Genomic DNA, 71842 nt, shown 5'->3' with positions numbered 1-71842 from the left:
CACACACACACACGCACGCACACACACACACACACACACACACACACACATACACACACACACACACGCACGCACTCACACACACACACACACACACACACACACACACACACACACACACACACACGCACACTGCGACAAAGCAACTAACACCCAGCCGTCTCGACGTTGACAGAGCGAGCCGGCCACATGATGGTGCCCAGACCTGCACCTGGTTCATCAACCCCCGACACCACCCCGACTCTGAGGGTGTGGTATAAGAGGGATAAATGGAAAGTGAGACCTAATGAGATGGGGAGAGAGTGGGGAGACCGGAAGTGTAGAGGGGGGGCGAGAGGAGATAGGTGAAAAAAAGGGAGAGCACAAGAGGGGGAAAGAGGAGTAGAGAAAGATGGGAATTGAGAAGAGGAGGGGAGAAAGGGAAGGAGTTTGTTCATATGTTTCCATGTTTCTATGCGAAGAGAGAGAGAAGGGGAGAGAATGGGAGAGAGAGCAGGCAGAGGGAGAACGAGGACAGAGAGGAGTGAGAGGGTAGAGAAATTGGAGCGTGTGGGCAAAGGGAGAGAGGGCAGAAAGAGGGGAAGGTAAAGGGGAGAAAGGAGGAAGAGATAAAGGAGAAAGGGAGAGTGTAAAGGGATGGGAGGGATACAAAGAGAGTGCCTAGAAAGAGAAAAGAGAGAGAAACGGGAAGAGAAGGGAGAGGGAAATGGAGGGGATGAAGATGGGGAAAGGTGGCGTGAGAGAAGGTGTGAACGAAGGGGATAGAGAATGGAGAGGGGAATAAAGTGGAAGAGGGAGAGGGCAGGGAGTGCGGGGTGAGAGAGAGGAGTACAGAACGGGTAGGTAGTAGGAGAGAGAGGGCAGAAGGGAAAGGCGGGAGAGTGAAGGAGAGACGGAGATATTGGTGAGAGCTGGAGAGAAAGAGCAGGAAGGGAGAGAGATGAGAAACGGAGAGATAGAAAATGGTAGAGGTGAAGAGGGTGGGATGAGGTTGGCGTAGATGAGAAAGGAGAGAGAGAGAGAGAGAGAGAGAGAGAGAGAGAGAGAGAGAGAGAGAGAGAGAGAGAGAGAGCGACGGGGAGAGATATAGGATGGCAGAGAGATGGAGAGAGAGGGTGGGGAGGAGAAGGGGGAAGAGAAAGGGTGTCGAAGATTAGTGAAGAAACACTACCGCGCCCACACCGACCCCGACCGACCTCTACCGCCGCCCTGCTCCCTCCTTTTTGTTCCGTGCATTTAACTCTCTCTCCCCTCTCTCACTATCTCTCGCTTTTGCGCTCAACCCCCCACCTCTCTCTCTCTATCTCTCTATATCTCTCTCTCCCTCTCCATCTCTCGCTCTCCTCACCCCAACTCACATTCACCTCAACCATCGCTCCATTCTCTGCAACTCTCTTCACGGTCTACCCTCCTTCCTTTCTCCTCTCGCTCTCGCCCTCTCTCCGTCTCGCTCTCACTATCCCCCCACCCTGACTCTAACCCTCTCTCACCCCTATCTCCTATCTCCCTGCACACCACTTCTTCTCTCCATCTTCCCCTTCCCCTCTCTATCCCCGTCTCCAGCTCTCCCTCCCTGAGAGGAAAACGTGAAGGGCTGCATTAGTGGGAGAGGCAGATGTGTGTGTGTGTGTGTGGGGGGGGGGGGGGGGGGGGGGGGGGGGGGGGGGGGGGGGGGTCGCGCAAACCAACCTGTCGTAGCTGCGAAGACGAGAGGGACTGTTGGTGGATGAGCGGAGAGCGAAATATCACTCGCCTGCAGAGCCAGCGACCGGCTGCAGTCAAATGAGAGCCGAGGCAAATGAGGCGGGCGGGCTGGCTGAGGGTGGAGAAAGTTAGCTGAAGGTCAGGGGCACCTTCAGGTGTGGTCAATGTCATTCCGCCGAGATGGACTTTCCATCCGAGGCAACTTTCAACGGGCCCTCTCTGGCCGAGGAGGTGGCGATGGAGTGAATAGACAATAGACAAATAGATAATAGGTGCAGGACTAGGCCGTTCGGCCCATCGAGCCAACACCGCCGTTCACTGTGACCAATGCTGATCATCCACATTCAGGACCCGTTCCTGCCTTATCACCATATCCCCTGACCCCGCTATTTTTAAGAGCTCTATAGAACTCTCTCCTGAAAGCATCCAGAGAACTGGCCTCCACTTTCTTCTGCGGCAGAGAATTCTCTGGTAACAATGTTTTTCCTCGTCTCCGTTCCAAATGGCCAAACCCTTATTCTTAAACTGTGGCCCGTGGTTCTGGACTCCTTCAACTTCGGTAACACGTTTCCTGCTTCTCGCGTGTCCAATCCCTTAATAATCTTATATGTTTCAATAAGACACCCTCTCATCCTTCTAAACTCCAGTATGTACAAGTCCAGCCGCTCCATTCTATCAACATATGACAGTCCCGCCATCCCGGGAATTAACCTCGTGAACCTACGCTGTACTCCCTCAATAGTAAGAATGTCCTTCCTCAAATTTGGAGACCAAAATTGCACACAATACTACAGGTGTGGTCTCACTGGGGCCCTGTACAACTGCAAGTGACAATTGCGAGTAAACTTGGTGCCGATGAGATTCACCATGGCTTTGCCGGGACTGGGAGGTTTCAGTTAGAGGGCGAGGTTGCGTAGAAACATGGAAAACATAGAAAATAGGTGCAGGACGAGGCCATTTGGCCGTTTGAGACTGCGTCGCCATTCATTGTGATCGTGGCTGATCACCCACAATTCGTAACCCGGCCTGCCTTCTCCCCGTATCCCTTCATTACGCTAGCCCCGAGAGCTCTAACTAACTCAAAAGCTGGGGCTGGTTACCCAGGAGAACAGAAGACTGATTGGGTAATGGTGTTGAGGTTTATAAAATCAGGAGGGGCACAGAACATGTGTCCGGTCACAGTCTTTCTCCCAGGATTGGGTAGTCTAAAATTAGATGGCATCATTTTAAGTTGAGAGGGGAATGATTTTAAATATAGAACGCAGAAACAAGCCCTTCGGCCCACAATGTCCATGCCATATGTGATGCCGGTAAAATAATCCCTTCTGCCTGCATGTGGTATTCCCCCAATCCATGCCTATCCAGAAGCCTCTTTAGCTACATTAGCCTACATGACACATCTGCCTCCACTAGCGCCCCTGGTGGAGTGTCCCAAGCAACACGGGTAGACAACACGGCTGTGTAAACAACACGGCTTTTCAACGTTCCCGCTCTTGCCCTAAGGCTTCGACATTTCCATGTGAAAAGGGTTCTGACTGTCTATCAAGCTAGGCATATTGTAGTTGGATAACAGGGAGATGAGAAAGAGGAGATGAGAGGAGAGAGAGAAGAGAGAGAGAGATGAGAGAGAGAGAGAGACGCAAGGGAGCAGAGAGAGAGTACTAGCTATAGGAGCTATAGAGCGAGAGTAAAGAGGAGCAGGATCTTCTCGTCCTCGCTCATCTCTCGCTGCTCTCTCTCTCGCTACTCGATATCTCTCGCTTTATGCTCTCTCTCTCTCTCTCTCTCTCTCTCTCTCTCTCTCTCTCTCTCTCTCTCTCTCTCTCCCCCTCTCTCTCTTTCTCTGTATCCTTTATTTCTCTCCCTTTCATCCTCCATATCCCCTTTCCACCTCCATATCCCCTTCTCTCCTCTCTCTCCCTTTCCCCGTCCATCGATCTTGGCCTCGGGTGACACAATCGGAGCCGGTGGTGAGAGGGTTAACAAGCGGGAACAGGTGTTGTGAGTTGGCAGCATTTTATTGTCAAAGGCTATTAGCAGGCGGAGAACACAAACACAATCAGGCCACGGGACACAATAGGTAGAGTACAGATACACAGCGAGGGAACAAACACTCCGATATAACCCATACCCCTCATTGAAATAGTGATACACCCCGCATTCTCACTAACGATGACGCACCCCGCACCATTCACTGTCATACTGATACTCCTATCATTCACTGTAACACTGTTATTCCCCACAACCATCACTGCAACACTGATAACCCCCACTCCCATCACTGTAACACCGATACACCCCACACCCGTGGAATACTGATGCACGCCACACCCCACACCTTGACACTGATCCAACCCGCACCCCTCATTGTAACAACGTTACACCCCACACCCCTTACTATAACACCGATACACCCCACAGCCCTCACTGTAACACTGGTGCACCCACACCCCTCTAACATTGATGCACGCCACACCCCTCACTATAACAAATACACCCCACACCCCGCACTGTAACACATAGACCCCACACCGCTTACTGTGACACTGATGTATCTCACAAGTAACACTGATACACCGCACACCCTCAATGATGCACCACACGACCCTCCCTCACTGTAGATGAATTAAATAGACCATAGGATTTCCTGAGCCGCTGGGATAATCCGTTTGCAGTAAGAGCTTTGTGTGATCAGTAATTACTCTCAAATCTGGCCTTTGCTGTCGTGTGTTTGTGACCCAGATCGTAGCCCTGCCACTGCCGTGGCAAGACGCCAGTGAGCAATTAACCTGGCGAATACTCGGCCTAGGTGGAGGGTTAGAAAGGAAGATGACGGTAGGAGAGGGAGGAGAGGGAGGAGAATTGAAGGAGTGAAGGAGATCGGGAGGAGGGAGTGGACTGACGGATGGTGAGGCGAGAGGAGGCAAGGGTCGGATGAGGAGTGACAGGAGTGGCGGATAAAGAAAGGGTGGGAAGGGAGGGGGATGAGTACTGGATTGTCGGACTATGGGAGGGATGGAAGAGAGGGAGGAAGGGTGGCAGGAAAGGGTGGGAGATGGAAATGAGGAGCTTGGAAAGTAGGGGAGTGAGGGAAGGAGGGGTGAGAGGGTGAGGAAGCAGATGGGGTGAAAGGGGGGAAGGAGAGCAGGAATTGTGTGATGACCTACGTGAGCTGTGACCCTCCGCAGATCGCCTGTTTCCCAGGACAGCTGTCGGTTCGATGCTGGACCTCTGCGCTCGGGCAGAGGTTGAGGCAGTTGATGCACCGTCAGCCTCCACTTCTGTCTCCCAAATTCAGATTCAGATTCAGATTCAAATGTTATTGTCATTGTGCAGTGTACAGTACAGATACAACGAAATGCAGTTAGCATCTCCCCAGAAGAGCGACATGGAATATGAGCCATAAATAAATATATTTACGTGCATACAGTCGTAGTAGTGCATTTTTTTTCGGTGTCCGGGGGGGGGGGGGGGGGGGGGGGGGGGTATTGGCAATCACCGAGGTACAGTGTTGAGTAATGTAACAGCCGCAGGGAAGAAGCTGTTCCTGGACCTGCTGGTCCGGCAACGGAGAGACCTGTAGCCCCTCCCGGATGGTAGGAGGGTAAGCAGTCTGTGGTTGGGGCGAGAGCAGTCCTTGACTATGCTGAGCTTTGGACAACGCTTGCTTTGGACAGACTCAATGGAGGGGAGTGAGGAACCGGTGATGCTTTGGGCAATTTTGCTGAGCGTGGGTCCAAGAGAGGTCATCGGAGATGTTGACCCCCAGAAACCTGAAGCTGGAAACACCTTCCACCCCCGTCCCGTTAATGTGGATGGGTGTGTGCGTGCCACCCCTAGACTTTCTGAATTCTACAATGAGCTCCTTGGTCTTCTTGGAGTTAAGGGCCAGGTTGTTGTCAGCGCACCATGCTGCTAGGAGCTGGACCTCCTCCCTATATGCCGACTCGTCGTTGTTGCTGATGAGGCCAATCGCCATTGTATCATCTGCATACTTGATGGTGTTAGTACCATGTAAAGGTGTGCAGTCGTAGGTGAAGAGGGAGTAGAGGAGGGGGCTCAGCACACAGCCCTGTGGAACGCCGGTGTTCAGGGTGAGGGTTGAAGAGGTGTGCTTGTCTAACCTAACAGACTGGGGTCTGTTGGTTAGAAAGTCCAATATCCAGTTGCAGAGGGAGGGGTCGATGCCCAAGTTACCGAATTTGGTGATCAGTTTAGGGGGTATAATGGTGTTGAATGCTGAGCTGTAATCGATGAACATCAGTACAACTGCAGTGGAACCTCCCTGGTCTTATACTCAAATCCTTTTGCTATGAATGCTAACATGCCATTCGCTTTCTTCACTGCCTGCTGCACCTGCATGCCTACTTTCAATGACTGGTGTACCATGACACCCAGGTCTCGTTGCATCTCCCCTTTTCCTAATCGGCCACCGTTCAGATAATAGTCTACTTTCCTGTTTTTGCCACCAAAGTGGATAATCTCACATTTGTCCACATTATACTGCATCTGCCATACATTTGCCCACTCACCCAACCTATCCAAATCACCTTGCAGCCTCCTAGCATCCTCCTCACTGCTAACACTGCCCCCCAGCATTGTGTCATCCGCAAACTCCAGCGTGTCTCCGGGCCTGTCTAACTGTTTCTTGAACGATTGGATAGTCCCAGCCTCAACTACCTCCTCTGGGAGCTTGTTCCATACCCCCATTACCGTTTGTGTAAAAAAGTTACCCCTCGGATTCCGATTAAATCGTTTCCCCTTCAACTTGAACCTATGTCATATGGTTCTCGATTCCCCTACTCCGGGCAAAATACTCTGTGCGAGTGTGTTTACGGCTAGGGTTAGGATTAGGGTTGGAGTTAGGGTATCTCCGAACTAAATGTGACACAGTGGCCCCAAGGGTTGGACTCGAAGCCCTAATGTTCTGCCTGCTCCTCATGGGAACTAAACTGTTGGCCACGAGTTGTTCCTCCAGTGATCCCTCTTCGAATGGTCTCTCCAAACCCCCAGATGCAGCGGGCTTTTCAACTGGGTACGGGCAATGTTGTCAATGTACCAGTGCCACCCACCTGCTCCGGCCATTGAGTCTAAATACCAACCACTCATTTTGAAGCAAGGTGAGGGGGTGGAGGGGGGGGGGGGGTGCAGGTGGGGGGCGGTATTTTTCCCAAAGTCTGCATTCATCCCATAGTCAATGTTACTAAAACAGATGATGTGGAGTAGGCTTTGTGCAGAACTATTAGTGGGATCCAGCTGTCACAGGCTGGGTCCACAAATGGGGTCGTCGGGGAAAGTGGGAGGGTGGAGAATGGGAAAGGGGAGTGAGATGGGGGGGGGGGGTGTGAGGGAAGGGGGGGAGTGGAGAAGGGGTAGAAGAGTGGAGCGGGAAGAAGGAAGCTGAGAGGGGAAGGGAAGAGGGGAAGCAGGGGGGAGGGAGAAGGGGAGAAGGGGAGGGGGGAGTGGAGAAGGAGGGATGGGGTGGAAGAGGGGAAGAGGGGGTGGAAGGGAGAAGGGAGTTCCGTCTACACTCACTGAATCCATCCCTGTGAAAAGTTAGAGACGGTGATTGGATCTGGAAGCGGACCAATACATCTGTAAATAAAACTGAACGACTCAGACTTCTTTTCATTTACACAATTGATTGTATTGTATTAATTTAAATATATTAATGCTTAAAATCCATGCATTGAAGGAATAATATGTTACAGCCCATCTCTGGTCCCTAACCCTAACCGGGCGTCACCCGCAGGATAGCATACGTCAGCATGTGACAGGACACACAACATGATGAGACACCCAGATGTCGCCCCTGGATTTTGAACATTCCAAAATCCAGGGGCGACAGAGTGACACAGCGCGTCACCTGCGCATCACCGTGCATCACTACATGCATCACCGTGCGTCACTACATGCATCACCGTGCATCACTACATGCATCACCGTGCGTCACTACATGCATCATCACACATCACGATGCACCATGACCTGACCACGACGCAACAACATCTTTTCAGACTGTCGCAGAATATTTCGCACAAGTGGGATCGGCCCTTTACGACAATGTCTATGACAATGTCTACAACAACGCACCACCTGGTCGACGTCAAGCTACGGCAAGCTACCGACAACAGGCGACCCATAGGTCAAGCTACGTACACCCGTGACAAGCTACGACAAGGTAAAACAATTCAGTCGCTGGTACCTGTCGCCGGTTGACGCAGGTAGTCGCAAATGGAATTCACCGGTCAGTGGCGACAACCTGTCATCCTGGCGACCACCTACGTCATCCCGGCGACAAGCTACGACAGCACCTGCGGAAGGAGAAGTCACGCTAGGACAAGCCCAGGGTCGTCGTCTATTGCCGAAAGGTTTTGAACATATCGATATCCAGCAGTGACTAGAAAAACGCTTCAATTCTTTGGCCGACTGAGGAGACGACTCACGACCATTCAGGCGACACCCCTGCGACTATTTGGTGACAGCCTGGTTGCCTGTAGTCGCCTTAAAAATTGCACGGGCATGAGTGAATTCTGTGTGTGGGTGTGTGACTCTGAATGTGAGCATGAAGGGCTTGTCCCAGTTACGCGATTTTTCGGCGACTTGCCAGCACCCGTCATCGCAGTAGTTTGTCGAAAATTTTCAGCATTAGCAGAAAAAGGTACAACTCTTGGAGCGACTACTCACCACCAAACAGACGTCACCCCGCGATATAGAGAGGCGTGTGGCGGCCGAGAGATGTGACAGAGGCGGGGAGAAGTGTAGGGCCTGGTTGCCGTTGCAGAGACAAGGAACGGTTGTGGGGGAGGGGGGGTGGGGGAGGGGGTGTCGGGGCGGTGTATGTGGGGGAGGGGGGTTTTGGGGAGAGGGTGTGACGGAGAGGGATGTGGGGGAGAGGGGTGTGGGGGAGAGGGGTGTGGGGATGAGGGGGGGGGGGGGTTGGAGGGTAGCGAGGGTGTAGGGGAGGAGGGACAAGGTATAGGGGAATGGGATGTAGGGGAGGGTGGTGTAGCGGAGGGGGGTGTAGGGGAGGGGAGGTGTAGGGGAGGGGCTGTGTGGGAGGGGGTGTTTGGGGTCATCGGTTCCCGGTCCCTGCTCCGACCGCACCCCTGGCTCCAGGACCCGGCTCCGGACTCACTTAACTGCTCCCGTCCCCACGTCTGTTGCGCTCACAGCCCCCGCTCATGAACCCATACCTGCGAACACAACCCTCCCCAACCCGTGGAACACAGCGCACACACCGCGGTTTCATCTTTATTCTGGGCGGTTTCTGGACGTGCTCACGGACTTAGCCCTGCCTCTGGGTCTTTATTCTCCAGCGGGTGCCGGAAGGGACATTACCTTCATGGTGACAGACAGACGAGAAGACGGATCTGCTGATCTCACGATTATTTAAACCTTCATAATGATCATGAGGAACAAGGACATGGCAGACCAATTGAATAACTACTTTGGTTCTGTCTTCACTAAGGGGGTCAAATGAGATGGAGGAACTGAGTGAAATCCAGGTGAAATCCAGGTTAGCCGGGAAGTGGTGTTAGGTAAATTGAATGGATTAAAGGCCGATAATTCCCCAGGGCCAGATAGGCTGCATCCCAAAGTACTTAAGGAAGTAGCCCCAAAAATAGTGGCTGCATTAGTGATAATTTTTCAAAACTCTTTAGATTCTGGAGTAGTTCCTGAGGATTGGAGGGTAACTAATGTAACCCCACTTTTTAAAAAGGGAGGAGAGAGAAAACGGGGAATTACAGACCAGTTAGTCTAACATCAGTGGTACACAAAATTGCTGGGGAAACTCAGCGGTGCAGCAGCATCTATGGAGCGAAGGAAATAGGCGACGTTTCGGGCCGAAACCCTTCTTCAGACTGATGGGGGGTGGGGGAAAGAAAGAAGGAAAAGGGGATGAGGAGGAGGAGCCCGAGGGTGGGCGGATGGGAGGGTGGGAGGAGACAGCTAGAGGGTTAAGGAAGGGGAGGAGACAGCAAGGGCTAGCCAAATTGGGAGAATTCAATGTTAATGCCATAAGGACGCAAGGTCCCCAGACGGAATATGAGGTGCTGTTCATCCAATTTCCGCTGTTGCTCACTCTGGCAATGGAGGAGACCCAGGACAGAGAGGTCGGATTGGGAATGGGAGGGGTGTTGAAGTGCTGAGCCACCGGGAGGTCAGGTAGGTTATTGCGGACTGAGCGGAGGTGTTTGGCGAAACGATCGCCCAACCTACGCTTGGTCTCACCGATGTAAATCAGCTGACATCTAGAGCAGCGGATGCAGTAGATGAGGTTGGAGGAGATACAGGTGAACCTTTGTCGCACCTGGAACGACTGCTTGGGACCTTGGATGGAGTCGAGGGGGGAGGTGAAGGGACAGGTGTTGCATTTCTTGCGGTTGCAACGGAAAGTGCCCGGTGAGGGGGTGGTGCGGGAGGGAAGGGGAGGGAAGTCTAACATCAGTAGTGGGGAATCTGCTAGAGTCAGTTATTGAAGATGGGATAGCAGCACATTGGACAAAGTCAGCATGGATTTATGAAAGGTAAATCATGTCTGACGAATCTTATAGAATGTTTCCAGGATGTAACTAGTAGAGTGGATAAGGGAGCACCAGTGGATGGACTTTCAGAGGGCTTTCGATAAGGTCCCACATAAGAGATTAGTATGCAAACTTAAAGCACACGGTATTGGCGGTTCAGTATTGATGTAATAGAGAACTGGCTGGCAGACAGGAAGCAAAGTGTAGGAGTAAACGGGTCCTTTTCAGAATGGCAGGCAGTGACTAGTGGGGTACCGCAAGGCTCAATGCTGTGATCCCAGCTATTTACAATATATATTAATGATTTGAACGAGGGAATTGAATGCAACATCTCCAAATTTGCGGATAACACGAAGCCTGGGGGCAGTGTTAGCTGTGAGGAGGATGCTCGGAGGCTGCAAGGTGACTTGGATAGGTTGGGTGAGTGGGCAAATGCATGGCAGATGCAGTATAATGTGGATAAATGTGAGGTTATCCACTTTGGTGACAAAAACAGGAAAGTAGACTATTATCTGAATGGTGGCCGATTAGGAAAAGGGGAGATGCAACGAGATGTCATGGTACACCAGTCATTGAAAGTAGGCATGCAGGTGCAGCAGGCAATGAAGAAAGCGAATGGTATGTTAGCAATCATAGCAAAAGGATTTGAGAATAGGGGCGGGGAGGTTCTACTGCAGTTGTACAGGGTCTTGGTGAGACCACACCTGGAGTATTGCGTACAGTTTTGGTCTCCTAATCTGGGGAAGGACATTCTTGTCATATGGTACAGAGAAGGTTCACCAGACTGATTCCTGTGATGTCAGGACTTTCATATGAAGAAAGACTGGATAGACTCGGCTTGTACTCGCTAGAATTTAGAAGATTGAGGGGGGATCTTATAGAAACTTATAAAATTCTTAGGGGGTTGGACAGGCTAGATGCAGGAAGATTGTTCCCGATGTTGGGGAAGTCCAGAACAAGGGGTCACAGTTTAAGGATAAGGGGGAACCTTTTAGGACAGAGATGGGAAAAACATTTTTCACACAGAGAGTGGTGAATCTCTGGAATTCTCTGTCACAGAAGGTAGTTGAGGCCAGTTCATTGGTTATATTTAAGAGGGAGTTAGATGTGGCCCTTGTGGCTAAAGGGATCAGGGGGTATGGAGAGAAGGCAGGTCCAGGATACTGAGTTGGATGATCAGCCATGATCATATTGAATGGCGGTGCAGGGTTGAAGGGCCGAATGGCCTACTCCTGCACACGTTTTCTATGTTTATATAACTTTTGTAATCCTCCACCGATCTGATCAAAACTTGGTGGCTTGGAGCAGAGGAGAACGTTGAGTAAGGTGGCGAAAAAATCCTAGAGATATAGGGTACCGCTTGTGCGCAAATTTAAAAACAACGATAGATAGATAGACAGATAGACAGACAGACAGATATACAGATAGACAGATAGATAGATAGATAGATAGATAGATAGATAGATAGATAGATAGATAGATAGATAGATAGATAGATAGATAGATAGATAGATAGATAGATAGATAGATAGATAGATAGATAGATAGATAGATAGATAGATAGATAGATAGATAGATAGATAGATAGATAGATAGATAGATAGATAGATAGAACCATACGCTCAACTCCCCGCGGCGACCAGCATTCAGGGAAGGCCTCTGGAGTCCAAGTGGATACAGCGTGTTCCCTCTCCATCGACTACCCGCTGTCTTGACCTGCGAATGGCCACCTTGGCCAGGCCCAGGATTAAAACCAACAGAGATTCATCTCTCCCGAACGACCCTCCCCACTCCCTGACGTGCCCAAATATCGGAATTAATATGCAACTAAAACTTGAGAAGCAGCCCCTTCAAGTATTCGTACAAGAGCTGGAACCTCTCACACTCCACATACTCGTGGAACACAGTCTCTTCCTCGCTGCAGATGTTACAGGCGGTTGGCGAGTCTGTCAACCGACTCAAATATTTATTACACACCACAGCTCTGTGCAACAGGCACCCGACGTGAAGTAGGAGGTCTGCATTATAGAGGGACCTTCACTGGGGACCGCTCACACCATCAAGTGGTAACGCCAGGGCGTGTCCGGATGGAAGGTGAGGGTGAGGAAGTGTGGTGTGCGGGAGCAACCTGTACATTAAACGTTTCTCCGTGTCACGGAACGGCACACAGGGCATCTCGGAAAGGCGGCTCATGTTGTGTAATGCCGGCTCCGGGAAAAGATTCCGGGCATGGGCCCAATGAGCGATTCCGACGGAGAGGGGGTAAGCTCGGTTGGCATCATTCTGCGCACACGCCTTTCCTCGATACCCACCGTGACAAGGTGAGGACCGACAACTCTTCCAGTTCCAACACCCCCCTCCCCCCGAGGAGCAGCGGGCTGGCTGAAGGTGACCAGATTCATAACTCTTAAGATATCACGGGAAAAGCTGGGCAGATCCCGCATGACAGGTCGACTGATGCCTGTCACGGGGAGCCGCGAACCCCCCCCCCCCCCCCCTCTAGGTAACGGCCCTGGCAGAAAAGATACATGGCCAGAGTGTGCCATCTAGGAGGGTGCTCCGCGTACATGGACCTCCACAGGGTCCTGAGACCGAGAGCCGCCACCTGGGTATGACACATACATAGGGCTGGCCGATCTCCTCTAGCAAGAGACTCGGGAAAGCTGTGGAAACCCAGTGCTTCTTGTCTCCCCAGAGGTAACAAAGATAGATGACGTGACAAGAGTGGCCAGCTGGTACCATAACATGGAGGCCATCAGCTGGCTTATGTCCAGCACTCTACCCTAAAAGGGAACAGCTCTGAGCAAGCCTGACCAACGCTCCAGCCGGGCCATGACTTTCGTCTCCAGCTCTTGCCAGTTTTCCGGCCAAGCATCCTCAGTGAGACTCAGCTAGACCACCAGGTAGAGGTGGTGTGTGGTGCTCCATCATAAAGTATCAAATTGGCAAGTACGATGTTGTGGGAATTACAGAGACGTGGCTGTAAGAGGTCCAGAGCTGGGAACTGAATGTTCAAGGGTAAACGTCCTATCAAAAACGCTGACAGGTGGGCAGAGGGGATGGGGTGGCTATGTTGGTGTGGAATGAAATTCAGTCCCTTGCGAGGGGTGACAGAGAATCAGGAGATGAAGAGTCAGTGTGGACAGAACTGAGAAATTGCAAGGGTCAAAATACCGAATGAAAGTTATCTACAAGCCCCCAAAGAGGAGCCTACATATAGTTGAATCAAGAGTTCAAATTGGCATGTCATAAAGGCATTGCTACAGTTGTTATGGGAGATATCAACATGCAGGTAGAATGGGAAAATCAGGTTGGAGTTAGACCCCAAGAAAGAGAGTTTGTGGAGTGCCTCCGTGATGCATTCTTCAAGCAGCTTGTACTGGAGCCAACCAGAGAGAAGGCAATTATGGATTTAGTGTTGTGTAATGAACCGGATTTGATAAGGGAACTCGAGGTAAAGGAGCCATTAGGAGGTAGTGACCATAATACGATAAGTTTTAATCTACAATTTGGGAGGGAGAAGGGAAAATCGGAATTGTCAGTATTACAGTTGAACAAAGGGGACGATGGAGGCATGAGGGAGGAGCTGGCCAATGTTGACTAGAAAAATACCCTAGCTGGGATGACAGTGGAACAACAATGGCAGGTATATCTGGGAATAATACAGAAGATGCAGTATCAGTCCATTCCAAAGTGTAAAAAAGATTCGAAGGGGAGTAAGGGGCGACCGTGGCTGACAAAGGAAGTCAAGGACTGTATAAAAATAAAAGAGAGGTATAACATAGCAAAGATGAGCAGGAAGCCAGAGGATTGGGCAACTTTTAAAGAGCAACAGAAGATAACTAAAAAGGCAATATGGGGAGAAAAGATGAAGTAGGAAGGTAAGCCAGCCAAGAATAAAAAGGAGGATAGTAAAAGCTTCTTTAGATATGTGAAGAGGAAAAAATTAGTTAAGACCAAATTTGGACCCTTGAAGACCGAAACAAGTGAATTTATTTGGGGGAGCAAGGAAATTGGAGACGAGTTGAACACGTACTTTGACAATAGACAATAGACAATAGGTGCAGGAGGCCATTCGTCCCTTTGAGCCAGCACCGCCATTCAATGTGATCATAGCTGATCATCCCCAATCAGCACCCCGTTCATGCCTTCTCCCCATATCCCCTGACTGCTATTTTTAAGAGCCCTATCTAGCTCTCTCTTGAAAGCATCCAGAGAACCCGCCTCCACTGCCCTCTGAGGCAGAGAATTCCACAGACTCACCACTCTATGTGAGAAAAAGTGTTTGCTCGTCTCCGTTCTATATGGCTTACTCCTTATTCTTAAACTGTGACCCCTGGTTCTGGACTCCCCCAACATCGGGAACATGTTTCCTGCCTCTAGCATGTCCAAACCTTTAACAATCTTATATGTTTCAATGACATAACCTCTCATCCTTCTAAACTCCAGACTGTACAAGCCCAGCTGCTCCATTCTCTCAGCGTATGACAGTCCCGCCAACCCGGGAATTAACCTTGCAAACCTACGCTGCAATCCCTCAATAGCAAGAATGTCCTTCCTCAAATTAGGGGACCAAAACTGTACACAATACTCCAGGTGTGATCTCACTAGGGCTCTGTACAACTGCAGGACCTCTTTGCTCCTATATTCGATTCCTCTTGTTATAAGCATGCCATTCGCTTTCTTCACTGCCTGCTGTACCTGCATGCTTACTTTCAACGACTGATGTACAAGGACCCCCAGATCCCATTGTACTTCCCCTTTTCCCAACTTGATGCCATTTAGATAGTAATCTGCCTTCCTGTTTTTGCTACCTCACATTTATCCGCATTAAACTTCATCTGCCATGCATCTGCCCACTCTCCTAACCTGTCCAAGTCACCCTGCACTCTCATAGCATCCTCCTCACAGTTCACACTGCCACCCAGCTTTGTGTCATCTGCAAACTTTCTAATGTTACTTTGGATTCGTCTTCAGTAAGGAAGACACAACAATTTCCATCATGTATTAGTGGCCAGAGGATCTAGGGTGACGGAGGAACTGAAGGAAATTCATATTAGGCACGAAAAGGTGTTGGGTAGACTGATGGGACCGAAGGCTGATAAATCCACAGGGCTTGATGGTCTACATCCCAGGGTACTCTAGAAATCGTGGACGCATTGGTGATCATTTTCCCATGTTCTATAGCCTCAGGATCAGTTCCTGTGGATTGGAGGGTAGCTAATGTTATCCCACTTTTAAGAAAGGCAGGGGGAGAGAATTATAAACCAGTTGGCCTGACATCGATGGGAAGGAAGATGCTGGAGTCATGCTTGACTAATCTTCTGGAATTTTTTGAGGATGTAACTAGGAAAATGGACAAGAGAGAGCCAGTGGATGTAGTGTAACTGGACTTTCAGAAAGCATTTGATAAGGTCCCGCATAGGAGATTAGTGGGCAAAATTAGAGCACATGGTATTGGGGGTAGAGTACTGACATGGATAGAAAATTGGTTGGCAGTCAGGAATCAAAGAGTAGGGATTAACGGGTCCCTTTCAGAATGGCAGGCAGTGACTTGTGCGGTTATGCAAGGCTCGGTGCTGGGACCACACCTATTTACAATATGCATCAATGATTTAGATGATTGGATTCAAAGTAACATCAGGAAATTTGCAGATGACACAAAGCTGGGTGGAAGTGTGAACTGTGAGGAGGATGCTATGAGGATGCAGGGTGACTTGGACAGGTTGGGTGAGTTGTGGGATGCATGGCAGATTAATGTAAGGTTATCCACTTTGGTGTCAAAAACAGGAAGGCAGATTATCTGAATAGTGTCAAGTTAGGAAAAGGGGAAGTACAAGGAGATCTGGAGGTCCTTGTTCATCACTCACTGTAAGTAAGCATGCAGGTACAGCAGGCAGTAAAGAAAGCTGATTACATTTTGGCCTTCATAACAAGAGGAATTGAGTATAGGAGCAAATAGGTCCTTCTGCAGCTGTACAGGGCCCCAGTGAGACCAGACCTGGAGTATAGTGTGCAATTTAGGTCTCCAAATTTGAGGAAGGACAGTCTTGCTATTGAGGGTGTGCAGCGTAGGTTCACGAGTTTAATTCCCGGGATGGCGGGACTGTCATATGTTGATAGAATGGAGCGGCTGGGCTTGTATACTCTGGAATTGAGAAGGATGAGAGAGGATCTTATTGAAACATATGTTTATTAAGGGATTGGACACGATAGAGGCAGGAAACATGTACCCGATGTTGGGGCAGTCCAGAATCATGGACCACTGTTTAAGAATAAGGGTAGGCCATTTAGAACGGAGATGAGGAAACATTTCTCTACCCAGAGAGTTGTGAGTCTGTGGAGTTCTCTGCCTCAGAAGGCAGTAGAGGCCAATTCTCTGGATGTTATCAAGAGAGTTAGATAGAGCTCTTAAAAATAGCGAAGTCAGGGGATATGGTGAAAAGGCAGGAATGAGGTATAGAATGTGGATGATCAGCCATGATCACATGAATGGTGGTGCTGACTCGAAGGGCCGAATGGCCTAATCCTGTACCTATTGTCTATTGTCTATTAACCCCTCCGGCAGGGAGTCCACTTGCCACTGACCCACTAAAAGTCCGTAACACTTACTCCATTTGATCCTGGCGGAGGATGTAGCCGGGAAAACCTGCTGTCACTCACACATCCTCCGCAGGTCAACATGGTCAGTGAACAGAAGGAGTACATCATCGGCATAGGCTGAAAGAACCATCTGCACCCCCGGTCCTGGCCAAGCCAGGCCTGTCAACCCCCTCCGAAGAAGACACAGGAACGGCTCCACACAGACCGAGTACAACTGACCAGACATGGGACACCACAGGCGTACTGATTATTAGTCTGTGTGTGTGTGTTTATGTATGAGAGCGAGTGATTGAGAATTTGATTGAGTGTGTCAATCTGTGAGAGAGAGTTTGAGTGTGAGTTTGTTTGTGTGCGTGAGAGAGAGTGCATGTGTGTTAGTCTGAGTATGTATGAGAGAGCCTGAGTCTATGCGTCAAAGTCAAAGACAAAGTAGCCTTTATTGTCATTCAGACCTTGCGGTCTGAACGAAGTTTTGTTGCCTTGCAGTCCTACATATAGTAAAAATGACAAAAACACACAATAAACACAAATTAACATCCACCACAGTGAGTTCACCAGGCTCCTCCTCACTGTGATGGATGGCAAAAGTCTTAAGTCTTTGTCCCTTCCCTTCTTATTCTCCCTCTGCTCCGAGGCAATCCAGGCTTCAGATGTTGTGACCCCGCCGGGCGATGGTAAGTAATGTCAGTCCCGCGGCTGAATCCGAGCTCCGGTTCAACTCCGCGGCCCGAGGTGGTGTGAGGTGTGTCTGTGTGTGAGAGCAAATGTCTGAGTGTTATTCTGTGTGTGCGTGTGTGACTCTGATTGTGAGCATGAGTCTCTGTGCCAGATGGCTGAGAATGTGTGTGTGTGCGCGTGTGTGTGTGTGTGTGTGTGCATGAGTGTGTGTGCGCGTGTGCGTGAGTGTGTGAGTGTGTTAGTGAGTGTGAGTGCGTGTATCTCTGGCTGATGGAGTCTGTGTTAGTCTGTGTATGCGTGTGAGAGGGAGTGTCTGCGTGAGAGTGGGTGTTTATATATTTCATAGAACATAAAACAGTACAGTATAGGAACAGGTCCTTCGGTCCACAATGTCTATGCCAAACATGATGCCATGTTAATTTAACCTCCTCTGGCTTGACGTGATTTATATCCCTCCATTCCCATGTGACCTGACCACTAAAAGACTCTTAAAAGCCACTATCGTATTGGCGATGTGTTCTGGGTACTTATCACTCTTTGTGTAAAATAACTCGCTCCCTTTAGATCCGTTAAACACTGCCTCACTCACGTTAAACTCTGCTGTAGAAATGTAGCCTTAGAAATAGAATGCATTGTCGCATTAAGGGCCTGTCCCACTTAGGCAATTTTTTAGGTGACTACAGGCGACTAGGCTGTTGCCACATAGTCACCAGGTGTCCCCTGTATGGTCGTGCGTAGTCTCCTTAGTCGCCCAAAGAGTCGTAGCGTCTTTCTGGTCGCCGCTGGATTTTCAACATGTTGAAAGTTTTTCGGAGACAGTCGGCGACAGTGGGTTTGAGGCCAATGAGGGTAGCTTGACCTCTGACACAGGTGCTGTCGTAATGTCGCCAGGTGATATAGGTTGTCGCCGGTGCTGAGTTTTTTTTTGTTAAAGTAATGATTCTATTTCAAATGTTATGTTGAAGGGCGTCCAGTCGCGACCTACTACGACTATGATGGTCGCCGGCAGTCGCCTAAAAATAGCCTAAGACAGGACCATTAGGGAAAAAATGTTCTCACTGTCCACTCTATCTATACCTCGTCATTTTTGAGAGATACAGCATGGAACAAGGACATTCAGCCGACCGAGTCCATGCCGACCATTAATCATGATGGCGCCGCTGATAGTTACAGAGATAAGGAGGGGCAGGGCCGGCCTTAGGAGGTACGGGGCCCAATTGGGAACCATGTTGGTGAGCCCCAGGTTCCCAGCCAAGGTCTGTAGCTTCATATAAATATAAATAGCCTATTATAGACTTTATATCTCTATGGTAGAATGGAAAGTAATCAAAATGTGCGCTTAAAAAGTGCGTGCGGGTTAATGGATCAAACAGATCTAAGCTACATTTTAATGTAAAATTGCATACATGTAAGCCTACAAGTAACAAACAAAATGTGTAGATCACCTCTGAAAAGTACATAGTTACAATACCACTTGTTTTGGTGACTGTGAATTGAAAAAAAAGTAATTTAATTAACTAGATCCTGGAAAACCAATAACTATTGGTGTGTGTGTGTGTGTGTGTGTGTGTGTTAGTTGTCTGTGCGCAATGTGTGTGTGTGTGTGTGTGTGTGTGTGTGGGAGGGAAGAAGAGAAAGGGAGGGAGGGAGAGAAAGGAGTGAGAGAAGTAGAGAAGGAAGGGAGGGAGGGAAGGAGAGAAAGAAGGGAGGAAGGGAAGGAGAGAAGGGAAAAGAGAGAGGAAGGAGGAGGGAAGAGAGAAGGGAGGAAGGGAAGGGAGGGAGGGAAGGGAGGGAGGGAAGGGAGGGAGGGAAAGGAGGAAGAGGGCCGGCGGCGGGAGCGGATGCTGGGGTCCGGGCGGATAGGTGTGAGCTGAGGCCAAGGTTTGTAAACGTTTTTCCAACCAGCGGCCCGGCCCTCCCTGTATTGATCACCGCATCTCCCCGGGGAGAGGGGTGGAACTGGGGCTGTGTGCATGAAGCACAGCGACTGGAGAGGTGGGAGCGCTGCCCCGGGTCCGTGACGGAACAACCCACCTCCCCCCCCCTTCTCCATTCCCCCTCACACACCCCTCCCCATCTACCCCTTTCTTCCCCCTCCACCCCTCTACTCTCTCTCCACCCCTCTCTCCCCCCTCCACCCGGGGTAGATCTATCCGAGCCGAGAGTAGATTACTCTAACGTGGGGCCCAATTGGGAGCAATTGGTCCAATTGGCTTAAGGCCGGCCCTGAGGAGGGGTATGGGGGCCACAGGGAATTAGAAAGATGTGAGGTGTTATGGAAACAAGGGGGCGGCAGAGCAACTTGACCAGATGAGTTATGGAGACATGAGGTAGTTTTGAACCGTAAAGTGCCACGGATGCAAGGGTGGAGTGGAGGAGGAGGGGGAGGTTCAGAGATATGGAGGGATTTGAGGATCCGAAGAGGTACAGATAGGGCGGGGTATAAAAGGAGGTGTGTAGGGGCTGGACGAGAGCGGGTCGGGGATACAGATTCCAAGGCCCTTGTTACAGCCCATCACCCCTGCACTTTATCCCCATTTATCTGATCGCTGCTAATCCCATTCAGTGAGCTAATCCCATATTGTGTCCGATCGAGGAAAGAGACAGAGAGAGAGAGAGAGAGAAAGCATACTTTGACAAACTCAGTGTGGCAAACCCTGATTTTAAAGAACTAGATGATACGTCAAAACTAAGAATAATCCTTGGCGAAGGAAATACGGCACATCTTGGCGCACAATACGTAACAGCATGCCATAACCTGAGAGACGGTGAATGACCAACATACACATATGTACGCACACACTAATCGACATTAACTGACACTAAGAAATTAATATTGAATTGCTAAACTTGCTATTGTGTTGTACTGCTTACAGCTACAAGAACGTGTAGCAATCAATAAAGGGCTATAGGCCTATTGCGAGTTTATGTACAGGGACATATCTATCCATGCACTGTATACTTGTATTTATACTTATGCATTTTAAATATGTATGTCATGTTTTATACTTTGGCAATATAACAAAGTTTTTATCATGCCAATAAAGTTTTTTTTAATTGAAAAAATTGAAATAGAAATTGAGAGAGAAAGAGGGAGAGAGGGAGGGTGGGAGGGAGGGAGAAAAAGAGAGAAAACGAGAGAAAAAGAGAGAAAAAGATAGGGGGGAGAGAGAGGAGAGGGAGGGATCGGGGGAGGATTGGAGAAGGGGGGGGAGGGGAGTTAAAATTGATTTGTAATGGTTTCTGGTGTTATGGGGAGAAGGCAGGTGAATGGGATTGAGAGGGTAAGATAGATCAGCTATGATTGAATGGTCACGTTTGGCAGAATTTCCTCAATCTGCTCCTAGAATTATGTACTTAAAACCTGATGAAAATTGGAGAGAAAATATGAAGGGTGAATGAGAGTCGAGCGTGAGGGCGAGTGCAGACCTGTGGTCTTCTCGGTTCGGCGCCAATCTCAATCTGGGCGTTACTGTCCGTGGGGCAAGACGTTCGGGGCCAACTATGCCCTCTCACTCTCTATCTCCTCCACTCGCTCTCTCTCTACCCCCTCCCCTGTTTACTCTCTACCCATCTCTTTCCCTTCCTCCCACACACACTGTTCACGGTCCCTCTCCTTGCCTGTCTCGGTATCTCTCTCATCGATTGTTCACTCACTTTTAGTTTCTCTCTCCATACACTTTCTCTTCCTCTCTCTCTCTCTCCATCTCTCTCTCTGTCCCACCCCTTCTCTCTGTTTCACTCACCACCCCGCCCCACAGTATTACAGGCAGTGATTCTGTTAATGGCCCAATCCCTGGGATGATCTCAAGCATTTAATCCCTAAACCAGGATTAGGAACTAATTCCCTAAAGCCTTAAAATCTGGAGATAAATCGAGGTAGAGAAGCACACAAAGAATGAAAGGGGGCAGAGAAAGTGAGAGTAGAGGATAGGCGCAGAGACAGAGGTAGTGTGTGTGTGTGTGTGTGTGTGTGTGTGTGTGTGTGTGTGTGTGTGTGTGTGTGTGTGTGTGTGTGTGTGTGTGTGTGTGTGTGTGTGATGGAGAGAGAGGGGGGGGAGAGGTAGATATATAGAGGGAGCAAGAGAGAGATAGAGAGGGGTAGGGGAATAGTGAAAAAGAGAGACAGACAGGGAGATAGACAGTTACAGAGGGTATGAGAGAACGATGGAGAGACGGACAAAAAGATGAAATGGGACCATGAAGAACAAATAGAGAAACGAGTAAAGGCAGGGAACGAACGAGATGGTGATGGAGAAAATGTCAGAGAAAATCCGACTGGGAGCAAGAGAGAGAATGAAGATATCAGAGGGAAGGAGAGTTGGAGAGGAGCGGCAGAGAGTGATGGGGAAGATGGGTAGTGAGAAAGAGAGAGGGAGTCGAACCAATAAAAGATCAGAGATGAACGGTAGATTGAGTAGGAGGAGAAAGTTGGAGAGAAATTGAGTGCACAGAGAGGGCAGAGAAGACGGGAGGGAGGGAGGGGGTAAGGTAGAGAGCGTGCGGGAGAGAACAATGTTGAGGACATTGTGAGAGAGAGAGAAAGAGAGAGGGAGAGGGGCGAGGGAGGGGGGAAATGGCTGAAAGAGAGGAAAGGGTCAGGGGTGAGAGTATGATTGAAAGGAAGAGGTGGGGAGAAGGAAAGGGGGAGAAAGAGCAAGTGGGAGATAAAGATCTGGTGAATGGGAGAATGGGGACCAGAGAGAGAGAGAGAGATGGATCAGGTGGATGTGGCTGAAGGGGAGGGAGAGATATTAAGGAAACATGGGGAACAGAGAGGGTTGGAACCAATAGACAATAGGTGCAGGCAGTAGGCCATTCAGCCCTTCGAGCCAGCACCGGTGATCATGGCTGATCATCCACAATCAGTACCCCGTTCCTGCCTTCTCCCCATATCCTTTAACTTCGCTATCCCTAAGGGCCCCATCTAACTCGCTCTTGAAAGCATCCAGAGAACCAGCTTCCACCGCCGTCTGAGGCAGAGAATTCCACACACTCACAACTCTCTGTGTGCAAAAGTTCCTCCTCATCTCCGTTCGAAATGGCTCACCACTTAACCCACAGAGGCAGTCGAGTTCTGGAGGGTTAGAGGTCGCGCTGTTAGCCGAGGGTGCGAGAGGGTGTGGTGCACTGTGGGTGGTATAGTCCGATCTCGATGCTGCCCCAGTCTTGGGGACACTCGACATCTACACTGGGTGCAATGGGTCCACTATAGGTGATGGAGGTGGATATCTGTACTGTCCGGATCATCACTACCCTTTGAGGACATTGAACTTTGTCTTTGGAACTATGTGGCAGTGATGCAGTGAGAGCTGCTGCCCCATGTGGCCATAGACCCGGGTTCGATCCTGACTGCGGGTGCTGTCTGTGCCGAGTTTGTACCTTCTCCCTATCACCGCTCCGGGTTCCGCACATATTCCAAAGACGTGCAGGTTTGTAGGTTAATTGGCTTCTGTACATTTCATCGAGTGTGTAGGATACAAAAATGCAATAAAATAGAACAGGTGTGCGGGTGATCGATGGTCGGCGTGGACTCGGTGGCCCGAATGGCCTGTTTTTAATCGTATATCTAAACGGATGCGCTACTAGTTTATTCTGCACTCTCTATCTCGGTATTTGTTCGATTTAATGTACTTGATTGATTGTATTTATATATGCTACATCTGATCGGTTTGGACAGCTAGTTCGGTACATTTGACAATAACAACTAAACTTCAACCTATCCCTGACACGGCAACACGCAACCTCACATTGAGTACAATATGGGTTGTTATAGGGATCTCTGTGCAATCCGCTGCTTTAATAAACTACACATCGAGGCAATTTCAGCAAAACGCATGTTTAATAGAACTCTGGAGTAGCTCTTTTCGCCCGCACTGAACATTTCCGAGACCTCACCCTGCCCGAGGCCTGGGTTAACACCAAGTTACAGTCTGGGTGCCTCATCCTGCACCCCCCCCCCCCCCCCCCCCCGCCCACCCATATCCATCCTCACCACCCCTCTCCCTCCAGACTCCCATCTTTCAGCCAGAGTGGCCGATCATGACGGTGGGTGGGAGCGTGTTCCTTCAAAGCCTTTAACCCCCTCCCCTCCACAGCCGCACTTCCACCTCTGACAGCCCAACTTCCTTGCCACGTGACTATCTCCCTCTCCCTGTCCCCCTCCTTCTCTCCTGCCCCTGACTTCCTTGCCTATTCCCCCCGCTCCCTCGCTCTCTGCGTGTTGTGGGACAGTGAGATCTGGGAGTACAGGTGCATGGTTCGCTGAAAGTGGCTCACCAGCTGGATGTGGTGGTGATTTATGACACAACACCAAGTGCTGGAGCAGCTTCACTGAGCAACCCCAGCACTCTGTGTCTTTTGTAAACCAGCATCCGCAGTTCCATGTTTCTGCACAATGTAAACAATTGCTTGCCTTCATTGGGAAAGTAATTGAGGGCAAGGGTTGGGACCTCATGATACAGCTGTACAGGTCAGTGGCCAGACTACACCTGGAGAATTGTATGCCATCTGCTCACCCAGTTACAGGAAGTGTGGCATTTATCGGAAAGGGTGCAAAATGGATTCACCAGGTCGTTACCAGGGCTTGCGGGCTTGAGTGGTTGGATAGACTGCGGCCGTTTACTTCAGAGCACAGGAGGCTGTGATAACCTTCCTGATGTGTATAAAATCATGTGTGACGTGCATTAAGTGAACGCTCAAGGGCCTGTCCCACTTGGGCGTCATTTGCACATTATGCAGGTGGCGCTCGAAGATTTTGTGAATCCCAAAATACTGGGGCGCCGCGCGTGGCCGCGCATTACTGCCTACGTCACCACGCACCATGCGTGTGTATTGCACGCCATGCGCGCGTCGTGATGCGTAAATGATGTTGCATAAATGACGCGCAAATGACGCCCAAGTGTCACAGGCCCAGTCTGTATTCCAGTTGAGAGAATTCTAAAACTAGAGGGCGTGGGTTTGTTGAGGGGGAGGGGTACAATTATGAGGCACCTCGGTGGTAACGTTTAACCTCAGAGGGTAGTCTGTATCTGGAATGAGCTGCCAGAGGAAGCAATAGAAGCAGATACACCAACAGCATTTAAAATACCCTGACCATGGATAGGAAGGGGAGGGGGGGGGGTTAGAGGTTTATGGGACAAATGGGACTAGCGCAGCATTGCAACTGGGGCGGCAAGACCATAGTGGGTGAGAGCCAATTCCCATGCGGTACAGCTCGACAACTCTCTCCCACCCACCACTTTTCTCGTCTCCCTCCATTTCCCTCTTGCTCGCTCTTCCTCCGAACCAACCCTCCCTCCCCTCCCCTCTTCTATCTCCCTATCTCCCTCGGGAACATGGCCCCTCACCTCCGGGCGACCTCTACTGCATTAACCTCCCCCACCAACCTGCTGGCAGAGAGGCTCCGTCAGCCCAGGAGATAGAACGATGGCCATTCCTCCCCGCTCTTCCCCCGCCGCCCAATCAGAGCTCATCCTTCCCAGGCCGCCCCGCCACAACCGGCTCCGCCCTCCTCCGCTCCCGCTGTGTCTGCCGTCTGCCACCGGCCGGCCACTCCTCCTCCGCAGGGCGCGGGAGCCCTTTGTCCGGCTCGTGGCTACGGTCGACCGGCATGGGATCCGGAAACAGTTCCTGGGTCAGGGCGTCGATCTGAGAGCGGCCCTGTGGGGGGGAGAGAGAGAGAGAGGGTGAGCACAGGGAGATCCCACTGCATCCAGGGTGACCACAAGGAGGTTCCACGGGAGACAGAGAGCACGGAGAGATCCCACGGGGCTAGGAGAGCACAGGGAGATCCCACAGGAGAGAATGAAGATTCCACGGGGAAGCCCCATTAGCACCAGGGAAGTCCCAGCAACGGGGAAGAGAGCACGGACCGATCCCACAGAAAGATCCCACAGAAAGATCCCACAGGCAGAGAGAGGTGGGAGGATGGTGTGCGGGGTGAGGACGCTGGGGGGTTTAGTGACGGGGGGCTGAGTGGGGATTCGGGTAGCGGATACTAGGTATGGCAGTAGGGGCAGGCTGCAGAAGGGGAGAGGGGCAGTCAGTGAGGTCAGGGACAGACGGTTGGGGTGAGGATGGGCAGATGGTGAGTGGATCATGGACAGACGTGGGAGGTGCCGACATTGGGTCCGTGGTGGCAGCGAGGGGGGGGGGGGGGGCAGAGTCACGGGGATGGTCAGATGGTGGGGCCTAGGGAAGGGTAGATGGGTCACTCACCTTCTCGTTGTGCCTGGGGTCGAGGGTGTACCACAGGACGAGAGCACAACGTTGACCCCTTGTCACACCCCCAACACCATGGGACGTCCCGTCACCCCACCTGAAGGTCAGCAGGCGTCCGCACCTGGGAGTGACCTCCACCTGAGGGGATAAACAGAGTGAGGGTTCAATCGGCAGGTCAACCTGACCCACTTGCTCGAGTCAGAGTGAAGCCTCCTCCGCACAGTCCCATCACACACTCCCGGGCTCTGACACAGACTGAAGTTCTCTGTGCACTGTTCTGTTCTTTGATCATTTACATCAATAATCTCCCTCCCGCCCCAATTGCCTTACCCAGATGAGATGGGTGAAGACAGTTTGAACAGTGCTTTGGATTTCTGTCAAGTCTGAGAGGCCTCGGGTGGACCTGGAGAAGAAGCCTTGTTTGGAAGCATCAAAGTCGGCGAGGAAGTTCGACTGATATACTTCTTACTTATCTGGAGAACACTGCTTCTCTGCTCATTTGAACCGCTCCTTCACTATCGTACTACATCAACTGCTGGTTATGCTGATTTACAGCAACAATAGTGTTCTACTTGGCATCAAAATGGCGCGGTGGGTAGATCTGCTGCCTCACAGCGCCAGAGACCTGGGTTCCACCTCGGGTGCTATCTGTGTGGAGTTTGCACATTCTCCTCGTCACTGCGTGAATTGCTTCCCACGACCCAAAGTATTGCGGTTTTTCAGGATCGACCTCTGTAAAATAAGTGCTCCTAGTGTGCAGGGAATGTATACGAAAGTGGAATAACATCGAATTAGTATGAACGGATGAACAATGGTCGAAACGAGCCTGGTTTCCGTGGGCCGAAGAGCCTATTCCATGTTCTACCTCTAAACTAAATTAAATAAAGTTATATTGGTTGGTAAAAGTACAGATGATCAATGTCAGGTCACTCCTCAAAGAGGACATGTTTAAGGTGAGAGGGGAAAGATTTGATGTGATGCAAGCGTGCATATATGGAGACTCCAATGGGGGAAGGTGAGCATAGGGTGGATGGAGCACAGGGAGATCCCACGGGAGAGAACGAAGGCCAGGGAGGTCGATCTTAGGTGTCGAACACCTAGACGTAGGTGTCAAACACCTAGATGTAGCAATGTTACAACATTTTGAGATTTTAAAAATCAAGTCTGTAATTTATCCCATCAGATAAAGCATAAAAATAAGTTTAATTTGACACCTAATTCACTTTCATATCTCAAGTATTTAAAAAGTTATGGCCATTTTCATACTCGGAAATGAGCATCTTGTTCCCTATTGATTTTCTATGGACATAACAAAAAAGTTGTGATCGTGAACAGTCAAAAGCCCATAACTTTCTTAAAAATTAAGAGAACTGAATGAAATTTTCAGTTATCATAGATTGAAGCATTCTGAAACAAATATAAAATAATCTTACTTGGATGACCTGAAATTAAAGCATATAATTAGTTAGTTACCTAATTGTAGCTAATTTCAGACTTCAATTACTAGATCTAAACATCTATCCATTTCTTAATAAATGATTAACATTTTTAAATAGCCTAAATGTCCAAATAATATTCACAAATAATTCACAATAAAACATGATTTTTAAATCTCATTTACATTAATTTATAGGCCAAATGGAAGGAATTCAGTGCTCAATTGCTGTAAATAAATGCCCATTTAAATCAGCTTTCCAGTGGGTCCCTGTGGAACGCGCTGGTTTAGAACGTTCACATTGCGGTAGATTTGTGCCCTCAAATGCCCAGAAAAATACTGCGCGATATAATGGGGCCAAATTGAGCTACTCGCAATAGTAAACTTTGTATAACGGGATCTTTAGAAGCCCTTTTTAATGTAAAAATATACAACCTTCCTTCTGCTATCTGCTTTATGAGACCCTTCGGTTGCTGGCGGTCGCGGGTTTAGAGATTGATTTTTAAACTACTATAACTATTATTCAAGGCCTTTAAACCTAATAATAGCTTTTGCGACGGGGTCTTCCAGCGATTTTTCGTTAATAATTAACTAGGCTGAACATCTTCGATTTGAACAGCCTAGAGAAAATCGCGTTTTAAACCCGCCCCCTCTAAACGGCGCCAAAATCGCGCACACCCGTAGCGGCAGATTTTCAAAGACGCTTCAGGTAGGCTTTGCAACATACCTACTAGATGCTGATTTGGGAGCAACAAACTCCATCCATCTCCAGTGCCTTCATGAAGTGGCTGCCGACTGTATATTTCACAAGCATATATCTTCTGCGTCTCGGCAGCCTCCAATGTGCTGGCGCTGTGCTCGGGCCAACACTTGAAGGGCAGAGTTCTTCCCATTGTGCACACAGGCTGGGTCCACATACCGGCACTTTAACAGCCAACTGATGGAGGACGGCTGGTACCAGGATTCATTCCGACAGTTCTGGTCGGAGTGGACATTGTAACCGGCGGAGGCTTCCCTTCCCTAAGTCTACAGTGGGGTATGGAAAAGATCACACGTGTCTCTTTGGTCAGGAACATGCATGGGGGTCGACCAAGGACAGGATTCTATGATCGGCTGGATTGAGAGAGTTACTCGACATAACCTAGCTGCTAATACAGAAACCTCCCCGTGGTGCAGCCTGGGAAACATTGAATGGCATAATCTGATATTATTACCACCAGTAGGCCAATATCTGTATACTTACCCAAGCAATCTACTAGATGACGATGTCGAAGCACCACAGACACTCGCCCTCCTCGGGGCCTGCACTGTCAATCGCCTCAATCAATATTGAAGGCTTCTCCAGATGCAAGGCAGACATACTAGCGACAGCGGCCAAACGCTTCGACATAGTGAGCATGCAGGAAACCCACACCGGCCCTACACAACACCGACCAGCCATCCCTGGAATGAAGCTGGTGGTCGAGATCCGACACAGACAGTATGGGTCAGCTGTATTCAGCAGACCAAACCTCGCGATCGAAGAGGTCTGCACCCACACCACCGAAGGGCAAATGGAAACCATCACAGTTGCCCTCCCAAACATCTCTGTCACATCAGTGTATAAACCCCCCCAAAGTCCGTTCCTCCACTCTGAACTGCCAGACAGATGCAAGAGGAAATACCACATTAGCATTGGGGACTTCAATGCCCATAGCTCATTGTGGGGCTATGAAGTGAACAATCAAGATGGAGATGAAGTCGAAACCTGGCTCGAGTCGAAACACCTGACCCTGATCCATGACGCCAAACTGCCAAAATCTTTCCACAGTGCCAGATGGAAACGAGGATATAACCCAGACCTTGTTTGTGTGAGCAGCGAACTATCATCCAGAGCTGTGAAAGAGGTCCTGGACCCTATCCCCCATACGCAACACCGGCCAATCACCATAACCATCCGATCCGCTCTCCAAGCAACAACTGTCCCCTTCCGCAGAAGGTTCAATCTGCGGAAGGCCGACTGGCTGTCATTCCAACAGGAGATCGAAGACTCCATCCCCAGCATTCCATCACACCCCAACAACTATACCATGTTCACAGAACTGCTGAAAAGGTCAGCCAGGCGACATATACCAAGAGGATGCCAGACCGAGTACATCCCCGGGCTGTCGAAAACATCCAACGGTCTACTGAAAGCCTACCACAGGGTATACCACGAGGACCCTTTCTCCTCCACCACCATGGAACTCGGAGAGATCCTGTTGAACACAGTCGGGGAGGACCGAAGGCAGGTCTGGAAGGAGTTGATAGAAAACACCAACATGACCAATAACAGCAGGAAGGCATGGGCCACAATCCGCCGCCTCGGTGAAGACCATACCACATCACCCACGCTCACAACAGTCACAGCAAACTCAGTTGCAGCACAGCTGGTGGCAAACGGTCGTAGCCAAAACTGGCGCAGACCCACAGGAGAATACCGCCGGACAGCGGTAACAGACCGCCTACAACCAGCCAGCGCTCTCACCAAGCCCTTCGACCTAGAAGAACTCGAAGCTGCAATGAGCATGCTGAAACCTGGGAAAGCAGCAGGAATCGACGATGTACTGACGGAAATGATACAGCACCTTAGACCTAAAGCAAAGACCTGGCTCCTAGCAATGCTGAACTCATGCATGGCACAGAAAACAACCTCACCTGTATGGAGAAAGGCCAAGACTGTCGCAATTCCCAAACCTGGAAAGGACCCATCATCCCCAAAGAGCTACAGACCCATTTCCCTCCTCTGCATCACCGACAAGCTCTACGAGAGGCTACTACTCCAACGCCTTATGCCACTTATAGACTCCAAGCTTACTAAAGATCAAGCTAGCTTCTGCCCTGGCCGCTCCTGTGCCGGGCAGCTACTGAACCTCACCCAACACATTGAGGACGGTTTTGAGTGCAAACTCATCACCGGAGCAGCTTTCATAGACCTCACCGCTGCCTACGACACTGTCCAGCACCGCACCATGATCAGGAAACTTTTTGACATGACTGGTGACCTCGACCTGTGCCAAGTCATCAAAAGCCTTCTCAACAACTGGCGCTTCTTCGTTCAACTAAACGACAAGAAGAGCAAATGGAAAGCCCAAAAGAATGGCCTACCACAAGGCAGCGTACTGGCCCCCCTCCTCTTCAACATCTACACCAACTACCAACCACTTCCCCCACAATGCCGCCGCATCATCTATGCTGATGACCTCTGCATCACCACCCAACAGGAGAACTTCCAGAAGATCGAGTCTGTCCTGGAAAGCGCCCTCCAAGAGATGACAACCTACTACAATAACAACCACCTGAAACCCAACCCATCAAAAACCCAACTATGCAGCTTCCATCTTAAAAATCGAGATGCAGGAAAACAACTGAGCGTCTCATGGGATGGCCGCAAACTCTCCAACCACTTCCACCCCGTGTACCTCGGAGTCACACTCGACAGGACACTCTCTTTCAAAACCCACCTTCAGAACACCAAAGCCAAGGTCAACACTCGCAACAACATCCTGCGCAAACTGGTAAACTCAAAGTGGGGCGCTGATCCACCAACCATCCGTGCAACTGCCCTAGCCCTGTGCTTCTCCACAGCTGAATACGCGTGCTCAAGCTGGAGCCGCTCCCACTGCACCAAACTGGTCGACACAGCCCTCAACGACACCTGCCGCATTATAACGGGATGCATAAAGACAACGCCAGTCCCGTGCCTCTACGCCCTAGCTGGTATTGCCTCCCCCCCCCATATCAGACGATCCATCGTCGCCCAAGACGAGCGGAGAGCACAGGAGATCGATACCAGGCACCCCCTGCACGGACACACAGCACCTCCACCCCGACTGAAATCCAGAGCCAGTTTCTTGCAGACAGTCCCACCTCTCCAGACAACCAAAGAAACAGCAAGGACCAACATCTGGAAAGATGAATGGAACCAGCTCAACACACGAGCCCACGACTGGATGGAGAGAGGAATCACTCCGACTGAATGCCTTGCCAGCGGGTACGACCTCCCATGGCCAACCTGGAAGACCCTCAACAGATTACGAGTGGAGCAGGGGAGGTGCAAAGCACTTATAAAAGCATTGAACTACCAGGCAGAAGACACATGCAGCTGTGGAGCAGTACAGACAATGTCCCACCTACTGGAGTGTGACGACGCCCCCCCAGTGCAGCCCCCAGGACCTGGCTGAACTGACCCGACCAGCTGTGACCTGCGCCAGATACTGGCAGAACGACATCTGAGATTGTAACGGACTCGAAGAAGAAGACCTAGCGAGGGATAAACCTCTGGGGACTCATTCCAGTGTCGATTGTAGCAAAAGATGGAACGCTGAGGGACTGCAGGTTTAGTGGTCCTAAGGTTCGAGCGTGGTGGGTCCAGGGGCTGGATCGTGTTTCACCTCCTTCATGTCCGCAGACAGCTTCCGGAGCTGCTCGCCGATGGCGGCACCTTTCTCACAGATTGGGAGAGTGAGTCAACCGGGTCCTTTCATGAGACTCTCTTTGTGTAGGATTCGTCCAGTGAGGTTGTGTGAAGGGTCTTGTGGGAAGACGTACTGTAGCAACAGCCCACCTAGAGGATATCGAACACCTAGATGCTCCCCGATATCAGAATCAGTGCCCTCCACCAGCTGAGGAGAGGCAATTCCCTGAGGCTGGGTGGAGCCAACTGGGATCTCCTGGCAGCGGCGTTCATGAAGTCCTGAGGGGGAAGTCTGGTGATGCCCCTGTCATACACTGGGCAGTTGTAGTACTGCTGCCCTGAAAAGGTGCTCTCCACCTTTTAATGAACCAGCGCCCAGTCTCTCTCCTCAGCACACATGACCTTTGAATGGGCAATGGCAAATCATGTGGTATCCATGTTGGCCCAAGTGTTTGTAAGGTCATCAGTGATAGGAGCAGAATTAGGCCATTCGGCCCATCAAGTCTACTCCACCACCTGACACTGTGGGTGAGAGAGAGAGAGAGAGAGAGATGGGGGGAGAGATGGGGGGAGAGATGGGGGAGAGATGGGGGAGAGATGGGGGAGAGATGGGGGAGAGATGGGGGAGAGATGGGGGAGAGATGGGGAGAGAGATGGGGAGAGAGAGGGGGAGAGAGAGGGGTAGAGAGAGGGAGAGAGAGAGAGAGAGGGAGAGAGAGGGAGAGTGGGGCAGAGGAGGGAGAGATAGGGATGGAGAGGGGGGAGAGAGAGAGAGGGAAGGGGGAGGAATAGAAAGAGAGAGGGGGAGAGAGAGGGGAGAAGAGAGAGAAGGGGGAGGGGGAGGGTGAGGGAGAGAAGGGGAGGGGGGAAGAGGGAGAGGGAGAGGGGAGAGAGACAGAGAGAGATGGGGTCACACTTACTGTAACATTTTGAGTGTTGAGATCCATGAAGAGCAAATTGCCTCCTGCAAACTCATCGTTGAGGTAGAGGTGTACACTGGAGGATGAGAAAGGGAGGTCAGACCAGGACAGACAGAAAGGGGACAGACGCGGCAGAGGTCAAAGAAGTGGGTGAGAGAAAAGAGGGGGAGAAAAGAGGAGAGCAAAAGAGGGGAGAGAAAGGAGGGGGGGGGAAGGGGGAGGTAGAAAAGGAGAGGGAAGGAGGGGGGATGGGGAGGGAAGGGGAAGGGAAGGGAGGTGGAAGGGGGTAGGGATGGGGAGACGGGGAGAGGGAAAAGGGGGCAGGAATGGGGGAGGGAAAAGGGGGAGGGAATGAGGGGGGAGGGTGGAGGGAAGATGGGAGGGAAGGGAAGGAGGGGAGGAGAGGGGGTGGGAAGGGAGGGAAGGGAATGTGAGGGGGAGGTTGGGGGGCGTTACGGAAGGTTTGGGGAGGGGAGGGATGGAGGGAGCGGGGAGGGGGGTTGGGGTGATGTGGGTACAGTGGACAAGGGGTATAGGGTAAAAGAGAGTAGTGGGTGGAAGGGGCTGATGAGGATGGGAGGGAATGGGAAGGAGTAGGACTGTGAGTGAGTCAGAGAGAGTGGGGAAATGATTCAGGTTGAGGGATGATGGGAGGGGGAGAGGAGTCGGGGTTGACTGGAGGAGTGGGATGGGCTGGAGAAGAGGAAAGTGGGGAGGGCTGGGATGTCAGCAAAGAGCTCACCCCGTGAACGGAACGAGATCCAAAATCACGTTGGGATTGACTGACACACCACGGGAACAGGTCATTTGGTGCACAATGTCAGCACTAGCAGCCATATTAATCCTTCACCTTCAAGTGCTGGTCTTGACACTAACTGCTGTCCGGGATTCTCTTCCACCCCCATCATCCAACAGTGTGTTCTGGCCCTCATCATCTGCAACAGGCTTCATGTAGACATCATCCACTGCCCTACTCCCATTGATAACCTTTGTCACCTCCTCATAAACTTCAAGCACGTTAGTAAGGCATGACCTGCTACATACAAGGACATGCTGACTCGCTCTAATCAACCCATTTTCTCCCAAATGGGAATAGATCCTATCCTGAAGAATCCTCTCCAACAGCTTCCCTATGGGGTGGGAGATTGCAACCTTCACGTGGTCCACCCTGCTTCAACGAATGCAATCAACCTGCCGTGCACAAACCGAAGATCAAACAGAACAAGTTGTCTTACAAATTTAGGCTGTGCACGCCATAAGCAAGAAGAAGGAGCTTTCCTACCACTGATATGAGGCTCAACAGCCTATAATTTCATAGATCCTCTCCACTTCCCATCATAAACAAAGAATAACATTAGCTACTCTCCAGTCCCATGGGACCTAGCCTGTGGCTAAAGAAGACATAAAGATCTTCATCAAGGCTCCTGCAATCTCCTTCCTTGCCTCTATTAATAAGCTGGGATAGGTCCCATAATGTTAGAGGATTTATCCTCAATGCTCCTCAAGGGCCCCAACACCTTCTTCTTCTTCAAAGTATTTTAATGGCTGAAGATTTTCATGTGAGAAGAAGGATCTCGACCCAAAACGTCACCCATTCCTTCTCTCTAGAAATGCTGACTGTCCCGCTGAGTTACTCCAGCATTTTGTGACTACCTCCTTCTCCGTGATCTCAAACTGCCCTTGCAGAGTGGTATTCCCCACCCACACTGATGTCACAGTCCTTGTTGACCTTCTCCTCAGTGAAGGCAAATGCAAATACTGATTTAATACCTCTTCTACATCCTCTGACTAAGAAGATCAAGCAGAAATTCCCTTCTTTGCCCTTGATCTTCTACTGGTTACCTTTATTTTGAATGTATGAATGCACGAAAGGCATGGGATTCTTCCAGCCTATGTGATGAAGCCAAGTGTGCAAACAACACCTTCACCACCCTGTCTCCACAAGCAGAGAACCATGCACCTGAACCCCTGGGACCCCACACACTCCCCAGAGCCTGACCACTTTCTGTGCAAGTCCTGCCCTGGTTCAACATTCCAGAACACACTGCCTCGCACATTTAGGGATTAAACAGTGGGAAACTGGAACGGGTCTGGAACGGGGGATCATGTCGATGGGGCCTTTACCTGAAGTTACGGGCTCCCCCTGCAGACCCTTGTCGGCTGCATTCACTGCCCTCCGGCTCCTCCAGACAACTCCGGGATGTGGGTGTGGCCTCGTTACCTGGGCATGGGAACCAGAGAAAGGGACATCCTCTCAGAGTTGCACCTCTTGCACTAGGGCGCGGGAGTGACGCAGCGGGGGGGAGAGAGGGGAGCACGGGGAGGGGAATTGGGGAAACGAGAGGGGGGATGGGAGACACTGAGGTGGGAGCACAAGGGGACGGGGAACACAGCAGGGTGAAGGAGCATAGAGGGTGAGGTAGCACAGGGAGGGGTGGAGGAGCACAGGGTATGAAATAGAAAATAGGTGCAAGTGTAGGCCATTTGCTCTTTCGACCCAGCACCACCATCCAATATGATTCTGCCTGATCATCCAAAATCTGTACCCCATTCCTGCTTTTCCCTACCTCCCTTTATTCCTGTAATCCTAAGAGCTAAATCAAACTCTCTCTTGGAAAAATCCTGTGAATTGGCCTCCGCTGCCTTCTGTGGCAGAGAATTCCACAGATTTACAACTTTCTGGGTGAAAAAGGTTTTCCTCATCTCAGTCTCGAATGGCCTATCCCTTATTCTTAAACGCGACTCATGGTTCTGGACTTCTCCCAACATGGGGAACATCTTTCCTGCATCTCGCCTGTCCAATCCCATAAGAATTTTATATGTTTCTATAAGATACCCTCTCATCCTTAATTCCAGTGAATACAAGCCCAGTCGACCCATTCTTTTATCATGTGACAGTCCCGCCATTTCAGGAACTAACCCGGTGAACCTAAGCTGCACTCCCTCAATAGCAAGAATGTCCTTCCTCAAACTAGGAGGCCAAAACTGCACACAATACTCTAGGTGTGGTCTCACTTGGGCCCTATACAGCTGCAGTACGACCTCCTTGCTCCTATACTCAAATCCTCTCGCTATTAAGGCCAACATTCCATTAGCTTTCTTCACTGCCTGCTGTACCTGCATGCTTACTTTCAGTGACTGATGTACAAGCACACCCTGGTCTCATTGCACCTCCCCTTTTCCTAATCTGACACCATTCAGATAATAATCTGCCTTCTTGTTCTTGTCACCTAAGTGGATAACCTCACATTTATCCACATTATACTGCATCTGTCATACAGCTGCCCACTCACCCAACCTATCCAAGTCACCTTGATGCATCATTAGCATCCTCTTCACAGCTACACTGCCACCCAGCTTTGTGGCATCGGCAAACTTGGAGATGTTACATTTAATTACTTCATCTAGATCATTAGCATATATTGTAAATAACTGGGATCCCAGCACTGAGCCTTGCGGCCCCCCACGAGTCACTGCCTGCCATTCTGAAAAGGACCCAGTAATTCCTACTCTTTGCTTCCTGTCTGCCAACCAGTTCTCTACCCATGTCAATACCTTTCCCACAATACCATGTTGTCCAATTTTGCACACTAATCTCTTGTGTATGGGGGAGCAAGAGGGGGGTGGGGAAACACAGGGAGCCCGAGGGATGGGGGGGGGGGGGGGGGAGCACGTGGGGGGGGGGGGGAGCACGTGGGGGGGGGGGGAAGCACGTGGGGGGGGGGGGAAGCACGTGGGGGGGGGGGGGGGAGCACGTGGGGGGGGGGGGGGGTGGGGGGGAGCCCGAGAGATGGGGAGCACGGGAGGGGGGTGGGGGAGCACAGGAGGGGCAAGTGAGCATGGGAGGGGGTTTGGGGGTGTACAGGGGGGAACACCAGGGTGGTGGGGTGTACAGGGGTGAGAGGCAGGAGAGCACAAAGGGGGAGATGGAGCACCAGGGTGAGCACAGGGGGAGGGAGCGCGGTAGTGAATGTGGAGGGGGGGAGGGGGGGAGGGGGGGGAGCGCAGAAGGAGACGCAGTGTGTACCACGGGATCTGGTGCCAGGGCAATGGGAGTCTGGGAAGGGAGTGCTAGAGGCAACGCACAGTGCAGCGCGGGGACTAGACCAGGGTTGATTGCAGCGTGGCGGAGGAGGGAGGGGGCAGGAGTGTAGGGTCTGGTTCCAGGGACGATGAGAGCGTGGGGGGAGGTGCGCAGGGCCTGGTCTTGCGGCAATGGGAACATAGCGAGGGGGGCGGGTGGGGCAAGGGGCCTGGTCTCAGGCCGATGGACACGTAAGCAGCACACCCCTGCCCCCACTCACCTGCAGGCACGGAGCGGCAGGACAGGTGGGAGAAGGAGAAGTGCAGGGGGCCCGGCGGCAGGAAGAGGTGCTCTACGATGGAGCGGCAGCGTTCTGTCACCTGCCGGTAAAGCTGGGCCACGTCACGCCTCACCTTCCCGGCCCTGGACAGCTGAGAGCACAGGCTCAGAGGTCAGCGCTATACCAGATACAGGCCCACTCCCACAGCCCCCCGCACAGCCCTCCCTCTCTTCCTCTCGCCACCTCCCTCTCTCCCCAACCGCTCCTTCACTCCCTCCACCATATGAGCATTCCTTCCCTCTCTCCCTCCCTCCAACTACCTCTCCATCTACCACCACCTCTCCCTCCCTGCCTCTAGTTGCTCACTCCCTCCTTCACTCTCCCTCCATCATTCCCTCCCTCCATTTATCTCTGCTTTCCAATCTACCTCCCTCTCTCTCCCTCACTTTCTTTCTCCCCATTGCTCATTTCACCTCCCCCCCCCCCCCCCATCTCTCTCCCACAATACCTCGGCTATATATTAGCTACCGAAATGGGCAGAAAAATGTCAGATGGAGTTTAATCCAAAGCAAGCGTGAGGTGTAGCTCTTTGGTAGGTGGAATAGAGTCATAGAATGATACAGTGTGGAAACAGGCCCTTTGACCCAACTTGCCCACACCGGCCAACATGTCCCAGCTACACTAGTCCCACCTGTCAGAATTTGGTCCTTAGCCCTCCTGTCCTATCCATGTTCCAGTCTAACTGCTTCTTAAATATTGGGATAGTCCCTGCCTCAACTACCTCCTCTTGCAGCTTGTTCCATTCATCACCCACCCTTTGTGTGAAAATGTTACCCCTCAGGTTCCTATTAAATCTTTTCCCCTTCACCTTAAACCTATGTCCTCTGGTTCTCAATTCACCTACTCTGGGCAAGAGACTGTGCATCATCCCTGGCCCTCACTCCGACCCTGTCCCCTACCCCGACTCTAACACTCACCATGACCCCACCATTCACCCTGATCCTGCCCCCATCCCCAAACCTGACCCTCAGCCTGATGCCATCTCTGATCCTCACACCAAACCCTCACTATACCCGCTGCTCACCCTGACCCCACCCTGATCCTGTTCCCATCGCTGACCCGCACTCTGACCCCCTCACCTTCAACACCTGAAGGAGATCCAGTCCCACCGGCAGGGGTGGTGCCGAGCGCCCATCTCCGCTCCACTGGGAAAGTTCCTCTGCAGTCTGGGGTGCGGAAGGAAGCAGAGTGGGGTTCAGTGTCTCTACCCCCTTCCCTCCTTCACCACCGTTGCCCCAGGGGGGGACGTCCCCTGGTCAGGCACTGTCCAGGGACCGGAATGCAGAGGTCGGAGACTGTGGGGTTCAGAGGTCAGAGGTCGGGCAGGTGAGGGGTCAGAGTGGAGGGCATATGGTGGGATAGGGTCACTGCACAGGAGACAGTCACAGATCCAGGGAAGTGATCAAGGGTCAAGGGCCACATGGAGCCACAGGTGGGTGGGGTGAGAGTTCAAAAAGGAATAGATTGGTTTGTGAAGGTCGCACGCAGAGTTCAGGGGCAGAATAAGACCAGGTCAAGTGTCACGATCTGCAGCAGTGGGGATTAGGCCAATTGGCAGTTGAGGCAAGACTTCGATGTCCTGGGATGTCAGGACTTTCATATGAAGAAAGATTGGATAGACTCGGCTTGTACTCGCTAGAATTTAGAAGATTGGGGGGGGGGAACTTATCGAAACGTACACAATTCTTAAGGGGTTGGACAGGCTAGATGCAGGAAGATTGTTCCCGATGTTGGGGAAGTCTAGGACAAGGGGTCACAGCTTAAGGATAAAGGGGAAATCCTTTAAGACCGAGATGAGAAAAACATTTTTCACACAGAGAGTAGTAAATCTCTGGAACTCTCTGCCACAGAAGGTAGTTGAGGCCAGTTCATTGGCTATATTTAAGAGGGAGTTATATGTGGCCCTTGTGGCTAAGGGGATCAGGGGGTATGGAGAGAAGGCAGGTACAGGATACTGAGTTGGATGATCAGCCATGATCATATTGAATGGCGGTGCAGGCTCGAAGGGCCGATTGGCCTACTCCTGCACCTATTTTCTATGTTTCGAGGGGTAAAAGGTCAGGTTGGGGAGGGTCTGTGTTAAGGATAGGGTCAGGGGGGTCATGGGTCAGAAATCGCAGAGGACGATTTGATCAAAAGTGGACAGGGTTATAGTCCGGGGAAAGCTTTGGTCGAGTTGGGGGTAAAGATCAGGGGTCGTGCGCAAGGGGATCAGTTGTCAGGAGCCGGGCTGCTGCATGACTCACGTTGGCCAGGTCCCGCATCCGCTCACACTCGCTGTGGCTCAGTGCCCCGTCCAGCACCATCTCCTCCGGCCCCCTCAAGCCAGTCTCCTCCACGATCAAGAGGCCCTCCAGGCCTGGCCACGAGGCTGCGGGCAAGAGTGGAGGGGCATCACCGCGGGGGCAGGAGACGGACTATGCCCTCTCCCAGAGACTACTCGGCCCATCTCCCATCCTTGAGATCACTCGGCCTATCACCCCTCACTGAGACCACTCGGCCCATCTCCTCTCCCCAAGACCACAGCCCATCTCCCCTCACCCAAGCCCACTCAGACAATCTCCCCTCCCCTGAGACCACTCAGACCATCTCCCCTCCCCAAGATCACTCATCCCATCTCCCCTCCCCTGAGACCACTCAGCCCATCTCCCCTCTCCGTGATTCCTCGGCCCCTCCCTGGAACAACTGGGGATACATACTGAGAGCAATTGGCCCTTCTCTGGGAAAGCAGGAGGCCTCAGCCCCACCCAGCCTCCTGAAATCACCCGACCCATCCCGAGGACAGAAGGTGGTCTCAGCCAGCCCCAACCACCATCTGTGGGACAGCCGGCACGAGTGAGCATGTATTCCGTGGTTGGGTCCAGGGTCAGGGGTGGTGTTGGGGATCAGACACACCTTTGAGGGCGTCCAATCCTCTCCTCGGTTCAGCAGCTTGTTGGGACATCTGATTGTTCGGAGCAGACTTCTGATTCCTCGGAGCAGATATTTGGGGCTTCTCCTCTTCTGTCCTGGGTCACAGCAAACAGACGTCAGAGCAGACAGGGAAGGGTGGGAGTGGGGTCAGCAGTGTCACGGGTGTGGGGAGGGGAGGGTAGCACCCTGGGAGGGGCGTAGAGAAGAGGGAGCGTGATGGGAGGGGAGGGGAGGGCAGGGGAGAAAGAAGCGTCATGGGAGTATGGAGGGGTGGTGAGAGCATCATGAGAATGAATGGGAAAGGGAGCATCGCAGGAGGAGAAGAGTAGGAGTGCTGTGACAGGGAAGGGTTGCAGAAAGCGAGGGGAGGTAAGGAAGGAGCGGTAGTGGAAGCAAGGAGGGAGTGCCACGAAGGGGAGACCAGGAGGACCATGTGGGATGCAAGGAGGACGCGCCATGTGGGTTGGTGTAGAGTTCAGTTAATTCCACAAACCTCTGCTTCTTCCTCACCGACTCGGGGATGATCTCTGCAGGGGTCCAAGAATCCTGAGCAGGGAAAAGGGTTAGTTCGCAGCTGGTCTCTCCTCACACCCTCCCCCCCTAGGAGGGTGAGCCATTCGGCATCAGGGGGCCCTGGGGAACAGAGGGACCTTGGTGTACAGGGTAGGGCACACAACGTGAATGGTGTAGAGTATTGTGGAACAGGGGAACCTTGGAGGAATAAATAGTTTGGGTAATCAGATTACAACATTGTTAGACGGGAGCTGGGGAGAGTAAATGTACCGCAGTTGTTATTGGGTATGTCCACATCCTGCACATCAGTTGATCAAAGTAGAAGACTGCTGTGTTCCAGTCGGGAGGAGGGATAAGGATGGGAGCTTTGGATGACCAAAGCGGTTGTAAAAGTGGTCAAAAAGAAACAAAGAGATGTATGTAAGGTTTAGGAGGATTAAATCAGACCCTTTGATGAATGTAAAGAATGTAGGAAGAAATTCAAGCGGGTGGTTAGAAGGGCCAAAAGGGAAGATGAAATGTCTTTGCTGAGCAGAATTGAAGAAAATCCCAACGGTTTTTATACGTACATTAGAGACAAGACCAGGTAACCAGGGAGAAGGTAGGATTGCTCAAGGATAAAGGAGGGAATTTGTTCTTGGAGTCAGAGGATGTATTCACCCAGGAGAAGGACATGAAGTACAACAAATGAGGGACAATAGACAATAGGTGCAGGAGTAGGTCATTCCGCCCTTCGAGCCATTCAATGTGATCATGGCTGATCATCCTCAATCAGTACCCTGTTCCTGCCTTCTCCCCATATCCCCTGACCGCTATTTTTAAGAGCCCTATCTAGCTCTCTCTTGAAAGTATCCAGAAAACCGGCCTCCACCGCCCTCTGAGGCAGAGAATTCCACAGACTCACAACTCTCTGTGTGAAAAAGTGTTTCCTCATCTGTGTTCTAAATGGCTTACCCCATATTCTTAAACTGTGGCCCCAGGTTCTGGACTCCCCCAACATCGGGAACAGGTTTCCTGCCTCTAGCATACCCAAACACTTAATAATCGTATATATTTCAATAAGAGTATACAAGCCCAGCCGCTCCACTCTCTCAGCATACGACAGTCCCGCCATCCCGGGGATTAACCTTGTGAACCTACGCTGTACTCCCTCAACAGCAAAAATGCTCTTCCTCAAATTTGGAGACCTAAACTGCACACAATATGTCAGGTGTGGTCTCACTAGGGCCCTGAACAACTGCAGAAGGAACTCTTTGCTCCTATACTCAACTCCTCATGTTATGAAGGCCAACATGTCATTCGCTTTCTTCACTGCCTGCTGTACCTGCATGCTTACTTTCATTGACTGATGAACAAGGACCCCCCAGATCCCTTTTCCCCTTTCCCCAATGAATGGAAGACCAAATGTATGGAAGACCAAAATTTTAGAATTGTTTGAGATTAAAAAGGAGGTGGTGTAGGAGCTCTTAAGGAGGATTCTTCAGGATACGATTTACTCTCCTTTAGAAGAGAATGGGTTCATTAGGGATAGTCAGCATGACTTTGAACGCAGCAGATTATGTCTTACTAACTTTGTTTTTTGAGGAGGTGATGAAGGTGATCAATGATACTAAGGTTGTGGATGTTTTTAACATGGATTTCAGCAAAGCATTTGATTAAGATCGTGGTCAGATAATTAAGATGCATGGGATCCACAGGAACGAGGTGGTTTACCCAAAGATGATGGAGGGTTGTGGTGGAAGCCTGGAGATCTGTAATCAGTGGATTCCTGTAGGGATCGGTGCTGGATCCTCTGTAATTGGATTGATTAGTAAATTTGCAGATCACATCAAAATTGTTGCAGATAGTGAGGAAGCTCGTCAAAGTACACAATGGGCTCAGCTACAGTAATGGTCATGGAAATGGCAGAGTTTAATCTGAGCAACTGTGAGAAACTTCCAACCACAGGAGGAAGCTGGAGCTGAAACTTCAGCAGAACAACATGAGGGGTGTGTGGGGCAGTATGAAGAACATTACTACAGGATACAAGATGACCAGTGGCCTGGGGAGGGAAAGCAATCAGGACTGGGCCAACGAGCTAAACTTGTTTTTTAATAGATTTGATGGGGGGGGGGGGGGGTCTCTGCCCACCCTCCTCCCTGCACCCAGACAGACCCTCCCCCTCAATCCCCATGGTTCACTTTCTCTGTCCATTCTTTGTTGCACCTGACCAACAAGGCTGAGCAGAGGAGGAAGGAGCAGAGCAGACTCCGCCCAGGCAAAGCCACGGGTCCCAATGGTGTCAGCCCTAGGGTGCTGAAAGTGTGTGTCAGCCAGTTGTGCGGAGTACTCCAGCATATCGTCAACCGGAGCCTGAGTCTGGAGAGGGTTCCTGTGATGTGGAAGACATCCTGCCTGGTTCCTGTACCAAAGAGGACACGTCCCAGCTCATCCAATGACTACAGACCGGTTCGCTTACCAAACAAAGATGGGGGTTGAGATGGGGGCCACCATCCACCTGCTCCATCACACGCCTGGATAAGCCAGGAAGCACCACGAGCCATGTTTGTTACTTCTTCAGTGCTTTTAACACCATCCGGCCTGCATTGCTAGGGAGCAAACTAACAAAGATGCAGGTGGATGCTCCATTGGTGTACTGGATTACCAACTACCTGACTGGACGACCACAGTATGTGAGGCTACAGAATTGTGTCTCGGATATGGTGGTGAGCAACACAGGGGCCCCACAAGGGACGGTCCTCTCTCCCTTCCTGTTCACCATCTACACCTCGGACTTTAGATACAACTTGGACTCCTGCCACCTGCAGAGGTTTTCGGATGACTCTGCAATTGTTGGCTGGATCAGTGAGGGGAGGGAGTACAGAGGTGTAGTCAACAACTTTGTTGAGTTGTGTGGGCTGAATCATCTGCAGCTCAACACTAACAAGAATAAGGAGTTAGTGGTGGACTTTAGGAGGTGAGGAACACACGTGTCATGGTGTGAGTATGCAGTTTATTAAGGTACAAATACCTTGGAGTTTACCTGGACAGTAAACTGGACTGGTCCAGGAATGCTGAGGTGTCAGGGACAAGAAGGGACAGAGCCGGTTGCACTTTTTGAGAAGGCTCCGTCTGCTCCTTCAACATCTGCAGTAAGATGCTGCTGATGTTCTACAAATCGGTGGTGGCCAATGCCATCTTCTTCGCTGCCCTGTGCTGGGGCAGCAGGGCGAAGGCTGCAGATGCCAACAGGATCAACAAACTCATCAGGAAGGCTGGCTCCGACCTGGGGATAGAGTTGGATTCATGGGAGGTGGTCTTGGAGGGGAGGATGCTCCTCAAAATGAGGAGCATCTTGGATACTACAGCTCACCCTCTCCATGACACACTGGTCAATCTGAGGAGCACCTTCAGCAACAGACTGGTTCCACCAAGATGCAGCACAGAACGCCACAGGAGATCCTTATGTATAATCCATAGGAGTGATTGTACAACTCCTCCCCCTTCTGTCAATAGACAATAGGTGCAGGAGTAGACCATTTGGCCCTTCGAGCCAGCACCGACCGCCTCCCCCCTCCTCCCCAATCTTTGCACATCTCCACGTTTCATACAGGTTTCATGAATCTTGTGTTTTATGTCCAATTTCCCTCCTTGGATGAATAAAGTTCTATCGTATTGTATCGTTTTATAGGTGTTCAACTTTCATAGTTGGAATGTGAGGGGAAAGTACACAGTTAATATCAACTGATATACAGAGGGATCTTGAGGTCCAAGCGCATAGCTCCATGAAAGTGGCAACACAGTTCGATACGTGGTAAAGAAGGCCTGTGGTATGTTTGACATCAGTATTGAGTATACGAGTCCAGAAGTCACACTCATCTTTATGAACATTTGCATTTGTAATATTGTGTGCTGTTCTGGTCACTCCATTACAGGAAGAATGTGGAGGATTTGGAGAGGGGGCTATCAAGAGGTTTATTAGAGATTAGTTGGGAGAGAGGTCTCACCGGGTCCTCGAAGCCTTGATCCATCTGCCCCTCCTCCGCCAGGTACAGCAGCTGTTTCTCCAGCAGAGAGCGCTCCAGGTAGAGTCGGATATCCTGCCCAGGGATGAGGTGGATGCATCAATGCAGCATTTCTCTAACCCCCCCCCCACCACACACGGGGCGAGGTCAGGACGAGGGTAATGGGGGGGGGGGGGGGGGGGGGGGGGTTGGTCGGGGATTGATAGGTCAAAGGGTAGGGTGTGGGGAGGAAATTTTGGGCCTAGAAAACATTGCAGAAGGTCGGGGGGAAAAGTGAAAGTGCAGGAGTGGATCCTCTCTGGGTATGGGACTGGGGTCGAAGGGCAAGACAGGAGGGGTCAGAGGGCAATTCTGGGGTTAAGACAGGAGGTGGCAAGTACCGAAGTCAGAAGGAAGGACTTGGAGATGTGGAATAAGTGAGTTTGGTATTCCGGAAAACGCAAAGAATCATGGGATTTGTCAAAGGCGACAAGCAATAAACACTCTCGGCAGCCTCGCCACGGACATAGACCTGCGCCTCATCTGCAGCCAGGATCGATCCCGGGTCTCCAGCGCCGCAATCGCTGCCAAACCGCCGCTGGACCATCCCCGTCCCCTTCTGAGTGCCCCCCCCACCCCCCTCCGTGGGCAGCCAGAGACATCGGGAGTCAGACGGGAGCGGCGCCCCCAGGCTTACAGCCAGCAGGGAGAAGCAGGGGTAATCCAGCTCAACCCTGCCTGTTAACCTGCCAGCCCTGTCTGTATTTACGGGAACAACAGCCCAGCTTACAGCCAGCAGGGAGAAGCAGGGGTAATCCAGCTCAACCCTGCCTGTTAACCTACCAGCCCTGTCTGTATTTATGGGAACAACAGCCCAAGTTTACAGCCAGTCTGGAGAAGCAGCACTAAACCCAGCTCAACTCTGCCCGTCTCGCTGGGTTAACCTACAGCCCTGCCTGGACTGATGGGACACCAGCCCGGAGCCGTGGAGTTAGCGCTGCTTCTCTGTGCTGGCTGTGGGCCTGGGGGCGCCGCTCCCATTTGACTCCTGACGTCTCTGGCCGCCCCCAGATGGGGGACGTGGGGCACTCGGGAGAGGGTGTGGATGGTCCAGTGGCGGTTCAACAGCTATTGTGGAGGCGGAGACCTGGGATCGATCCTGGCTGCGGGTAAGGCGCAGATCTGTGTCCATGCCGTGGCTCGGCTGCTGAGAGTGTATTTCACTTGTGACCAATTACCTTAGCATGCGCAGTCGGAATACCGAACTCGCTTATTGGGTCGATGGTGCAGAGGGATTTAGCTGGGGCAGGGAGGAGTTCTGGGATGAGGAGGGTTTGGAAAGGACATCCCAGGAAACTGCATCCCACCGGAGTGGATCCAGGGGGAAGGATTCTGGGGGAGGGCTGGGTCTTGATGGAGTGAGTGGCAGCGGAGATGGCCCAGGGGAAGAATGGGATCTAGCAGAGGGACGGGTGCTGGGGTGGGCAGGAGTCCTGGGGGAGTGGGTGACAGGGGACGGGTGCTGGGGTGGGCAGGAGTCCTGGGGGAGTGGGTGACAGGGGACGGGTGATGGGGTGGGCAGGAGTCCTGGGGGAGTGGGTGACAGGGGACGGGTGCTGGGGTGGGCAGGAGGCCTGGGGGAGTGGGTGACAGGGGACGGGTGATGGGGTGGGCAGGAGTCCTGGGGGAGTGGGTGACAGGGGACGGGTGCTGGGGTGGGCAGGAGTCCTGGGGGAGTGGGTGACAGGGGACGGGTGCTGGGGTGGGCAGGAGGCCTGGGGGAGTGGGTGACAGGGGACGGGTGCTGGGGTGGGCAGGAGGCCTGGGGGAGTGGGTGACAGGGGACGGGTTCTGGGGTGGGCAGGAGGCCTGGGGGAGTGGGTGACAGGGGACGGGTTCTGGGGAGGGAGAGCTCCTGGGGGAGTGGGTGACCGGAGAGGGGTTCCAGAGAGGGAAGAGCCAGGGGGGTAGGTGATGGGGGGGGGGGGAGTGTGGGGGGTGTCACTCACCTCTCTGACCCCCACACGAGCCGTGCCCTCCTCTCCCAGTCGGGATCTGAAGAAGTCCAGGTTCTGCAGCATGGCATGATCTTGAGGCCAGAAGAGGAGGAAGGTTCTGGAATATTCCACCGCCAGCTCATAGTTGCCCGCTGGGGAGAGAGGAGGAGAGGTGAGCAATGTTTACAGGGCAGCCTTTGAGTGGCACAGCAGCCAATAAGGAGCGGTGTGGAGGTGGGGTGTGAGCGAGGGGCGGTGTAGAGGCTTTGACTAGAGAGGCTTCAACGATGAGGTTGAGCAGAGGGTGACGACTGATACAGGTAGATTCTGTTGTTTGTGTTACTCTTCCATGGTCTTCGTGCAGCAGAGACGGCAGGTAGGATGGTGGAATGCTCCTCCTGCAGGATGTCAGGGAGCACTACACCTGTGGGTGGTATATCCAGCTGCAGCTCCTGACTGACCGCATTAGGGAACTGGAACAGCAGACAGACAACCTCGTGGTTATCTGGGAGTGTGGGAGTGTCAGAGACAGGAGTTACATCGAGGTGGTCACACCTAAGGTACAGGTAGAGAGTCGAGGTTGACCACCAGGATGGGAGAAGGCAGAAAGTGCAGGAATGTTTTGGGGCCATTTAGATCAACAACAGGTATCCCCCTTTGGAGGCTGTTGAGCGGAGGACGACCCAACAGGGCAGAACAGTAGCAGCCGTCAGTTCTGTGGTTTTGGGCCTGGTTCTGAGGCTCAGTGGGGAACGGCAAAGTCTGGCAGAGCCACAGTGATGGGAGACTCATTAGATCTGGGGGCAGACAGGAGATTTTGTGGCAGCAACCGAGATTCTTGAAAGGTTTGTTGCCTCCCTGGTGCCAGGGTCCAATATATGTCATCTGTAAAACAGTCTCAATGGATGGGTGAGCAACCAGACGTCATTGTGCACATTGGCACAAATAACATGGATGGGGAAAAGGGATGAGGCCCTGCGGAGTGAAAGTAGGGAGTTAGGCAACTGGTTAAAATGCGGCACCTCAAAGGTAATGTAGTAACACAGCGGGTTAGGCAGCATCTCTGGAGATATGGATATGTGACACTTCGGATTGGGACCCTTCGGATCTCCAGATTACTCCTGGTGTCATGAGGCCAGTGAAGTAGAAAGAGAAACAGGACATGTTTGTGGCCGAGGAGTTGGCGCAGCGGGCAGAGTTTCATATTTTTGTACTATTTGGATCTCGTCTCGGACAGAGGGGACCTGTAAAAGAGGGATGGGTTTCACCTGAACTGGAGGGGAACCAATATCCAGGGAGGCAGATTTGCTAGTGCTACACAGAGAGTTAAACCAGATTGGCAGGAGAGACCCAGATCATTAAGCAGGCAGATTATCTCTTAACCTGACTAATTCCATTATGTGCCTCTTGTCCAAGATCTGCTTCTTAGTTTGTCAAACCAAGCTCCCAATGATTTAAATGTTAATATTGCTTTCATCTGAGTACTTACATTCATGTTCCAACAAAAGATTTGTTTCCTCCTCGGTCCAAACAGTTGTCAAAGAGAGGAAGATGAGCAGACATGACAGTAAAGAGAATAAAGAGCGATGGTTGAATGTACATTTCAATGCTGGAGGCTTAACAGGTAAGGTGCACAATCTCAGGGCATGGATGGACTCGGGGGCTGCGATATTGTAATGATAACAGAGACCTGGTAGTGAGATGAGCAGGACAGGCAGCTCAGCATTCCAGGGTACAGATGCCAAAGACATGATAGAGGTACAGGTAAGAGAGGAGGGCCTTTATGTAGCCTTTATGTTCAGGGATGATATAACTGCAGTGCAGAGGATGTTTTTTGGGGGTGGGCCAGTGAGGGTATAATGGTAGAATTTATAAACAGAAACAGATCACTAATGGGACTGCATTATTGGCCTCCCAATGGTCAGTGGGAATTAGAGAGGCTGATGTTTATGAAGTTTGCAGAAAGCTGTACTAATAATAGGGTAATATTAGGGGGTGATTTCAACTTCCACAGTATTGACTGCGTCTCCCGGGCAAGGACAGGGTGGATATTGTTAGTGTGTTCATGAAAACATCCTTGAGGGCCCTGCTCGAGAGGGTGCAACATTTGACCTTCTCTTAGAGAACTAGGCAGAGTAAGGGACGGAAGTGCCTGTCAGGGAGCACTTTGGGGCAAATTACCAGAATTCAATTGGTTACACAGTATTATGGAGAACAATAGCAATGGCCCACTAGTTAAGGTTCTAAACTGGGGCAAGGTTAAATTTGGGGACACTAGACAGGAACATACGTTTGCAGGTAAGGGGACTTCACTGACTAGTGGGAGGTTGTCAAAAGCGAGACAGCATGTGTACATAGGCAACGTGGAGGGTGGAGGGCAGGTCTGGCAAGTTTAGGATACCATGGTTAGCAGGAGGTGTTGAGGCTCTGGTCGGGAAAGAGAACAAGGCATATCTCAGATTTAGGTAGTCAGGATGAATTAATTCCCTCAGTGAATATAAGAAGTATATCAGTGTAGGCAGGATATGTTGGCTGGTGTGGGCAAGTTGGGCCTGTTCCCACATTGTATCACTCTATGACTCGCTAGGACTCCAAGTGTAGCAATAAACTGAAGAAGCCAATCAGGTGGCAAGAAGGCATGAAGTGGAGTTGGCAGACAAGGTAAACGGAAATCCCAAGAGATTCTACAGAAATATTAAGAGTAAAATGGTGGCTGGGGAAATAAATGTTCCCCTTCAAGATCAGCATGGTAGTCTTTCTGTCAAACTACAAGAGATGGGAGAGATATTAAATGAATATTTATCATCTGCTTTTACTGAAAGGAAGACCATGGAAGCTAAGGAATTTGAGGCACAGGAGCTGAGCTGTCTTGGATCATAACCAAACAATCAAAGACCAGGTATTTGCAGTTTTAAAGCACAATAAGGGAGATTAATCACGAAGGCCAAACCAAGTGCATCCTCGGATCTCATGGGATGCTAGGGGGGAAATTGACGAGGCTCTCGCAGAGATATTTGCATCATTTTTAGCCCCAGGTGAAGTTGGAGTCATAGAGTCATAGAGTGATACAGTGTGGACACGGGTTCTTTGGCCAAACTTGCCCACACTGGCCGACAATGTCCCAGCTACACCCACTTGCCTGTGATTGGTCCATATCCCTCCAAACCAGTCCTATCCATGTACCCATCTAACTGTCTCTTAAATGATGTGATAGTCCCAGTGTCAACTACCTCCTCTGGCAGCTTGTTCCATGCACCCACCAACCTTTTTAGTGAAAAGGTTATTCCTCCGATTCCTTTTACATTTTTTCCCCTTCTCCTTGAACCAATGTCCTCTGGTACTCTGGGCAAGAGACTCTGTGCATCTATCCAATCTATTCATCTCATAAGTTTGTACACCTTGAAAAGTTGCCCACTCATTCTCCTGCGTTCCATGGAATAGAGACCCAGCCTACTCAACCTCTCCCTATAGGTCACACCCTCTGGTCCTGGCAACATCCTTTCTGAACCCTTTCAACCTTGACAATATCTTTCCTATAACATAGTGCCCAGAACTGAACACAATTATTCTAAATGCGGTCTCACTAACTATATACTACTGCAACATGACCTCCCAACTTTTATACTCAATGCTCAGACTGATGAAGGCAAAGCGCCAAAAGCCTTTTTGACCACCTTATCTACCTGCAACTCGACCTTCAAGGAACCATGCACCTGTACTCCAAGATCCCTCTGCTCTACAACACCTCCCAGAGGCCTACCATTTACTGTGTAAGTCCTGCCCTTGTTCGACGTCCCAAAATGCAACACATCACACTTCTCTGTGTCAAATTCCAGCAGCCATTCCTCCGCCCACCGGGTCAATTGATCCAGATCCTGCTGCAATTTTTCACAACCATCTTCACTATCTGCAAAACCACTAACTTTTGTATCTTCAGAAACTTGCTAATCTTGCCCCGCATGTTCTCATCCAAATCATTCATGTAGATGATAACGGGCCCAGCACCGAACCCTGAGGCACACCACAAGTCACAGGCCTCCAGTCCGAGAAGCAACCTTCCACCATCACACTCTGCTTCCCTCCATGGAATTTGCTATCCATTCTGCTATCTCTCCTTGGATCCCATGCGATCTAACCTTCCAGAGCAGCCTACCATGCGGCACCTTGTCGAATGCCTTACTGAAGTCCACGTACACAACATCTACAGCTCTGCCCTCATCAACCATTTTGGTCACGTTGCAAAAAATCAATCAGTTATGTGACACGACCTCCCACGTACAAAACCATGCTGACTGTCCCTAATCAGCCCTTGCCCATCCAAACGCCTGTATAACCTACCCCTCAAAAAGCTCTCTAGTAACTTACCACCTACAGATGTTAAGCTCACCGGCCTATAGTTCCCAGCATATTCCCTGCAGCCCTTCTTGAAAAGAGGCACAACATTTGCCATCCTCCAGTCTTCCGCCACCTCTCCTGTATTTAAGGACTCGTAAATTTCAACCAGGGCTCCTGCAATTTCCTCTCTAGTTTCCTGCAATGTCCTTGGATATATCTGATCAGGCTCTGGAGATTTGTCTACCTTCATACACAACAGTACCTTCAGCACTTCTTCGACGGTAACACTGACTGCTCTCAAGACACTTCCATTGACTGCCCCAAGTTCTTCCATCCTACTGTTTCTCCTCGGTAAATACAGAGGACAATTTCTCATTGAGGACCTTGCCCATCTCCTGTGGCTCCACACAGAGGTCACTGCTTTGATTCCTGAGATGTCCCACTCTCTCTCTAGTTAACATTTCCTCTTATGTATTAAATGAATCTTTTGGGATTATCCTTAATACTACATGCCAGAGCTAACTCCTGATCACTTTTTGCCCTTCTGATCTCCTTTTTCAGTTTAATCCTTAGTTTCCGAAACTTCTCCAGGGAATCACTTGATCCCAGCCGCCTATACCCGTCCCATGTATGATTGTTTTTGTCAACGCCTCAATTTCCCTCGTCAGCCAAACTTCCTTACGTTTACCTGCTTTTCCCTGCACTCTAAGGGGACGTACATATCCTGAGCTTTTGTCAGCACATTTTAAAAAACATCCCACTTGGCTGATGTTCCTTTCCCCTCAAATAACCTGCTCCAGTCAACTTGAGCGAGACCTTCTCTCATACCCTCAAAGTTGGCCTTACCCCAGTTAAGCATTTTAACACATGGACTCTCTCCGTCCCTATCCAGAACTATCTTAAACCTAATCAAACTGCGGTCACTGGTCCCAAAAGGCTCCTCCACAAGCACTTCATTAACTTGCTCTTCCCAGTTTCCCAATACTAGATCCAGCGTTGCCCTTTCACATGTGGGGGCCGCTACATACCGCTTAAGAAAACTCTCCTGGAGAGTTTTGAGGAAATACACACCATTTAAACCCTTCACACCGTGATTTTCCCTGTGTACTATATTGGGAAAGTTAAAATCCCCTATTACAACAACCTTATTTGACCTGCAGCTATCTGCAATCTCCTGGCATATTTGTACTTTTAATTCCCATTGACTATTCGGGGGTCTGTAGTACACCCCCCAACAAGGTGACCACCCCTTTCTTGTTCCTAATCTCCACCCATATAGCCTCACTAGACGAACCGTCCGTAATGTCACCTCTGAACACAGCCATGACATCCTCCTTAACCAACATGCAACCCGCCCTCCTCTTTTTCCCTCACCCCCGTCTCTCCTGAAACTCCTGTACCCCGGAACATTGAGCTCCCAGTCCTGCCCCGCCCTTAACCAGGTTTCAGTCATGGGTACAACGTCCCAGTTCTGGAAGACCAGAGGGCGGCGAATATTGTGCCGCTATTTAAGAAGGGCAGCAAGGCAAAGTCTCTGTAGAGGACTACAGACGTAGCAAAATTGTTGGAGGATTGTTAGGGCAAGATCTTCCAGCATTTGTACAGGTGGGGTTAGATATAGTTGGCGTGGGATTGTGCAGGAATTGTGTCTCACAATTCTGATAGAGTTTTTGACGAGATCATCAAGATGTTTGATGAGGGCAGGGCAGTGAATATTGACAAGGCAGGTTAGAGCACATGGCATCCAAGATGATCTCGCCCATTGGATTTAAATTTGGTTTAGAGGAAGGAATGAAAGGATAGTTGCGGAGGGTTGTTTTTCTAATTGGAGGCCTGTGACCAGTGAAGTCACAGTGGTCAGTGCCATTTGTTATCTGTTGTTTGTTATCTACATTATCTAAGTTAGCAATTTGGATATCAATGGAGTTAACATAGTAAATTTGCAGATGACACTAGAATTGGTGGTTGTAGTGGAGAGTTTATAAGCTTGCAACAGGATCTTGATCATTTGGAGGTGAGCTAAGCAATGGAAAATGGAATTGAACTCTGACAAGTGTAATTTTAATGACACTTTAATGTATCAAACTAGGACAGGACTTACACACTAAATGCGAGAGGCCTGGAAAGTGTTGCAGAACAAAGGGATCTGTGAGTGTGCGCATTGTTTCCTGAAAGTGGCGAGTGAGGTGGTCAGGGTGGTGGAGGTTGCCTACAATGGACAATTGGGTGCAGGAGTTGCAATGTCATACAAGATTTTAGTGGCATCATGATAACCCGAGGAAGTGGGCATGGAATGGCAGATGCAGCTTAACTCGGAGAGTTGTGGGAGGACAACCAGTGCAGACCCTGGGAGTGGCCAGCTTGGCCTGGAGAGTGTTGCAGAACAGAGGGACCCTGGGGACAGTCACACGGGATGGGGGACCAAGACACTTACCTTGATGGTAGCCGTACTGCACGTCACATGGTGGGTGAGTGAGGGATAGGGGAGGGGCGAGGAGCAGGGGATGGGCTGGCAATAGGATCGTGGACACTCACCTCGGTGGTGGACGTGCTGGAGAAGCCACATGGCGGGGGAGGGGGAGGGGAGGGGTGAGGGTCGAGGGCTGTGGATGGGTAGGGGGACTGAGGGGCGAGGACGCTCACCTCTGAGATGGATGCACTGCATGAGTCACATGGCGGGGGATAGTAGAGGTGGGGAAGGTCGAGGGGTGGGGGGGTTGGTGATGGCCCCGGGACACTCACCTCTGTGGTGGATGTACTCCAGGAGTCAAACGGCATGGAGGGTAATGTGGAAGGTGGAGGGCAGGGGTAGAGGGGCGTGAGGGGTGGATGGGCAGGGGGTGGCAGGAGGGGCCGGGGGGGGCAGAGGGAGGGGGGCTCTCACCTCGTGGTGGGCCGACAGCAGCTGCCGAAGTGCGGGGCTGGGTGAGGGGTGGATGGGTGCGGCTGGGGGTGGAGGGGCATGGGCGGAGGGCTAAGGGAGGAGGGGCAAGGGTGGAGGGGCAAGGGTGGAGGAGCAAGGGTGGAGGGGCAAGGGTGGAGGGGCAAGGGTGGAGGGGCATGGGCGGAGGGCCAAGGGAGGAGGGGCAAGGGTGGAGGGGCAAGGGTGGAGGGGCATGGGTGGAGGGGCATGGGAGGAGGGGAGAGGTAGGAGGGTCGGTGATGGGGCATGGGAGGTGGGGCATGGGAGGTGGGGCAAGGGAGGAGGGGCAAGGGAGGAGGGGCAAGGGTGGAGGGCAAGGGAGATGGGGCAAGGGAGATGGGGCAAGGGAGGAGGGGCAAGGGAGGAGGGGCAAGGGAGGAGGGGCAAGGGAGGAAGGGCAAGGGAGATGGGGCAAGGGTGGAGGGGCAAGGGAGGTGGGGCAAGGGTGGAGGGGCAAGGGAGGAGGGGCAAGGGAGGAGGGGCAAGGGAGGTGGGGCATGGGAGGTGGGGCAAGGGAGGAGGGGCAAGGGAGGAGGGGCAAGGGAGGAGGGGCAAGGGAGGAGGGGCAAGGGAGGAGGGGCAAGGGAGGAGGGGCAAGGGAGGAGGGGCAAGGGAGGTGGGGCAAGGGAGGTGGGGCAAGGGAGGTGGGGCAAGGGAGGTGGGGCAAGGGAGGAGGGGCAAGGTGCTCTCACCTCGGTGATGGGCGTACTGCAGCAGCCGCAGGGCGGAGGTCAGCAGGTCGGTGAGCGGCTGCGTGGGTCCCAGCCTCGTGCCCACCTCACGCACACACTCCTGGTTACAATGCAGAACCTGGAGCAGGTGGTCTGTGGGGGGAGAGGGGGGAGTCAGAGGTAGAGGGGAGTCAGAGATAGAGGGAGACAGAGATAGAGGGAGACAGAGATAGAGGGGAGTCAGAGATAGAGGGGAGACAGAGATAGAGGGAGACAGAGATAGAGGGGAGACAGAGATAGAGGGGAGACGGAGATAGAGGGGAGACGGAGATAGAGGGAGACAGAGATAGAGGGGAGACAGAGATAGAGGGAGACAGTGATAGAGGGAGACAGTGATAGAGGGAGACAGAGATAGAGGGGAAACAGTGATATAGGGGAAACAGTGATATAGGGGAAACAGTGATATAGGGGAGACAGTGATAGAGGGGAGACAGAGATGAGGGATATAGGGGATATAGAGGATATAGAGGATATATATATATATATAGGGGATATAGAGGGGACAGGACAGGGGACAGAGGGGGGGGGGATAGAGGGGCGGGGGATGAAGGGGGAGACAAACTTTCAATTTTAATGTTTACAGTCCATCCCCACAATGCACATCTCTCCCTCCTAACAGTCCCTCCACTCTCTCCCTCTCTCTGACACCCTGTCTCCGTACCTCCCCTCTCTATCCTTGTGCCCTTCTCCCCGATCCCCCTCCATGTCCCATCTGTGTCCTTCTACCCTCTCCCTCACCCATTTCTGCTCCCTCCATTGACCCTTCTCTCTGTCTATCTGCCCCTCTCCCTCTCTGTTCCCTTCTATGTCACTCTGCACCCCCCGCACTCCCTTTCCCCATCTCTTTCTCTCTATCCCTCATCGTTCTTTCGCTGTCCCCCCATCTCTCGCTGCCCCCATTTTCTCTCCCACTCCACCTACCCTCTCCTACTCTGCTTCCCCTCACCCACTGTGCCCCCTCTCTCCATATCTGCCCCCCACCTCTCCCTATCCAGCCCCAGTTCCTGCTTCCCTCACCTTATCGCTAATGCCCTATGAGGCATCATTCTGGTAAACAACTTCTGCACCTCTCCAAAGCCCCCATATCCTTTCTGTAATGGGGCGACCAGAACTGCATGGAAAACTGCAAATACAGCCGAACTAAATCCATATAAAGCTGCATTGTGACTTTCCAACTCTAACACTCAACACCAATTAAAACAAGCATTACATACATTCCAGTACTAGACACAAACATCTGGAATAACTCAGACAGCATCTCTGGAGAAAAGGAAAAGGTAATGTTTTGGGTCGAGATCCTTCTTCAGACTTTTTCTCTAGAGATGCTGTCTGACCCATTGAATTACTCCAGCTGTTTGTGTTTATCTTCGGTTTAAAATAGCATCTGCCGTACCTTTCTTACTTTACAATGCCTTGTGCAGGCGAGGGAAAAAACAGAGAGAAAGGGGAGATGAATGTGTGGCTGAGGAGTTGGTGCAGGGGGCAGGGATTTAGATTTCTGGACCATTGGGATTTCTTCTGGGGCAGAGGCGACCTGTACAAAAGGAGAAAGGCAGAGAGCGAGGAAGGAGGGTTGGTTTAAACTGCACGTATTTTAATGCAAGGGGCCTGACAAAAGTGCTGGAGAAACTCAGCGGGTGCAGCAGCATCTGTGGAGCGAAGGAAATAGGCAACGTTTCAGGCCGAAACCCTTCTTCAGACTGATGGGTAAGGCAGATGACCTTAGGGCATGGATAGGTATGTGCGACAAGGACATTGTAGCCATTAATGAAACCTGGTTAAGAGAGGGCAGGACTTCGGGGTAAAGCACCTTCAGGAGAGACAAGGCTGATGGTAAAAGAGATGAGGGGGTTGCACGGCAGTGGTCCGAGGTGACATTACGGGCAATTCGTCTAGTGAGGCTATATGGGAGGATCTGAGGAACAAGAAAGGGATGATCAACTTGTTGGGGGTGTACTACAGACCCCCAAATAGTCACTGGGAATTAGAAGAACAAATATACCAAGAGATTGCAGGTTGCTGCAGGTCAAATAAGTTTGTTGCAGTTGGGGATATTAACTTTCCCAATATTGACTGGGAAAATCATAGTGTAAAAGGTTTAGATGGGGTGCAATTTCTCAAAGGTGTTCAGGAGAGTTTTCTCCAACAATAACTACATGCCCCACATGTGAGTGGGCAACAGTCGATCTAGTCTTGGGAAATTGGGATGGGCAAGTGAGTGTTCATGGAGGAACCTTTTGGGACCAGTGACGAGTGACCAGTGTTTGATTAGGTTTAAGAGAGTTATCAATAGGGACAGAGTTGTCACTTGTTAAAATGCTCAACTGGGGCAAGACCACCTTTGAGGGTATGAGAGATGGTCTCGCTCGAGTTCATTGGAGCAGGTTATTTGAGGGGAAAGGAACAGCAGCCAAGTGGGATGTTTTTAAAAGTGCGATGTCAAAAACTCAGGATATGCATGTCCCTGTTAGAGTGAGGGGCAAGCCAGGCAAACATAAGGAGGCTTGGTTGATGAGGGAATTAGAGGCATTGATCAAGAATAAGAAGGATGCATGGGACAGGTATAGGCAGCTGGGATCAAGTGTATCCCTGGAGGAGTTTTGGGAACTGAGGAGTAAACTAAGAAGAAAATCAGAAGGGCAAAAAGGGGCCAGGAGATAGCTCTGGCAGATAGCATTAAGGACAATCCCAAGAGATTTCATAAATGCATAAAGGGGAACAGGGTAACTAGAGAGAGAGTGGACCCCTCAGGAATCAAAGCGGTCAACTCTGTGTGGAGCCACATGAGATGGGCAAGGTCCTCAATGAGTATTTCTTCGCTGCATTTACTGAGGAGGAAGACTGAAGAATAGAGGAACTTGGGGCAGTCAATGCAAGTGCCTTGAGAGCAGTAAGTGTTACAGTCCAAAGAGGTGCTGAAGGTACTGTTGTGTATGAAGGTAGAAATATCTCCAGGGCCTTATCAGATATATCCCAGGACACTGTGTAAAACTAGAGAGGTAATTGCAGGAGGCCTGGTTGAAATTTATAAGTAGTCTTTAAATGCAGGAGAGGTGCCGGAATACTGGAGGGTGGCAAATGTTGTGCCTCTATTCAAGAAGGGCTGCAGGGAAAATGTTGGAAACTATAGGCCAGTATATAGCCAGGAACATAACATCTGTAGTTGAAACATTATGAGAGAGTCTTCTGAGAGATAGCATATACATGCATTGAGATGGACAAGGGCTGATTTGGGATAGTCAGCATGGTTTTGTACATGGGAGATCATGTGTCACAAATCTGATTGCATTTTTTGAAGACTTGACCAAGAAGGTTGATGAGGGCAGAGCTGCAGATGTTGTATATATTGACTTCAACAAAATAGTCGACAATGTTCCGCATGGCAAGCTGATCTGGAAGGCGAGATCACATGGGAGCCATGGAGAGACAGGTGAATGGATAGACATTGGCTTCATGGAAAGAGGGTGATGGTGGATGGATGCTTCTCGGACTGGAGGCCTGTGATTGGTGGTGTGTCTCAGGGTTCAGTGCTGGGCCCGTTACTGTTTGTCGCCTACATCAAGGATTTGGATGAGAACGCACACGGCAACATTAGCAAATTTGCTGATGACACAGAAGTGGGTAGTTTTGCAGATGGTGTTGTGAAAAATTGCAGCAGGATCTTGATCGATTGGCCAGGTGGGTTGAGATGGTTGATGGAATTTAATACAGGGAAGTGTGAAGTGTTGCATCTTAGGATATCGAAAAAGGGCAGGAGCTACACGGTAAATGGTAGGCATCTGGGGAGTGTTGTAGAGGGATCTAGGAGTGCAGATGCATGGTGCCTTGAAAGTGTAGTCGCAGATATAGGGTGGTCAAAAAGGCTATTGGCACATTGGCATTCATCAGTCAGAGTAATGAGTATAGAAGTTGGGAGGTCATGTTGCAGTTGTACAAGACGTTGGTGAGGCCGCATTGAGAATATTGCGTTCAGTTCTGGGCACCATGTTATAGGAAAGATGTCGTCGAGCTGGAAAGGGTACAGAGAAGATTTACGATGATGTTGCCAGGACTAGAGGGTCTGAGCTAAAGGGAGAGGTTAGGTAGGCTGGGACTCTATTCCTTGGAGCGCAGAAGGATGAGGGGTGATCTTATAGAGGTGTTTAAAATCATGAGAGGAATAGATCGGGTAAATGCACAGCCTCTTGCCCAAAGTAGGTGAATCAAGGACCAGAGGACATAATTTAATGTGAAAGGGGACCGATTTAATAGGAATCTAAGGGATAACTTTTTCAAAAAAAGGGTGGTGGGTGCTTTGTTGCTACTTGTGTTGCTATTGCAGGGATTTGAACATGGAACCCAAGATCCTTTGTACATTCTTGCCATTAATTGTTTATTTATCCCTTACACTCAAAACTCCCAAAGTTCAACATTTCACACTGGCTCAGATTAAACTCCATCTGCCATTTCTCCACCAATTTCTGTAGTTGATCCATATCCTACTTTGACAGGCTTCCTCTCAATCCACAACTCCAGCAACCTTTGTGTTGTTTACTAACTTCATAAGCCAGTTCTGGATCCATGTGACCAATTCACTATTAATCCTGTGCATTTTATTCATTTGAATCATCCTACCATCGGGGAAATGAGCAATTGCCTCACTAAAATCCACCTAAATAACATCCACAACCCGACCCTCACCACATACAAAGCCATACCGACTGTCCTTAAGAAACCCATCCTCTTCCAAATGGAAGTGAATCCTATCCCGAAGAATCCTCTCCAATAGCTTTCCTACCACTGCCATGAGGTTAACTGGCCTATAATTGCCTGGATTCCATTTACTTCCCTTCATAATAAAAGGAATAATATTGGCTGCCCTCAAGATCTTTGTCAAGGCTCCTGCAGTCCCCTCAGCAACTTGGGATAGATCCCATCACTCCCTGGGATTTATCCACTTTAATTCTCTTCAAGATCATACACCACCTAGTTCTTCACACTGTCCTCCATGTCCCTCTCCTGGGTGAATACAGTTGCAAAGCACTTGTTTAGTATCTTGCCTAAATCAATAACTCCACCCACAGATCCCCTCCTTTATCCTTGAATTGTCCTACCTTCTCCTTGGGTGCCCTTTCATTTTTAACATGGGTATAAAAAGCCTTGGGATTTTCTTTAATCTGAGTTGCCAAAGCCAATTTTGTGGCTCCTTTTGGACCTTCCAATTGCTCGCTTGAGTTATTTCCTCTTTGCTTCATATTCCACCCAGGCCCAGGCTCCGTCTAATTTCATCTTCTTAAACTTTCCATACACTTGCTTTCTCATATTGACCAAATTTACAGCCTCTTTGGTCATCTAAGGTTCCCTTACCTTGTCATTATTATCCCTTTTCATTACTGCAACATGCAGGTCCTGAACTTTAATCAACAGGTCCACGTCAGATGTGGGTTTACCTAATGCAACTGTTCATAATTTACTCCAATTGACTACCTTCCCGCAGGTCCAGACTAATTCCCACTCAAAACCCTCTCTCCCTTTGTGCCCCCCTCTGTCTCTCCCCCTCTCTGTCTCTCATTCTACCTGTCTCCTTCTCTCTCTCTCTGAGCACCTTCTTTCCCTTCCCCCTCTCAGTCCCCTCTCTTTGCTCCGTCCCCCTCTCTCTCTGTGCCCCACTCTCCCGCTGTTCCTCCTCTCTCAGCACCAACACTCACCGAACCCTCTCTCTCTCTCTCTCTCTCCTCCCCCCCCCCCCAAACCCCGTACCAGCGACAGCCTCGAACAGGTGGCTCTGGTATTCCAGGTAGCTGTAGTCGGAGAACTGATGGGGCCCTCCGCACTGAGCCCGACACTGGTCCAGGGCCGCCAGGAACTGCCCAACCGACTGCTCCAGCTGCTGGGCACTCTCCACAAACTGCTCCCCCTGCAGCAGCCGACTGCCCAGGTCATAGGACACCTGCCGGGGAGAGGGGGAAGCAAGTGAGTGAGGGAGAGGGGGAGAGTGTGGGGAGAGGGAGGGGGAGGTGGAGGTGGTATGGGGAGAGGGTGGGGGAGGCAGTTTGGAGAGAAGGGGGTGGAGAGGGAAGGGGAGGTAGTGTGGAGGGGGTGATGGAGGGGGTGATGGAGGGGAAAGGGCATGTGGAGAGAGGGGTAGGCTATGGGGGAGAGGGAGTGTGCGGTGGGAGTGGGGGAGGGAGTGTGGGGAGAGGGGGGTGTGGGGAGGGGGATGGGGAGGCAGTGGGGAGAGGGGGGTGTGGGGAGGGGGATGGGGTGGCAGTGGGGAGGGGGAGGGGGAGCATGGGGATAGGGGGGAGAGAGCGTGGGGAGAAGGGGAGTGAGCATAGGGAGAGGGAGAGGGATGTGGAGAGAAGGGGAGGGTGTGTGGGGAGAGGGAGGGAGAAGGGGCAAGCGAGTGTGGGAGAGGGTGAGAGAGTGCGGGGAGAGGGGGATGGGAGGAAGTGAGTGTGGGGAGAGGGGGAGGGGGGAAGTAAGATGGTGGGAGGGGAAGGGGAAGGTTTGTGAGGAGAAGGAGGGGAGGTGGAGGGAGGGTGGGGAGAAGAAGGGGAGATGGTGGGAATGTGTGGAGAAGGGGGAGAAAGTAGTTGAAGGGAGAAAGTGGGGAGAGGATATGAGTATGGGGGAAAGTGAGATGGTGAGGGGGGCACTGGGGGAAAGGGAGAGAGAGGGAGGTAATGGCAGGTTATTAATGGGAGAGGGAGCAAGTGAGCAGTGAATAGGAAGAGACGAGGGAAGTTAAAGGGGTGAGAGCAAATATGGAGTGTGGTGGGTGGTGCCAGAGACAGAGAAGGCAGTCAATGTAATTCAAGAGACATCTTCACTTTGATGGGTGGAGGGTTCAGGACAGGACAGAATTCCCCACTCCCTCCCTGACCCAGGGGTCGGGTGCAGGTACCCGGGTCTAATCCGCCCCCCTCCCTCTCTGACCCTGGGCTTTGAGCGAGAACCCTTCTCCCCCACCGCCAGCCCCTCACCCAGTGCGGCTGTTCCTCCAGGTCCCTGAAGTCCTCGGCCTTGACTCCCTCCATCCGCCGGTACTTTTCCACGTTTTCCTGCATCTCCTCATGGTCCGGGTTGGCAGCCAGGAATGTCTGAGCTGCGGCCGCAGCTTTGTCCAGTTGTCCTATCTGTGGGGGGAGCAGTGGGAGAGATTCATCGTCAAACACTGCAGTGCAGTATAGGCCCTTTGGCCTGTGTCAAACATGATGCCAAATTAAATTAATCTTCTCTGCCTGCACATGATCCATATCCCACCATTCCCTAAATATCCATGTGCCTATCCAAAGGCCTCTTTAACACCGCTACTGTATTTGCCTCCAACACCTCCCCTGGTAAAAAGACTTGCTCCGGAGTAAAAAGACTTGCTCCGCACATCTCCTTTACACTTTGTCCCTCTCACCTCAATGCTGGGCCCTTTAGTCTTTGACTGTCTACTCTATCTATGCCTTTCAAAATTTTATAAACTTCTGTACGCTTTGAGAGGTTGATCATGGCGCAAATCAACTCCTACCTCGACAAAAACCTGGACCCACTGCAGTTCGCCTACCGCCACGACAGATCAACGGAGGATGCGATCTCGCTGGCTCTCCACTCCACTCTGGACAACAAAAACTCATATATCAGTGTTATTCATTGATTACAGCTTGGCATTTAATACCATCATCCCCTCCAAGCTGGTTCGCAAGCTCTCACATCTGGGTCCCTGCGCATCCCTCTGCAATTGGATCCTGGACTTCCTCATTCAAAAACCACAGACTGTTCGTATTGGTGGAAATGAGTCAGCCTCGATAACAATTAGCACGGGAGCACCTCAATGCTGCGTGCTTAGCCCCCATGGAATGCAAATTTGGTTGGCCCAATCTATACGTAGGTTAAAGTCACCCTTGATAACCGCTGTACCTTTGCTACACGCATCCCTAATTTCCTGCGTGATGTTATCCCCAATCTCACTACTGCTGTCTGGTGGTCTGTACACAACTCCAACAAGCGTTTTCTGCCCTTGTCTATTTCGCAGGTCTACCTGTACAGATTCTACAGCATCCAAGCTAATGTCTCTCCTTGCTATTGCATTAATCTCCTCTTTAACCAGCAATGCCACCCCACCTCCTCTTCCTTTCTGTCTATCCTTCCTGAATATCGAATACCCCTGCATGTTTAGCTCCCAGCCTTTTGAACTGAATTGAAATAAATTGAATAAATGTTTTAGCCAAATATGTATACATATGAGGAATTTGTTTTGGTGCTTTGCTCGCAAGTAACAACACAATATACAGTAGACAATTAAAAATAAAACATAATTTAAACATGTGAAGAATGAAATAAAATACCAGTTCAAAAGCCGGCTACAGACTTTTGGCTGTTGAGTACACCCACTGCTTGTGGAAAAAAGCTGTTTTTATATCTGCCTTTGACAGTCCATAGTCGCCTTACAGTAGTGCTGGATGTACCTATAGGCTTGATTGGCTGAAGCCTAGGGCACTCAAAATCTAGGAGACCTCCGGCCAAGGTGTATAATATTTTTAACACTGTCGTCGGCCTTTCTTACATATGCTGTCACAATGCACTGTAGTCTCTAAACAACCCTTCAGTAATTTTCCTTGCCCTCCATTTCAGAATAATACTGTTTTAAACAGATAACTCGACACTAGCACTAGCAATAAATACATTTTTAAAAAGCGCACCTTTCCAGCCCCTTACTCATTGGCCACGCTCAGCTGCACATCTGTCTGGCAAACTTTCCCACATGCTCCAGATGGCGGGTGCAGGGAACATTTGGATACTTGCAGGCTTCAAAAGTCAAAACTCAGGGGTAGGTAGGAAAGTGCAAAGATATTTGAACTAGGAAGATGGCAAGGAGCAATGCTCGAGGTAGAGCTTATAATCGATGCTAGAAACCTATTGTGTAGTGCTGTGGCAAATTTGCTGACGAGTTCAATGAGTGTTTCTTTTAAGTAACAAAGAAGTTTGATGAGGGGCAAGGCTTAGACATAGTCTATATGGACATCAGCTACCCCTTTGATAAGGTTCCACATAGTAGGCTATGCGGGAGGGTTAGATCGCAGTGATCCAGCGAGTGCTTGTCAACTTGATATAGAATTTGCTTCAAGGTAGGAAGCACAGGATGATGGTGAAAAGGTGTTTTTTAGACTGGAGGCCTGTGCAGGTGGTGTATCTCAGGAATTAGGGCATTGGATCGATTATTTGTCAATTTATCAACGATTGGATGAGAATGTATAAGGCATGATTAGCACGATTGCAGATGACACTAAAACAAATGGCAGCATAGATAGTGAAGATGGTTATCACTGGGATTTTGATCAGCTGGGCAAGTCAGCCGAGGAATGGAGTTAATTTAGATATGAGCGATGTGCCGCATTTTACAAAGTCCAACCACAGGACCTTCGCTGTGAATTTTAGAACCTGGGGGAGTTGAGTTTAGTTTAGTTTAGTGCCACTTGTATCAAGGTACCGTGAAAATATTTTGTTGTGCGCTAACCAGTCAGCAGAAAGAAATACATTACAATCGAGCCACCCATAGTGTGCAGGATTTAAGATAAAGGGAATAATATGAATAATTATTGGAAAATTATGCAGGAGAAGTGATAATAGGGAATAAAGAAATGGCAGAGGAGTTGAATACGTTTTTGTATCAGTCTTCACAGCGGAAGACACCAGCAATGTGCCTGAAATTCAAGAGTCAGGGGGTGGAAGTTAGTGGAGTGTCTATTAATAAGGTGAAAGTGCTTGGGAAGTTGAAAGGCTGAAGGTGGATAAGTCACCTGGACCCGATGAACTGCACCCTAGGGTTCTGAAAGAGGTGGCTTCAGAGATTGTGGAAGCAATAATAGTGATATTTCACGAATCGATAGTTAGGAGTGGTTCCAAATGATTGGCAAAATTGTCAATGTTACCCCGCAGCACAAGAAGAGAGTAAAGCAGAATAGTGGGAACTATAAGTCTGTTAGTCTGACTTCATTGGTCAGCAAGATTATAGAGTCCATTATAAAGGGTGAAGCAATGGAGCAAACTAAAGTTCATGATAAAATAGGCCGAAGTCAGCATGGTTTTATGAAGGGGAAATTTTGCCTGAAGAATCTGCTGGAATTCTTTGGAAACATAGAAACATAGAAAATAAGTGCAGGAGGAGGCCATTCGGCCCTTAGAACCAGCACCACTTTTTTTTTTAAAGGGAGATGCCTCCAGGCACATACACACACTTTGCAGTGATAGTTTAGTTTAGAGATACAGCGCAGAAACAGGCTCTTCGGCCCACGTGGTCCACTCCGACCAGCGATCCCCACACATTAACACCATCCTACACCCACTAGGGAGAATTTTTAGATTTATCAAGCCAATTAACCTACAAACCCTGTACATCGTTGGAGTGTGGAGGGAAACCGAAGATCTCGGAGAAAACCCACGCAGGTCACAGTACAAACTCCGTACAGACAGAATCCGCAGTCGGGATCGAACGCGGGTCTCCGGCGAATGCATTCGCTGTAAGGCAGCAACTCTACGGCTGTGCCACCGTGACCCAAAGTCATATAGTGATACAGTGAAGAAACAGGCCCTTCGGCCCAACTTGCCCACACCGGCCAACAATGTCCCAGCTACACTTGTCCCACTTGCCTGCGCTTGGTCCATATCCCTCCAAACCTGTCCTATCCATGTACCTGTCAAATGTCTCTTAAACAATGGAATAGTCCCAGCCTCAACTACCTCCTCTGGCATCTTGTTCCATACACACACCACCTTTTCTGTGAAAAAGTCACCCCTCGATTCCGATTAAATCTTTTCCCCTTCACCTTGAACCTACCGTATGTCCTCTGGTCCTTGGTTGCCCTACTCTGGAAAAGAGACTCCGTGCATCTACCCAATCTATTCCTCTCATGATTTTATAGGGATCTTATAGAGGGATCTTATAGATCTACCTCTATAAGATCCCCCCTCATCCTGCTGCGCTCCATGGAATAGAGACCCAAATTCTCCGTGTAGCTCACATCCTCTAGTCCTGGCAACATCCTTGTAAATCTTTTCTGGACCCTTTCAAGCTTGACAATATCTTCCTTATAACATGGTGTCCAAAACTGAACACAATTTTTGTAAATGTGGTCTCACCAACATCTTATACAACTGCAACATGACCTTCCAACTTCTATACTCAATATTCAGACTGATGAAGGCCAAAATGCCAAAAGCGATTTTGACCACCTAATCTACCTGCGACTCGACCTTCAAGGAACCATCCACCTGTATTCCTAGATCCCTCATGACAATAAAATTATCTTGACTCTTGATTACAACACCTCCCAGAGGCCTACCATTTATTGTGTGGGTCCTACCCTTGTTCGACGTCACAAAATGCAACATCTCATACTTTTTGTATTAAATTCCATCAACCATTCCTCCGCCCACCTGGCCAATCGATTCAGATCCTGCTGCAATCTTCCACAACGATCTTCACTATCTGCAACTTTTGTATCATCAGCAAACTTGCTTATCTTGCGCTGTATGTTCTCATCCAAATCAATGATGTAGATGACAAACAGTAACGGGCCCAGCACCCCACCCTGAGGCACACCACTACTCTTTGAGGTAGTAAATAGTAGGACAGACAAAGGAGTCAGTGGATGTTGTTTACCCAGATTTTCAGAAAGCCTTTGACAAGATGCCACATGTGAGGCTGCTAAGATGAGAACCTACAGTATCAAAGGCAGATACTAGCATGGATGGCAGGTTGGCTGGAAGGGAGAAGGCAAAGAGTGGGAATAAAGGGAGCTTTTTCTGGTTGGCTGCCAGTGACTAGAGGAGTTCTACATAGGTCACTGCTAGGGCTCTATAAGGTGCTGGTTATGATCATCCTAACAATACGATACGATAGAACTTTATTGATCAATTTCGTTCCTGGGATAAATAAAGTTCTATAGTATCGTATTGTATCGTTAGGCCGCATTTGGAGTATTATGAACAATTTTGGGCACCATACCTGAGGAAGTTTAGTTTAGTTTAATTTAGGAGAATGGGATTAGGAGGGAGAGATGGATCATATATTATTGAATGGCGGAGTGAACCTGATGGGTGAGTATCCTAATTCTGCTCCTATCACTTATGACGTTATGACTTTATAATATAATTTAGTGCAAAATAAAGACCAAATAAATTCCGATCAAAGATAGTCAGAGTGTCTCCAATGGAGCAGATCGTAGCTCAGGGCTGCTCTCCAGTTGTTTGGAGGATAGTTTAGTTGCTGTACACAGGCGTCAAGGAGTACAGGTACAGTACATCATTTCCTGAAAGTGACAAGGTGTGTGATAGTGTGGTGAAGAAGACTTTCAGCATGCCAGCCTTCATCAGTCAGGGAAATATGTACTAAAGATGGCACACTAAGTTACAGTTGTGCAAAATGTTGATCAAGCCACATTGGGAATATTGCATTCAGTTTTGGTCATCCTGTCACCAAATGTCATCATGCTGAAAAGAGTGGGGAGATTTACAAGATGACTCTTGGGCCTGAGCTATAGGGAGCGGTTGTGCTGGTAACAAATTTACAGAATGTAAAGCCCGGATTTACATTCTGTGCCCTGACACATGAAGGCAAGCATTGCATCCACCCTCCTCACCGGCCTCTCAACACTGTGTTGCTGCTACTGGTGCCAGGACCTCCAGCACTTTGGAAAGTGACAAACTCTCTCTGAAACCACCCTTTTCCCAACTCTGGGAAGTCAGTCTGTACACTCTGGATGGCTCAATTGTAATCATGTATTGTCTTCCTGCTGACTGGTTAGCATGTAACAGAAGCTTTTCACTGTACCGCAGGACACGTGACAATACAACCCAATCATCTGATTCCAGAGGTTTATTGCATTCAGAACCACCAGATTTTCAACTTCTACATGACTCGATAACAGTTCATTACCAGGGTTGCTTAGAACACAACAGTCAAAACATTGAATTCTCCATCAATAACCCCCCTTTATCTGGTGCTCACCAATTTCTCCCACCCCACCGCATCTTTCCCCTCTTCTGTACACTCCAATTCCTGTCCCACAGTTCCCATTTATTCTACGTCTCTTTCCCCTCCATGTCCCCTTCCACCCATCCCTCCACCTTTACATTTCACCATCCTTATCTGACACCTTTGCCCCTCCAGCTCCTTTTCCAGGGTTAGGAGGGAGAGATAGAGCAGCCACGATTGAATGGCGGAATAAACGTGATGGGCCGAATGGCCTAATTCTGTTCTTATCACTTGTGACAGCAGTTGTCACAGACTACCAACTGGTAGTTCGGCTCCGTGACCTGATGTCCGTTGTTGTTGAATCAGACTCCGATCATCCCTTCCCTCGATTCAACTTTGTCCTTCATTTCCAGGCTCATATTCCGCGCCCTTCTCTTCCCTCACTACCCCCACACCGACATCGACAGCACAATTCCGTTCCATGTATTTCACTTTGCACCCCCCTCCCTCCCCTCATACTTCCCTTCTCCTTCAGTTTCCCCTCCCCGCCGCTCCAGTCTCTCACCCATCCCTCACCTCTACCCCTCCCTCATCTTTCCTACCCCCTCCAACTCGTATCTCTCGCCCCTGCCCTCTCTCTCCCCCCCTCACCTGGTAGTAACACAGCTGGAGGTAGTTGTAGGGGGCCCGGCTGCGAAAGGCAGCGTCCAGCTCGCCCGTCACCCGATGCCGGGACGGCTCCCCACCCAGCCCGGCCTCTAGGCACCGGCGGAGGCAGTCGGCGCGGTGCAGGACGCGCCCGAAGAAGGCGAGTTGGGACAAGGGGTCCGAAGACAGGAGAGGGCCGGGGGTCGGGAGGAGGGGGTGGCCCAGTGACGGCGGCTCCTGGGCCGGGGTTGAGCCCGGGTCGCAGTGCTCCGAGCATCCCCCCCGCAGCTGGCGCAACGTCGAGCGGCCGAGCAGCGAGCGCTCCAGCTCCCGGGCGGCGGGGCCCCAGCGGCCGAGGTAGTAGTCGCTCACGCCGGCCGCCCACAGCAGGTCGTGGGGCAGCCGCAGCAGCGGATCCCGCTGCCCTGGAGCCGCGCCGAGCTCGCCCCCGCTGCCGCCACACAGCAGCAGCAGCGCCGCCGCCAGCAGCAGAGTGTAGCGCTGGAGCAGCCGCATCCCCATCTACAGACACGAGAGTTGTGGCAGCGGACAGGACACGTCGGTGAAATGGGGAGGGGAGGGCTAAGGGAGGGGGAGGGGAGAGAAAGGGGGAGGGGAGGGGAAAGGGGGGAGGGGAAAGGGGGGAGGGGAGAAAGGGGGGAGGGGAGATAGAGGGGGAGGGGAGATAGAGGGGGAGGGGAGATAGAGGGGGAGGGGAGATAGAGGGGGAGGGGAGATAGAGGGGGTGGGGAGATAGAGGGGGAGGGGAGATAGAGGGGGAGGGGAGATAGAGGGGGAGGGGAGTTAGAGGGAAGGCTAGTATCTTTGGCTAGGAGAGAGAGGTGATGGTAGAGTGAGTGAGAGGGGAGGGAAGTGAGAGGGGAGAGTGAGGAGAGGTCGTGAGAGGGTGGAGAGGAAGGGAGTGGGGAGAGGAGAGGAGAAGTTGTGACCAAAGATCATAGAGCAAAGCACTATGATCTTTGGTTGTGATATAGAACACAAAGTGCTGGAGTAAGTTAGCAGCTCAGGCAGCATCTCTGCAGTACATGGATGGATACACGATGTTTCGGATTGGGACCTTTCTTCAGACAATCCTAAATCTAAATATCGCCTATCCCAAGATGCAAGACCCACTGATTTACTCCAGCACTTTGTGTCTAAATGTGGATTATACCAGCATCTGTATTTCCTTCCTACGCAAGAGATAAGAGAATATGTATAAGGATGTGGCTGAGGGTCTGGGCTAGAGTATGGGATCAAGATGGCGGTGGATGGAAGGTAAGAACAATGCTGGTGAGTGGGCATGGGGCTCACCTTCACTGCCCTCGGCACTGGACAGCTTCGAGAGTGCCCCAGGCATGAAGGCTAAGCGATGGCCATTGGAGGCGAGGGGTGGCGCATTCATGGGCAGATGTTGAGCCATCGGAGTGGTCGAGGCAACCTGGGGCAAAGATCATAGAGCCTGGGCTTGGGGCTCCATTAGACCAGGGCAGTGACATGGAGCGGCGGTTCAGCAGTGGAGGACTTTGACACTTTGCCAAGTCAGGATGTCCACCACAACTCCTGGCCCAGTGCCGCTGCTGAGACAATGGGCCTTTATGGCCAAGTTAAGACACTATCATTTTTAACAACTTTAGACTTGAATGGTACACAATGGCGACTTGTGTACTGCCTCATTGTGGTCTCCTGTCTAACACACTTGTACTATCTAATGTATATTTATCATTCCTCAGCCCCGCACTGCCCGTTTCTATCTCCTCCCCAAAATCCACAAACAGAACTACGCTGGCAAATCCACTGTTGCTGTCTGCCCCTGCCCCACTGAACTCATCTCCACGTATTTTAATTCTATCCTCTCCCCCTTGCCCATTCCCTTCTGACTTACAACTGAAGCACCTCAAACACCCTTCAACTCTTTGATAACGTTCAGTTTCTAGGCCCCCCCAGTCACTCATGCTAACCACCTCCATCTGCCACCAGGAAGATATCAAAGCCCTTTGTTTCTTCTTTGAACAGAGACCCAACCCTACACTGACACTCTCTACCACCTAGTGGAACTTGCCCTTACACTCAGCAGCTTCTCTTTTTATTCTTCTCACTTTCTCCAAGGTAAAGGTGTAGCCATGGGCATTCGCATGGGCCCAGCTATACCTGCCTCTTTGTTGGTTACGTCGAACAGTCGGTGTTACAGGCGTATGCTGGACCTATCCCCCAACTCTTTCTCTTCTACATCGCTGACTGCATCGGGGCTGCCTCCTGCACCCGTGCAGAACTCATAGACTTCATTAACTACACAACTAATTTCCACGCTCCACTCAAATTCACCTGGACTATCCCTGACACCTTTCTCCCCTTCCTCTTCTCTCGGTCTCCATCACAGGAGACAGACTGTTGACTGGCATATATTACAAATATACCAACAAATATACCAACACCAGGGTGGCTACAAGTGACTACACTTGTAGCCACCCTGCCTCCTCAAAAAATGCTCTCCCCTTCTCTCAATTCCTCCATCTCTGTTGCATCTGCTCCTAAAATCAGGCTTTCCATAAGAGGACAATCGAGGTGTCATCATTCTTTCATGAATGTGGTTCCCCCAGCTGTCATGGATGGATCCCTCACCTGTGTCCTGGAGTTCTGCTCTCACTCTGACCCAGATGCAACAAGGATACAGTTCTCCTGATCCTCGCCTTACACCCCACCAGCCTCTGCATCCATCACAACATGTGTTGGATACAGATTATCAAAAAGTTAATCTGCAAGTCGAGTCGGTAGTAAAGAAAGCAAACTCAATGCTAGCATTTATTTCAAGAGGGCTTGTATACAAAAACAGGGATGTAATGCTGAGGCTCTATAAGGTGCTGGTCAGGCCGCATTTGCAATGTTGTGAGCAATTTAGGGAATCATATCTGAGGAAGGATGTGCTGGCTCTGGAGATGGTCCAGAGGATGTGTACAAGAATGATACTAGGAATGAGTAGGATAACCTATGATGAGTGATTTCCAGTACTGGGCCTGTACTCGCTGGAGTTTAAAAAAATGAGGTGGGATCTCATTGAAACATACATAATAGTGAAAGGCTTGGGTCAAGTGGGTGTAGGAGAGGATGTTTCAACTACTGGGTGAGTCTAGGACTAGAGGTCATAGCTTCAGAATTAAACAACATTCTTTTACGAAGGAGATGAGGAAAACTTTCTTTAGTCAGAGGCTGGTGAATCTATGGAATTATTCACCACAGATTGTTATGGAGGCCAAGTCAGTGGATATTTTTAAGGCAGAGTTGGATAGATTCTTGATTAGTACAGGTGTCAGAGGTTAAGGGGAGAAGAGGGAGAAATAGATCAGCCATGATTGAATGGCAGAGTAGACAAGGGGCCGAATGGCCTAATTCTACTATCATATCAAATATGTGCAGGAGGAGGCCATTTGGCCCTTCGAGCCTACACTGCTTATGGCATATCACTTATGACTTTAGCGTCATAGTCACAGATTGATACAGTGTGGAAACCGGCCCTTCGGCCCAACTCGCCCACATCGGCCAACAATGTCCCAATTACCCTCGTCCCACTTGCCTGCACTTAGTCCATATCCCTCCAAACCTGTCCTATCCATGTACCTGTCCATCTGTTTCTGAAATGATGGGATAGTCCCAGCGATAAACTACCTCCTCTGGCAGCTTGTTCCATACTGTGTGAAAAAGTTGCCCCTCGGATTCCTATTAAATCTTTTTCCCTTCACCTTGAACCTATGTCCTCTGGTCCTCGATTCCCGTACTCTGGGTAAAAGGCTGAGCATCTACCCGATGTATTCCTCTCATGATTTTGTACACCTCTATAAGATCCCACATCCTCCTACGCTCTGGAATAGAGACCTAGCCTACTTAACCTCTCCCTATAACTCACACCCTCTAGTCCTGGCAACATCCTCGTAAATCTTTTCTGAACCCTTTCAAGCTTGACAATAT

The 71842-nt window shown here is 50.6% G+C and overlaps 1 protein-coding gene across 1 annotated transcript; it reads right to left on the bottom strand.

Moving 5' to 3' along the window:
• Positions 1–23336: 23336 nt before the first annotated feature.
• Positions 23337–68455, bottom strand: LOC116988710 (prolyl 3-hydroxylase 1-like). Its single transcript, XM_033045550.1, has 15 exons — positions 67883–68455; positions 61251–61403; positions 60025–60214; positions 54247–54378; positions 46309–46448; positions 44303–44395; positions 40297–40349; positions 39786–39898; positions 39137–39261; positions 37970–38056; positions 36831–36981; positions 34651–34747; positions 32527–32602; positions 25734–25874; positions 23337–25175 (listed from the first exon to the last, which is right to left on the bottom strand). The coding sequence occupies exons 1-15, from the start codon at positions 68399–68401 to the stop codon at positions 24978–24980; spliced, it is 2268 nt and encodes a 755-aa protein (XP_032901441.1). The 5' UTR covers positions 68402–68455; the 3' UTR covers positions 23337–24977.
• Between the last annotated feature and the right edge of the window lie 3387 nt (positions 68456–71842).

This window comes from Amblyraja radiata, chromosome 28, assembly GCF_010909765.2.
Source record: "Amblyraja radiata isolate CabotCenter1 chromosome 28, sAmbRad1.1.pri, whole genome shotgun sequence".
In the NCBI taxonomy this organism is placed as follows: Eukaryota; Metazoa; Chordata; class Chondrichthyes; order Rajiformes; family Rajidae; genus Amblyraja; species Amblyraja radiata.
The sequence above is the reverse complement of the archived record's forward strand: the minus strand, read 5'-3'. Positions and strand labels throughout refer to the sequence as shown.

What these genes read in the sequence shown, in the direction of transcription:
- LOC116988710 (XM_033045550.1), bottom strand. Translation starts at nt 68,401, where the DNA reads ATGGGGATGCGGCTGCTCCAGCGCTACACTCTGCTGCTGGCGGCGGCG. An exon ending in TGGAGGAACAGCCGCACTGG is followed by an intron (nt 60,215 to 61,250) that starts GTGAGGGGCTGG and finishes TCTCCCCGGCAG; the next exon opens with GTGTCCTATGACCTGGGCAG. An exon ending in TCAACACTCAAAATGTTACA is followed by an intron (nt 25,875 to 32,526) that starts GTAAGTGTGACC and finishes TTATCCCCTCAG; the next exon opens with GTGGAGGTCACTCCCAGGTG.